Here is a 70,229-nt window from a genome sequence, read left to right as displayed (position 1 = left end):
GCTCTTAGTAATAATAAACACCAGCGTCTGTGGAATCTAAATTTAAAGTTGAGCGTATGGTTTCACACAGGTTGTCTCATTTGGTCCTGCCCAGATCCCTGTGAGAGGCAGGTGGGAGGCACTGCTCTCAGTTTGCACGTGGAGGGACGGAAGCGCAGAGAAGCCGAGGGGTAAAATGAGAACACTAGCAGGCTGGGCTTGAGTCAGAATTGGCAGATCCCAAATCCTTCGTTTTTAAGAGCTGTAATTACCTAACAGATGTATAAGTAAACCATACTTCATGTTTAGCTAAGACCAGAAATGTTCCAACAGGCATCTTCTGATGGCTCCGCATATTGACATCCTTACAATCGCCAGACCTCGTTTTTATCTTATCTTTCTGCAGGGTTTGCCTTGCCGAGGTGTACCAGGATAAAGCACTTGTTGGGGAGTTTATGAATCGGAAGTGTAACTATGACGACCCGAAGGTAGGCCCCATGTGGTTGAAGGTAGGCTGTGGAGATGGGCTCAGCCTGCTCTGAAGGCAGCCTTTCCAGGTGCCAGGCCGGCCCCCTGGGCCCACGGTGACTCTGCCAGCCTCACAGACATGACGTTTTCCCTGCTTACGTGGGAAATCTGTGTGTCCGATATTTGGCTTTGGACCACGTTTGATCTGGCTCCCAGCATCAGTGATTAGGGATGATTAGAATCGATATGCCACTGTGAAGTTCTGCTGTGCCTTGGGCCCGTTTGTTAAGAAAATGGGCAGCTCTTCAGAAACAACAAGCAGCTAGGCTTTCCTGGAAAGCTTGCAGATCGGGTAGGAGTTTTCTTCTTGAGAGGACCTTTATCCAAGTGCACTCTCAAAACCCCGTCCAGGTAGGGCTGGAATGAACTTGCAGGGACTCATGGACTGAGGGTCACAGGGGCTTAGAAGGTAGCTGATGAAGAAGGAAGTTATCTTTCCAGACCCAAACTTCTCTGCTCTTGGCTCAGAGTCTGCTGGACACCTGCTGCGTGCATGTCAACCCTGGCCCTTCAGGGAGCCCTCGGGGAAGCAGGTCAGGCCAGAGAAGCAGGTGGGCACTGCAGAACAGTGAATAAGTCCTCTGAGAGAACACAGCACAGGCCAGCTAGGTCGGGAGGGAGCATCAGGAATGAGTTGGATGCAGGTAACAGAAAACCCAGCCTAACAGGGCTTAAGGCTTCATTGTTCCCATGTGCCAAGCAGTCCGGAGGTAGGCAGTCCCAGGCTGGTGCAGCAGAACAGCAGTGCCCCCAAGGACCCAGGTTGATTCTGTCATTTTACTCTCCATCCTCAGTGGACGGCTCGCCCTCCTCGTGCCAGTCACCGCATGGTTGCAAGTTGACTACTGTCGCTCAGGTCCTCACAACAGAATCCCAGGGCAGGAAGACATGAGAGAGGGGCCGCATTGGCCCCATGTGGCCCTTGTCTCAGGGAGGGGCAGTCTCCCAGAAGTGCTCTGGCCGACCTGGGTCCTGTGGCTGGGAAACAGTAGCTAGCACAGGGGAACAAGGTTGCCATGATGGGCCTGGACCTAGCCTGACTCACCCCTGAGGCTGGGTGTGTTTCCTCTCCAAACCAAATCAGGGTTGGCTCCACGAGTGAGAAAGAATGGAGGGGTGGGGAGCATGAGGGAGGCAGCCAGCAGTGTCTGTCAGAAGCTGTGAAAGGAGCTGACACTGAACTGAAACCCAAAAGTTGAGGGAGCAGCCAAGGCAGAGGCACTGGAGGGCCAGGGAGCCTGGTGTCCCCGGCCCCAGGGCATGCCAGCCTGATGCAGCACAGAGTCAGGAGGGCGGCAGAGCCTCAGCGGCCAAGGATGGAGTGGGCATTTGTCCTGCAGCACAAACTAGGGGGCTGACTTGGTCACTTTGCATTGGAAAGCTTGTTCTGGCCACACCAAGAGGATGGACTGGAGGTGGCGAGGCCAGTGAGGAGGCTGTGTTGTGCTCTGGGTGAAGAGTGAGGAAGGCCTGGGCTGTGACAGCCACAGTGCGGGGTGGAGGAGGAGAGCACCGTGGGAGCCACCGGGTGGAAGACAGGCAGGGGAGCTGAGTGAGTGGGAATGAGAGGGAGACACTGACTGGGAGGAGGCAGGTGGTGGAAGGCATCCTGGGGACTGTGCTCAGATTTGGGGCTTAGGAGAGAGACCTGGGGTGCTGCTCTGAGACCCATCAGCGTGTTAGTTGGCATCAAGTGCCCCAGTTCCTGAGCGTGGGGTGAGCGTCTGTCGCCTCCTCTGACAGTGTGCCTGGTCAGGTCTGCTCTGTGGGCATCGGGCAGCCTCGGGGAGATAGGAAAGGCGGAGAGGCGGCACTGCCAGTGCTTCTCATGCACAGCTGCTGCACGAGTTTGTCACAGATGTTCCTTGCTGCATCTTAGCAAACCCTCCCTTGGCGGAGAGAAAGGGCTTCACATTTCATTCTCTCGCGTCCAAAGGTCTGTGCCAACGAGTTTAAAGAATTTGTGGAGAAGCTTAAAGAGAAGTTCAGCTCATCCCTAAAGAATCCTAACCTTGAAATCCCAGACACACTGCAGGAGCTGTTTGCCAGGTGAGGTTCTTCTGGGACAGTTCTGTGTGATCCGCAGTGGGAGAGAGTAGAAATTCAGGTGGCCAGAGTTCCCTCCCCTTGTCTGGCAGTCCCGTGAGGCCCATGGAACCTGCCTGGTTGCTGTGGACCTGACAGCTAACGTCACGTCTCGAGCATGTCTGGAGCATCTGAGCTCTAGCCTTCCGCGGGTGACTTGAAAACAGGCAGAACCACCATTCCTAGCACCCAACCAGGCACTTCCATACATTTTTTCACCGAGCCCCCCGCTGCTGACTTAATTCAGGCTTCCATAGGTGGTTGGTGTGCTTTCTCCTAGTGCTTTTTTTACATGTGCGGAAACTCCAAGACGTGCCAGGCCTAAAGAGAGATTTGCAGAACATTTTCAGAGCTGGTACCTTTAGCTATTTTTTGGATTTTGGCTTTGTTTTTGCAGTAAACTATTCCCCAGAATTCCCAAATGGTATGGTTTATATTCAGTCTTCAAGGTGTTTCAAATAGCTTGTTTACCTATCTATAATTTATAGCCACACTTATTTCCAGTGAGGCTATGGAACAGCTTTTAGTCATAAAACCAGACAGTTAAAATAAAGATTTTTTTAAAGGAAAGAACACGAATCATTTAGAGAGAAGAAAAAAGTTGCAGTTTAACAATAAATTTGATCTTGAGCATTCTGGCAGGCGAGGCAAAAAAGAAAATGGTTCCATATTTTTCCTTGTGTGACTAAAAATAGTTCATAGTTTTTTCTGAAAAGTTTCTTTTTCTTAGCACTAAATTTTAAGACGATTTTAGTACTACAAAGATAAAAATTCATCTTTGACTTTGGTTTTTTAGAAACTAAGGAAAAGTCTTACAAATGACCATTTGGGGAAAAGAAAGTAAATTCTGTGGTTTATTCCTCTATTTATTTCCTTGGTGTAAACACAGTAAAACAATATTTACATGAAGCTCAGAAAATAGATGGGGAAATAGTCTATGATTCCAACAGCCTGATAACAGCTGTTCTCTTTTCGTGTATTTTCGTCTAGACTTCTTTCTTGTGCTTGGTTTTTAATCATAATGAACCCACAATTTTATACCCTGCTCCCTTAACAGTTAACAGTCGGCTCCCTGCCAGTTAACATGTTGCGTGTAACTGTTAATAAATGAGCATTTCTCACATCAGCCCTCATTTTTATAAAATACTTATCTGGTGGGCAGAACATGGTATTTTCTCATTTTAATTTGCATATACAATATTCAATTTTTAGTGAGCTTAACATTTTTTTCCAGTATTTTAGCCAATAAATGGCCATCTTGAGCCAGCATCAGCCCGGGTAGGTTCTGCTTTGTTCCACTGACATGTTCTTCTCCTATTTCTTACACAGATACCGAGTTTTGGCAATTGGAGATGAGAAAGATCAAATCAGTAAAGAAGATGAACTTAATAGGCAAGTACTGATATGCAGAGTATCTTCCTCACCTACTTGTCTGAGTTACCTACATGGCAGTGGGCCAAATCTAGCCTGTCACCTGTCTTTGTAAATAAACTTCGTCGAAACATTTACTGTCTGGCCCTTTACAGAAAAAGTTTGCCAGCCCGTAGCCTGGTCTAGCCTTAAGACGGGCTGGGGGAAGGGTTTGAACTCTCATCCCATGAGCTATCCAAGCAAAACTCTAGATAAAAAGCTCAACCTTTTTTTTTTTTTCCATCTTGGAAAATCAGTGTTAGTTTAGTTTGATTTTAGCTCTCATATTTCAGTGAGAAGCCTGTTCTCATTGGAGAAAAACATGTTTAAAACTGGAGGGAAAAAAATAGAAGCATAGGCCCCACTTGTTAGTTGTCATGTAAACGTGTTCCCAGGTTATGTTGCCTTTTACCCACTGGATTGACTTGTTAGTTGTCATATAAACGTGTTCCCAGGTTATGTCTCCTTTTACCCACTAGATTGAAACTGTTTACCTGCAGAAATTGACCAGTTTCTAAGATCTAAAAAGCATCATTTATTTTGTTCCCCTTTTTTGGATAGTTTTGATTTTCATGTCATTTTTGTGAGACTGATACCTTTTTTTTTTTTTTAATGAGAATTGATTCCCCTGAGATGTGGCTTGTGGCCCTTGGCCTCATGTTGCCCTGCCGCCCTCTGTCTCTTTCAGCGTGGATGACATCCATGTTCTGGTGCTCCACAACCTCATCCAGAGCACACTGGCCCTGTCGGACAGTCAGATGAAGTCCTGCCAGTCATTTCAGGTGGGTACTGGGTACCCAGTATCTGTCCCCGCAGCACTAATGGTGCTTGGGACCCCGCAGAGGCCAGTACCGGGTGAGGTTTTGGCTCACGAACTTCTCAGCTGCGGGGTCTCAAGGGGCCTGATCCCCCTGAGACTCAGGCCCTCTCTTCTTTCATCTTTAAAGTGTGGGGATGGGATCCAGTGGCCTTCAGAACCCCTCCAGTGCTGAGGTTTTGAGTCTACTGTTTCAGACAGAAAATTAGGGAGAAGAGGAAATGAGGTGTGACAGAAGAACTGAGAGGAACTGAGCTGTGTAGCATATCTTTCACATTATAAACGTGGAGAGATTTTGATTCTGAGTGATCACTGAGCGGGAAAGCTACCGTTCTGTGGGCAGTGAGTCTTACACATCTCCCGAGGACTTAGTAGATCTCTAATGCTCTGCATTATGATGGCTAAATGAAGAGAAAAGAGAGAAAGCAAGTCTCATGTAACCCCATAGTGACCTGGGAAAGTTGGTGGTATTGTTACTCTTTTACAAACAGGAAACTTGAAGTTCAGAGGAGTTGAAAAGATACAGCAGATCACACAATTTGTCAAACTGAGGTCTGTTTGGCTCTGAATCCCAGAGATGCTGAGAGGGTCCCATTTCCCGAGCTGGTGCTGCCCAGGAGAGTGTTCTCCCTTGTTTTTAAGATCACAGATGTGTATTCTAGGTAGAACCTATGCACTTTTATATTTCATCTCAAACCCTAAAAACCAGCTCCTCTGGCTTACCTTACCAGATCAGCCCCATTTAGAACATGAGGGGAAAAAAAATGAAGAAAACACCAGGATGATATTTTCTAACCCCACTGGTGGATTTAGACTGGTGGTGTCCCAAATTTTTGGGCACCTGAGGGTCAGCTGGAGAGCTTTTTAGCACTTGACCCTAAGCCCCAGCCCCAGCAAGTCTGTCAGGGGACCCTAACTCATGTGTGCCATCCATCCCCAGGATACTGAGGCAGCTGGTCCACAGACTACCCTTTGGGAAACACTGGTGTGGCCCTAGCTTGGTCATTGCTAATGATTTGGCATTTTCGAGAAAAGTAAGAAGGCCCGTGAGGCTAGATGGAGTGTGGAGAGCAAGAGTGGAGGCAGAGTGGTGGGCAAGGTCCAGCTCACCGGGTCTTTGTCGACCATAGTCTGGACTGCTCCAAGCGCAGAGGGAAGCCACTGGGCTTTCTGAAGTCGGGAAATAATGTGTGGTCTGATTTACTTGTAAAAGGAGTACTTTGGCTGCTGTGGAGAATGGAGGGGCCAAGTGACAAGTGTAGAAGCAGGGAGAGCAGTGAACTGGAGGCTACTGATGTGGTCGAGGTGTGACATGATGTGGCGTGGACTAGGTGGTGGCAGTGTGGGCACATGGGGTGGATGCGGGGGTGAATCTTCTGGAAGTGGAGCCAACCAGACATGCTGATGGGCTGGCTGACAGGCTGAGGGGAAGAGGGTTCTGCATTGGCACCCATCATCTTTGCATCCAGAGAGATAGTGTTGAGAGTGAACAGCCTTCCTTTCTCTCAAGTTGTGTGACCTTCTCTGAGGTCTCTGAAGGTGTGACATGATGGTAGGAGCGATGGCCTGAGAGTCAGGAATGCTGGATACCTGCCCCCCCCCCCGAGTGTCACCTGCCTCCTTGTAAATGATCACCTGTAGCTTCTGTTTGTCCACATGTCCGAGCTCACCCACAACCCTGCTGTGTTGCAGACTTTCCGCATATACCGGGAGTATAAGGACCAGATTCTCGTCAAGGCCTTCGTGGAATGCCAGAAAAGGAGCCTGGTCAACCGGCGCCGGGTCAATCACATGCTGGGCCCAAAGAAAAACCGGGCTCTGCCCTTCGTGCCCATGTCCTACCAGTTGTCCCAGACTTACTACAGGTGAGGCCGCTCAGAGCTGTGCAGCCTCTGCAGAGCAGCACGCATGTGGGCAATAACAGGAACCACTCCTGCATCAGAGAAGGTGGGGACCTGCGCTCCTGCAGCTGTGTGCAGGCGTGGCCTCTGTGAGAACACGTTTTTTCAGCAACACCCTTCCCTCTCACTCACATGGAAATAAGACTGGCAATATTTTATGTTAGGGGCATTTACCATTTGCAGGTCATTTCTTTCCCTTTCTCCTGTCACATTAGGTGACATCAGTTTTTAGTTCAGTAGAAGTGCATCCTCCTTGTTGGGGATCAATCCATGATCCCGTAGCTCAGCTGCACGGCAGTCTCCAATCCTGTAGGCTCACACGCTTCATTTTAAGCCATCATGTGTTTTCCAGGTGGTTTGCAGTACATTAGTGTCCGAGTGGTGGGGCAAGGTGCTGAGGCACGTTCCTGGAACCACCTTCCTGGGCTCCCCCGAAAGGAGCGCTTCTCAGCCCAGCTTTACGCTGCAGCAGGGGCTGTTCTTCACGCTTGCACATTTAGCACCTTGCCCCACTGGCCTAGACCACACACAGAGGCACTCTGTTAAGTATTCCCAAGGACTCCTCCCTTGCCCTAACCAGCTTTCCCTTCTCCATGATGGTCTCCTGGTCCTCTCTCAGATCTGTGGAGGCTGCATTCAGAAACTTTAAGTCAGCAAAATGAGGATTTCATTTGTATGTTTCTTTTGTCCCATCTCTTTTGCCTGTGACTTCAGACACGTCCTCCTTTTCCTAAATCCTCATCCCTAAGGCCCTCAGTTTCCTTTGCCTTCCCGGAAAGCAACCTGGTACAGTCAGAGCCCTGAACTTGAAAGCAGGCGTGGGTCCAGGTCCAGTAAGCCCACTTGACCTTGAGCAACTTCCCTGTATGCACATCCTCATTTAAACTTGGAGCGTAGTCAGCAGAGCCAGTATCTCTCTGACCTCTAGGTCCCTCCTGTCCCTGTAGTTCCACGTTCAGGAAAATTATCCTCTTGGGCAGAGGCGGGCTCACTCCTTACAGCTGCCTCATACAGGCAATGAGATCTCCATATGGGCTCAGGGCTTGGTTTGTTTAAAGATGGTTATGACAAAAGTACATTTATTTTGCCCAGTTCAGCATGGGGTGGGCCTAGGGATGCAAGATGAAAAGACATGGCCCTTGCTTAAGGTGCTGCCATGAGTGGGGCAGAAAGACTCAGAGGGTAGGTGGCAGTGCAGCCCCTTCATTTGGGATGGGCGAGGGAGAAGTGGTGTGTCTAGTTTTCACCATAATGATTTGGAGTGCTTGTAGCCCAGGCAGACAAAGACTTCCAGCTCTCTCTGCTCAGACAGGCCCTTCCCTGCTTGTTGTCTGTGCAGGATTTTTACCTGGCGATTTCCGAGCACCATCTGTACAGAGTCATTCCAGTTCTTCAGCAGAATCCTGGCTGCCGGCAAGTCGGACCAGCCTGATCATTTTACCTTCAAAGACCAGGATAATAACGACTCCACAAATGACCTGGTGGTGTTTTCTTTAGACGGTCCTGGGGGACACTGTGTGGCCGCCCTGACCCTTTTCTCTCTGGGCCTCGTTTCCGTGGATGTCAGGATACCAGAGCAGATCGTGGTGGTGGACAGTTCGATGGTAGAGAACGACGTCATTAAAAGGTGAGAGCCCAGGGTCAGCGGCAGCTCCGACGCTGGGCGCCATGCACGCTGCCCAGGGCCACGAGCCCAGGGTCAGCGGCAGCTCCGACGCTGGGCGCCATGCACGCTGCCCAGGGCCACGAGCCCAGGGTCAGCGGCAGCTCCGACGCTGGGCGCCATGCACGCTGCCCAGGGCCACGAGCCCAGGGTCAGCGGCAGCTCCGACGCTGGGCGCCATGCACGCTGCCCAGGGCCACGAGCCCAGGGTCAGCGGCAGCTCCGACGCTGGGCGCCATGCACGCTGCCCAGGGCCACGAGCCCAGGGTCAGCGGCAGCTCCGACGCTGGGCGCCATGCACGCTGCCCAGGGCCACGAGCCCAGGGTCAGCGGCAGCTCCGACGCTGGGCGCCATGCACGCTGCCCAGGGCCACGAGCCCAGGGTCAGCGGCAGCTCCAACGCTGGGCGCCATGCACACTGCCCAGGGCCACGGTTTCGGGTTGAGTGTGCTCACAGAGCCTTGGGCATTGTCGTTTTCTCTCAGCACTGTGGCACTGGTCTCTGTTCTTCCAACGAGCACTTGCCGTGCTTTTCTGCTTTGTGTCTGGCCCTGTGCTAGGCATTGCCGTGCATAGGCAAGCGAGGTGTAGGCGGTGCCTTCAGGGATCCCACGGGCAGGGCTCACAGACCTGTACACTAGAAATTACGGTGGGCAGTTGGCTTGGTGGTGCTATGGGAAGCAAGGAGGATGTGGCCTGGGCCTGCCGAAGAGAAGGACATGGTACAGTGTGGCAGGGAGGGGTAAGAAGAGAAGATGGCTTGAGGGCATAATAGCTGAACTAGGACTTAATGGAAACTTACGCATTTTTTTGGACAGAGGCATAGGGTGGGTTTTCCAGGCAAAAGGAACAGCTCTTGCAAAGACACAGATGTGATGGGGTCAGCGAGGTGTGTGTGGGAAGGTGGAGTGGAAAGATGAAACTGCAGCGGCCGCCCGTGCCAGACCTTCTAGGAGCCAAAAGCACAGCCAGACCCCAGTGGTGTCTGTAGCTAGCGCCAGCCACTGGCAAGGCCGAATTAGAGAGGCCCCTCTCGGAGGGAGCTGGTGTCCCCACAAGAGGCAGCAAGAGCACAGATGGCAGCTGTGTTCCATCAGCTGGGTCTCACTTTTCTTCTCCTAGCCTGGGAAAGGAGGGGAGCTTGGAAGACGACGAGGATGAAGAGGAAGACTTGGACGAAGGCTCAGGGGGCAAGCGCCGGAGCATCGAGGTGAAAGCCCCCCAGGCCTCCCACACCAACTACCTGCTGATGAGGGGCTACTATGCCCCCGGCATTGTCAGCACCCGCAACCTCAACCCCAATGACAACATCGTTGTGAACTCCTGCCAGGTGAAGTTCCGGCTCCGCCGCACCCCCGGGCCCACCCACCTCGGGCCCACTGGTGAGTGCTTCCCCTGCTCGGGCTTGGGGACAGGGGGCCGACTGGCTGGTCACAAAGGCACTTATGCCCGTCCTGTGACCCACCCCATGAGCTCACCTCTAGGCTCTCAGGCCAATGATGAGGTCGCAGCAACGGTGCTAAGACACAAAATAAACCAGGGAAAACACCTCCCCACCTTGGCAGCCAGTGTGGGGCATGCACGCCCTCTGAGCCCCCTTCGCTGGTGACCACCTACTCGGGGCCACAGGGCTGCGCTCACTCCCCGCCCTTTAGGGCTCATCACATCATCATTTTCTCCCCCTTGAATCAAAGTAATACGTGTAGGTGCTAACAAGTCAAGTCGAGAGGGGCTTGTGTGAAAGCCCTCCCAGCCCCCCTCCCCTGGCCCCTTCCCAGGGGTGACCTGTTCACTGCTTCTCTTTTGGTTCTTCTGGTGGTTACCTCCATAACTCTAAATTATACATGCTTATGAAAGCGTTAAGCATTGGCTTTTGACCCGTTGCATGAAAGATGAGTATTTGCCTCACATTTCTTATCTCCCTCCTCCTTCACTTCTCATTTTTTTACTTTAAAAAAAAAAAGAATTCTTCTATTGACTATCTTTGAGACATTAAATAACTTATTTGTTTCCCAAGCCCTTACTTTCAGGCAGTCTCTCCTCCTACTACATAAAGCGAGTCTATTCGAGCCCCTTCCCTTCCCTGTGCCTTCCTTCCTCCCGCTGCCCTTCGCCTTCCCAGCTCTGTCTGACTCACCTTTACTTTTACATTGTTGAGGTTGATAGCGTTTGCTGTCAGTTCTGTAACTATGGTGAAGTGTTTGTGCTTTGTCTGGAGTTGGGACAGGGCAGGTCCAACTGATCAATTGTTGTCTTAGCTGAGGCGTCTTTTATAGGAAGCAGCTGAACTCGCCCTGGCTATCTTAAGCAAAAGTCGGGGTTTACTGGTAGGGTCCGGCTGTCTCACAGAATCTAAGGAGACGTGAACACGTGAGCACAGAAGGTGGAAACCAGACAGCCAGAGTGAAGGACCACTGTTTCAGAGCTCTGGTTTCCAGTACTTGGGCCCAGCACCCAGCCTCTTGAGCAAGAGAATCATTTTGACCCAGGATAAATCCAGTCCAGTCAGCTGCATTCAAGGTCCTGGGGTCACATATCAGAAATCTGACTCCCAAGGACCCAACCGTGTCCACCCAAGTGACCCCCGTGGCTGTTTGGGGAGCAGTGAATGGGCACTGGAGCATGTCCTGCTTGTGCCTTGGTCTCGGGAGTGGGCTTCTGTCAGAGATGATTCTGACCTTTCTCCTCATCTTTGCAGCCACTTCTTTGGAGGAGCTGGCAGTGGGAACCTCCTGCCTCCCTGACACTTTAACCAGAGTGATAAACACCAAGGGGAACAGCTTGGAAGAGTTTGTCCACCAGGTGGCGCTGTCTGGGTACAAACCAGGAGACGTGGTTGCGGCCTTGGAGATCCAGAGGGCCATTGCAGCTGCAGGTTATTTTGGGGTTGACAGGGTGGCCCTGAGCAGACAGTTTTCCGCCTTTGAGAAGACAGATGGTGAGCGCACAAGGACGTTCACCGACTATGTCCAGGTGAGTGAGCGTTAAGTAGCCCGATGTGCTAAAGCAGAGTTTCTGACTTGCCAGCCAGATGTGCACTGCAGATGGACCTGGTTTAGGCCATAGGGTATATTTTTTCAGAACATTGAATCGGTTGTCAATATTTGAAAACCAGGAGATACCACCTAAAATCCAACTTCTCCTGAAAGAAGATCCGGCCATACTGAGCCTCTTCCTGAGGCACAATTGGCTGGAGCGGAGTAGCAGCATCCCCTCCTCCAAATGGGTATGTACTCCTCAGCTCCCCAGTGCCCCACCTGCTCCCTGAGATCCTATACCTGGCCCGTCCGACTCACCAGCTTTGCCTGCCCAGTCTCATTTGAGTCAATGACCCTTCAACCCAAAGAGTATAACAACAGATGGGCCTTTTAAGTCAAGTCCCTTGGGACCTGGCAAACTGCACCAGGAAAATTGTCTCTTTATGAGGGAGAGTGTTCTCTCGTCAGTTAATAATAAACTATTTTCCTTGGCCTAATACTCATCTTTTTTACCTGATAGAGGAAATCGTTACCAGTGATAAGCCAGTTAGCACCCCCGTATCGTGCGCTGACACTACAAAAGCTTAAGACTAAGTTGGTGAGGCAGCCGCACTGACCTTGTGGACTGGTCGCGTTCTTACCCCTTGCTGGCTGTCTGCTCAGCTACTGGGGCTTAGGGTTTAGGGAAGTTTGGTGGCTCGCAGATTTCTGGATTCTCTGTTGGTTGTAGAACACTCTAGACCAGCGATACCAAGGTTTAGGAGATCAGTGTGTACAACTGAGCTAGAACTTGCCCACCAATATTTTTCTCAGAAACTTCAGAGATAATCATGGTCGAACCAAAACATAGAAACAACTCAAGTGGCTACTGACTTCGGGCTGTTGATGTAAGTAAAGGCCCATGAACTCCACAGGCTGCTGAGCAGCCATTCAAAGCCTCAAATATGAAGACTGTAGAAACAAAGGAACGTCTTCGTGCAGTAATACTAAGTGATCACAGAACTGCATTTACCCTAAAGCGGCAACTGGTGAAATCAACATGCACCTGTGGGAGTGATAGGAAGGCGTCCCTGAGCATTATGGGTAGTTGGTAGGCAGTAGGATGCAGGGTCCCTTGTTGGTGATGTTGAGACGTTCGCCATGCAGCGATCACGTGGGAGGAGGAGCGGGCTCGGGCACTGCAGACCCCAAAGGCAGCTGGGAGACCTGCAGGAAGACGGGATTCCTCCAAGAAGCCCTCACTTCTTATTTTCCAAGATTCGGAATGGAAGCTGGTGTTTGTCATTATCAGATGAGTGCGGGAGATAAGAGAGGGGTAATAACTACCATCCTCATAGTGTTTTATTGTTCATAGTACTCTGGGTACAGACATAACCCTCAAAGGTGAGCTCAAGGAGAGACAGTGGTGTTCCCAAGATCACATTGGCGGAGCCCAGGTGCTAGCCGTCATCCATCAGTGGGCTCTGGAGCCCACTGATCGTGGCAGAAAGATGGCAGTGAGCTCTGCCTGCCTCCCAGAGTTGGTGCCTCTTCTAGATAGGAATGAGGACGTTAAAAGCAGGCCTGGCATAAACCTGAAAGGAGTTGTCATCGACATGGGAATGATAATGCTTTGAGAACAATCTTGATAGAGCTTGGGGTGTTGAGTTCTGTGGGAGGATGTTGGCCATGCGGAAGGAGACTGTTGTAAATTCCCATCAGCTTTGAGACCGTGCCTGTGTTTCGAAGAAGTTCACGTGTCTGGCTTGTGTTGGAAGTCAGCACACTGAGGCCTAGAGAGAGAAAGAGACTCCGCGGGTCACCTGGTAGACCCAGGACCAGACGCCACGTCTCATGCTTCAAACACTGTGTGTGTCCTAGTTGAACTGGGCTTGCCGCTTGCTCAGGGCATTTATATCTATCAGACAGGGAAGGCTGCCCCAGTCGTCCCCCATCGAGCAAACCCAGACAGTCCTAGTATGTGTCTCCCAATTTTCCTAGGACCTCCTGGAGCAGCACCAGGTCCTGGAAGTTGGTGGCAACACTGTTCGCCTGGTGACCATGGCTTCTGCTGAGCCCTGGCTCCTGCACTCAGTGCGTCCAAAAGGCAAAGAGGAGGATGCTGAATCTCAAAGAGAAGACCCCCAGGCCAGGCCCCCAGAAGGGCCTTTCAGCGAGGGCAGCCCCTTTGAGAGGCAGGCCTCACTTCCTCAGGGCCACTGGAGCACCAAAAGGCGTGCCAGCTGGGCCAGCACCGACTCGACCAGTCCAAGCAGCTCCGAGAGCGTCCAGCCACCGCCTGCAAAGAGGCCTGCGCTCCAGGGCTTGCGCTCCACCCCCAGCGTTGGGCCCAGAGCAGAGGCAGGGCCGGAAACCCGGGCTCCTGCTCTGCCTGCAGCTCCTGAAGACACAGAGGCCAGGGAGCCTCCCCCGGGAACATCAGAGGCTGGGCAGGAGGACCAAGAGGATGTCACAGAACCCAGCTCACCAGGTCAAGAGCAGCTGAGCTGTCAGGCCCAGCTTCCGGGAGGCTGTGAAGACCCCCGAGGTACCGAACCTTGCCCCCCACCCCACCCTTTCTCTGTCCTCAGACCTGATTGGCCCACACCTTCCTCCCAGATTGGGAACCCACCACTGGGCACAAAACGGGCCTCTGACTTTAGCTTTTCATAGACTAAGCCTTGAGGGGGGAAGAATATGTTGCCTCCGAATGCCTCCACTAGAGGGCAGACGGCTTCAGAAGCTCATAAACAGATCTTGGAGTGACAAGTAGCTAGAGGCGCTCTGGCAGTGCCCGCCAGCACTGTCTCCTGCGAGGAGGCAGTAGTGGAGATGTGAGGGCTGGCGTTTCACGGAGATGGGCAGACATGTACTTCCTGAAACTTGCCTTCTATCTCTGCTGCTGGGTACATACTTTAATCTCTAATCAACAGTAGCCTTTTCCTGTGGTTTCTAAAGGGGCTTCTGTCTTTTGAGGGGTGTTTTTGCCTAAGGGTTTGACAAACACAGCATTTGTGGCCAGGGCTTCTAGATGGTAACCGAGGGCCTCACTTGCTTCCCCCGCTGGGGGTTCCTCAGGCGTGGGGACAAGCACAGACACCTGCACACCGCGATTAGTTCTGGTTTCATTCAGAGTGTGCTTCCTCCTTGGAAGCATCGTGAGGAAAGAGACTGTTGTCCTCGTTCTCACTGCTTTACCTCTAGAGCACAGCAGTGAAGGAGGAGGAGATGGGCACCCCTGTGTTTGAGTTCCTCACAGCCTTTTCCTCTTCCATCAGGTTTGACCGAGAGTTTTGCAGCCAGCAGCCTCTCGCAAGCAGCACAGGGAAGGTGAGCGTGGACTCTGTCTCAGGCAGCCTGGGGGCCGTCAGAGCACTGGGACGTTTGTCCTCAGAGCTGCAGACAGGGACCCTGGTTTTAATTTAATGTCTTGCACAGGGACACAGTATTGGACACTTTGTCCAGCACAGCAGTTCTCAGCAGGGGACTTAGAAATGGGTGGGGCTCTTTTGGGCTGTCACACTCACTGGGTTAGGGGCGGGGATTCGGGCGGGCAAGAGGTGCTCCTTGCGTGTAATGGATGAGGGCCAGAAGTGCTAGACATTTGCAGTGCCTTAGACAGTGTTGAGCAGCCAGCTGGTCCACCAGCATGCCCGTAGCGCCTGCTGAGAACACGGGCGAGCACTGTCCCGTGCTGCTCTCACTGGGCCTCCTCACGCCCACAGTTACTTCATCTCTGTTACAGGCAAGAAAAGGGCCCAGAGAAGTACACAGCCCTTGCCCCAGGTCACAGCCAGTGTGTGACCGGATAAACCCAGAGCTTCCAACTCTCAGCCCAGAGCAGCTTCCCCTTCAGGGATTTCTGCCTTTGCCCCCAGGGACCCCTGTGCCCCCCTCAGGCCCTCAGAATTAAAAGGTTACACCGGGATGAGTACACTCCGATCTGGAGGGGCCGCAGTCCTCAGAGCCAGAAGTGCCACCTTCAGGGCCCCCAACACTCAGGCTTCACAGCAGTCTTAAGGAGAGGGGACACCCCCTCCACATGTAGACACAGTACCCCAGCTCCCCAGGCCCAGGCATGGCGGTCAGAGCCAAGCAGCCAGCCAGTCGAGGCCTTCTCCCAGGCTTGGGCCCTGTTGGGAGGATCGGCCAGTGGTTTTGGTTTTGGTTTAGCAGCAGAAACCACCACACAGAAGTGGAGCTTCTGGCCACAGACCTCTGAGCTCGGCCGGAGGTGGAGGCAGCCACTGGCTCTAGGTCCAGGTGAAGCTGGTGAATCCAGAATTCAGAATTCTTTTTCCCTCTCCTGCCAGTGTGGGGAGAAGCAGCAGTCGTACTGGGTGACTGGGGGACCCGGGGCCCGAAGACGGGTCACTGGTTTCTGTGGCCGTGGTCACAGTGGGTCTAAGCAGGCCCACGTCCCGGCTGCCCTCAGTCAGGGTTGAGGCCCTGGGGGTGGGACCACTCTGTCCAGGTGGGAGGGAGGGAAGAGGTGCACAAGCAGAGAGGAGAAGGTGGACGGCTCTCGGTGCAGTGACCTTGGCCTGGGCTGTAGGCCTCTCTGAGTCTCCAGGTCCACAGCCCGGGGCTGCATGTGATGGAGCTTACCTGCCTCCCCTGCTGAACACTGACACTGTCTCCTGCCCCCTGCAGCGACTGTGAGAGCATCTGCTTCATTGGCCGCCCGTGGCGTATTGTGGACGGCCACCTGAACGTGCCGGTGTGCAAGGGCATGATGGAGGCCCTGCTCTACCACATCATGACCAAGCCCGGCATCCCCGAGAGCTGCCTGCTGCAGCACTACCAGGGCGTCCTGCAGCCTGTTGCCGTGCTTGAGCTCCTCCAGGTGCGGCCCCAGGCACACGGGCTTCAGCCGGCACTCTGTTTCCTCCTCCCTCCTCCTGCCGCATCTCCCTCTTCCTGGGCCCTAAGCTGCCTCTCGAGGGATGGGGTTGTGGGCACGTTGGGCGAGATCTCAGGTGCAGCAGCAGACGAGTGGTTGGAGCCTGGGCCTCCTGGCAGATAGTCAGGCCCCCAGGGCCGCTGCTTGAGGGCTCCCCACCGCCTCCCCTACAACTCCCTTCTGGCCTCTGCAGGGAGGTTGGCCCACCATGCAGCGCGGCAGCTTTGCCTGCAGACCAGTCCCACGCCCGTGTTCCATCCTCCTGCATCAGCCTCTCTGGCCTTTAGTACTGAGGGCCCCAGCCCTGCTTCTCAAGACTCCTCCCTCGCCCTCCAGCCTCCCCCATCGCCCTGGGTCTCCTCCCTCAGGCCACCCCGCTCAGCGTCTTTGACCAGCTCCCTGCTGCTGCCCAGCCTGAGGTGCTGCTGTTCCAGGGGTCTTGTCTGACCCCTTTCTCTCCACCACAGGTCACAGACCCACAAGCTCCTGGGGCCCAGCAGGTGAACGAGTGGCACAGCCCTCGTAGGCCGGGGGGAGGTGGTGAGGGTGCCCACCCTCCTGAGACAATGCGTGCCCGCTGGACCGATTGATGCCCTGTGCTCATTTGGCCCCCAGGTGGCCAGCTGCTCCCTCTCCTCAGGAGACGCTGGGGTGGGAGCGCGGTGTGAAATTCCCTGAGTTTCAGAGCACATTCAGGCCAAACAAAGCCCCGTCTGGAAGCTGGTTTGCGACCCCTGCTCTCTCCCTCCTCCTTCAGAACTCCTATTTCTTGTGGTGGCTCCCGCCACTGTACAAATGCCGGTCATCCCTGTTCCCTAATCTCTGCTCTCTAATTGCTACTCCAGGCCACGTGGGAGGAGGGAGGGTGGGCCAGTCCCTGGTCACTTGCAAGGTAGTGAGAGGGCACCTGCCCCTCTAGGGGGCTCACTCCAGCCCTCAGGAGGTCCTGCTCAAAGGTGAGTCTAACTCGCTGCTGTGGCAACCTGCTTTGGGAAGCAACTTCCTGGTACTGGGATGTGTTGCGTAAATGCTTGAAGAATAAACAACAAGCCAGGCTAAAGCATCTCCACCTTTTTTCCTGCGTCTCAGGGTCTGGAATCCCTTGGCTGCATTAGAAAGCGCCTGCTGAAGAAGCCCTCGGCTGTCTCGCTCTTCTCGAAGCCCGCGGTAGAGGAGGCAGAGGCGCCCCCCAGCCAGAGCGAGAGCCCCACAGCGTTCTACGAGCCCACGCTGGACTGCACCCTCCGCCTGGGCCGAGTCTTCCCCCATGAGGTCAACTGGAACAAGTGGGTCCACTTCTAAGCCACGTGCGGCCATCCCCTCCCCTCCCCTCCCCTCCCAGCTGCCACCTGCCACAGCACTTCCCAGCTGTGATCTTCTCCTGGGTGGAGCACCTGAGGCTCAGGCAGCCAACCTTCAGGACATGGTCTGGGGCTGAGCCTGGGGCCAGAGCCACCAAACTGACAGTGGTCCCCATCCTGGAACTCTGGGGAGGCGGGCCCCCGCCTGCCTGCTCTCTGGAGCTCTCTCTGGGCTGCCCTTGGGACCTACGTCATCCCCCAGGACTTGGTGCTTCTTGTCCCAGCCGGGCTGGAGCGTGGTGGGACAGCTGCGAGGCGACTTTGATCCCTGCCCCACTCCCTTCCCACCTCTCGCCTCCTTGGTGCCCTGGCCGTCATTGCAGGCACGTTCTCTGCTCTCAGTGGAGCTGCAGGCATTCTCCCTAGCCTGGATGAAGGGCGCTTCAGGGGCTCTCGAGGCTTATCCCCCTGGGGCTTATCCCCCCGGGCTCCCAGGGTGTGGCTGCGTTTGAAAACAGCTGCCTCCACAGGTGGCAACCAAGCCTCCTAGGGTGAGGCACGGGAGCCCTGGGCCCCTGGGGTTTGCCCCATCTGCGCACGCCTCATACCAGCTCTGGCCACCATGGCAGGCCACTCCCGGGCTCCCCTGAAAACCATCACGCCCCCACGAGGACGGACATGTTGCTGAGCCGGGAGCTGTGCGCCCGCCGCCAGGTTGCCACAGCAGCGAGTTAGACTCACCTTTGAGCAGGACCTCCTGAGGGCTGGAGTGAGCCCCCTAGAGGGGCAGGTGCCCTCTCACTACCTTGCAAGTGACCAGGGACTGGCCCACCCTCCCTCCTCCCAACACCCTTCTCGGCACGTAGTCTAGAAATGAGGATGCCCTGTCAACTTAGGTTTTGTTTGTTTCGTTTAGTTCTTTCAACCTCCTTCCTGATTTAAAAAAAAAAAAAAGTCCCTGGCATGTATTTATTTTATTTTCTTTTTTAATTAAAACGAAGCAAAACGCATTCAGTTTTGTGTGTTTCCTAAGGAATCCTCAGTCCCCTGGGGCCTTCCCTGCTCTCAGCTGCGGAACAGCCTGGGACAGTCTTCCAGTAAACTGTGGGAGGAGGGAAGGGCTGTTGCTGAGCATGCCCGTTGGGGCCAGTGCAGCCCATCTGTCTGGGTGGCACCAGCCCTCAGGGTCGTGGGGGCAGGGGCACCTTCGAAAGCCCTGCCACGTTCTCAGCTGCTCCCACCATTCCTGTCTGTTCACCAAGAAGCTCATGTACGTGCGTGCGTGCGTGTGTGAGAGAGAGGAAGGGGGGGTGTATGCTGGGGGAGGGGAAGGTGTATGCATGTTGAGGGGTGGGCAGCGATGGTGTGTGTGAGAGAAAGAAGCTAGCTCCAAGCACAGTGCCGGCCCACCGTCACCTCTCAGCAGGGCCAGCCCTAGTGGCGAGGTCGCAGAATTTGGCCCACTGATGTTCTCATTAGCCCACAGCATTTTAAATATTTTAGTTGCCAACATTTAAAAAATTTGGAGGTTTCATGTTTTTGAAAAATCCTCATTTCTGTTTTCTCTTGAAAAATGGAAAGATCTGGCTATGCTGGGCTGACCTTCCTGCATGCAACAGTCAGAGGTGCTGAGTGGAGGCAGCGGGTGGACGTGGCTTCCCCAGACACACGGCCCCACCCCCAGGCTCTGGGTTTCACACCCGGCACCTTCTGGGGCACCTTTGACCCTGTGATGCCTGATCTGGTCCAACTTCCAACCCTGTTTCCATCCTCTCTCCACTAGGGGCCATGATCCCGGACACTCCAGGCCAGACTTCTGGGTGAGGAGGGGCAAAGACAGGGCATAGGATTGGGGACGGGGATCTTGTGAACCCCAGCGCAGCCAAGACCTTGAACAAGTCTTAGCACCTTTTTTTGGTTTTTGTTTGTTTGTTTTCACCCAAGTGAAAAAAGTGTTCTATGGTGTTTTGTGAGGAGATCAAGTACAACAGGTATGATCTGCTTTATAAACAGAATACACATGCCAGTTATTTGGGAATGCGTTGTGTAGTGGAAGGGAGATAGATTTGGGAATCCAGCTATGACTTAAAATACTGACTAGTCTTGACGTTAACATCTCCGAGCCTTAGTTTTCTCATCTGAAAAATGAGGCTAGAACGTCTCCCTCCTGGGAGGACCAGACGAGCTGAAGAACAGGTGCTGTCCGTGGTGTGACTCAGCACAGTGCATGTCCTTCCTTGGGCCTCCCAGAGGAGGTGTGACATGGGGCCAGGGTGCAGCTGTCACCCCACACTGCAGAGTCAGTCCTTCTCCCCTCCTTCCCTGCACTCATCCTCACACCATCCATCTGCCCCCTCCACCCACCATCCACTCATCTGCCGCCTGTCCTTCCATCCACCCAATGTAACACTTTGCCCTTCCAAGCTCTGTACAGAAATCTTAAGAAACCACAGAAGCTGTGAGCTCAGATGCCTTCAGGGGCCTCAGGTTAAAGACTAGGAGGTGGTAGGGACTGTGGCAAACTAAAGTGTGAAGGAAATCAAATTTAAAAGAAAAACATATATATATTTCAGTATTGACTACCAAATAAACCACCACCACCTTTCAGTTTGTTGTACCGTGGTGGCTTGCTTGTTGCTGTGAGGGCGGAACCTATGCTGCTGGTATTTCCCATACCAGCAGGGTCACCCATGGTGGACAGGTTTCAGCAGAGCTTCCAGACTAAGACTAGGAAGAAAGGCCTGGCAATATGCTTCCAGAAATTGTTGTTAGGTGCTGTCGAGTTGGTTCCGACTCATAGTGACCCTATGTACAATAGAGTAAAACTCCACCCGGTCCTGCGCCATCCTCACAATCATGTTTGAGCCCATTGTTGGCAGCCACTGTGTCAATCCATCTCATCAAGGGTCTTCCTCTTTTTCGCTGACCCTCTATTTATATCTGCGATGAATAAGTCATTGGTCTTGCACAGTTCTCTCATGCAATCTCAGGTGTCGTTTTTGTCACCAAGGCCATATTTTCCAACTACCAATCCTTCATTTCCAACTTACACATTCCAATCACCAGTAATTATCAATGCATCTTGATGTTTAATCAATTTCAGACCACAGACGTTGGTAAAAATCTTCAATTTCCTCATCTTCGGCCTTAGTGGTCGGTGCGTGAATTTGACCAGTAGTTGTGTTAACTGGTCTTCCTTGTAACCGTATGGATATTACTATCACGGACAGCGTTGTACTTCGGACCTGATCTTGAGATGTTCTTTCTGATGATGGACGTGACACCATTCCTCTTCAATTTGTCATTCCCAACCTAGTGGACCATATGATTGTCCAATTCACAATGGCCAACACCAGTGCATTTCAGCTCACTACTGCCTAACATACTGATTTTTACACATTCCATGTCTTTTTTGACTTCCAATTTTCCCAGATTCAGACTTCGTACATTCCACATTCCGATTATTAATGGATGTTTGCAGCTGTTTCTTCTCATTTTGAGTCATGCCACTTCCAAAAATTAGCATGTGAAAACCCTACGGATCACAACAGAATAGTGTCTGATATAGTGCTCGAAGATGAATCCCCTATGTTGGAAGGCACTCAACATACACAGCAGTCACAACAATGGACTCAAGCATACCACTGACCGTGAAGATGAGATAGGACCAAGCAGCCTAATAAAACCCGTGACGGGGCAAAAATTGGTCTGCTCATTTGCAGCCCCAGGGTAGTACCAGCTTGTTTCAGACCATGCCCCACCTGTCACTTGCCACCCAGGGGGTAAACATGTGCTGTTCACACATGAGTCTCCCCTGGAACCCATGGTAGAGCCGTCCAGTTACCCACACACACTATGGCTGCGGGGCCCGGCACGCTTGCCTTATCGCTCTCCATTTCCCTGCCCTTCAGCAGCCTTTCCCTCCTCACCGTTCATTTTTATTCCTTTTTAGTTATATAAGCAACACATTAAACACTTAAAACATAATATGGCTAAAGCCTGTCGGTTCGCTTTCTCCTTCATAGATCCTTCCAGACCTTTTTGTCTGCATTTACATACATATGTATGCACGCCGAGAAAACATGGACATGTGGTACTGTGTCACATAAAGGGTGCCATTTGACAGCCTGTGCTCAGCAACACCCCTTGCGCATCTGTGCCGCCATGTAGAGGGCTACCTCTTTCTAAGTCGGTAGAGGAATCTCCGGTACCCGATGTCCTGTGGTTTATTCACCCTTTGCCCTAACGGAGAGCATTTAAATTGCCTCACGATTTTCCCCCGCGGCTCACAAGGCTTCATTGTGCATCCTCGTGGCCGCCTTTTGGGGCTCAGCCTCCCTTCTTTCTCAAGCTTCTCTCAGATCTTCCTCTGTTGCTCCCGACCACCTCCCAGAGCACCTTCCTCCCCCACAGCCTCATGTCTCCTGAGGTTGCCTTCGCTCCTCGCTGAGAGTGATCTTCTTTTCCAACTTCCCCTGACTACCCACCCTTCCCTTGGGCCCTTCACCCACTTCTGCCAGGGGGTTTCTGGATGTGTGTGTGCATGTATGGATGTGTGTGAAGTATGTGCGTTTGTGTCCGTGTGTAGATGAGTGTGCATGTGTATTTGTGTGTCACCTTGTTGAATTAAAAAAATATATATATATATCTGCCAGTTCACCTCACGTCCTCACCGGTAAGCCGGGCCCGTATTCCCTGCCGCAGTGGGTTGCTGTGACAATTGTACAGGGTCGCCTGTGTGAGCTGCCTAGCACAGTGCCTGGAAGTTGCTCAAGTGTGAGCCCTTTCCCTGGACACAGAGAGTAGCAGAGGCACCGCCTTCCGCTGACACTAGCGAATTCCAGTGGTCACCAGCAGGTGGCATCAGCAGCTCGCACTTTTAAGGCGCCCTGGTGGCACTGTGGTTAAAGTGCTCGGCTGCTAACCGAAAGGTTGGCAGTTTGAAACCACCAGCTGCTCCACGGAAGAAAGATGCAGCAATCCGCTTCTGTAAAGATTACAGCCTTGGAAACCCTGTGGGGCAGGTCTACTCTGTCCTATAGTGTTGCTATGAGTCAGAATCCACTCGACAGTGATGGGTTTGGGTTTTGTAGGGGGAAGGAGTTTGGTTCTTCTTAGTCCCCAAATGCCAGTTGCTCTTTCTCTAGTCACGTTTAAGGGTGAGACCAGTAAAAACTGAGTCGGGGGCGGCTTGTCCATAAAAATGATGATATAGTAATAACAACATTTTCTGAGCACTTGCAATGTACCAGACACTGTTCTTGGCACTTACTGTGTCTTAACTCCTGATCTCACAGCAGCCCTGAGAAGTATGTCCAATCAGGATACCCATTTCATGGATGAGGAAACTGAAGCACAAAGAGGTAAAATGATTTCCAAACGGTTGGAGTCTAGGAGACGATTTGCTGGCATTCAAACCCCGCCGGTGCAGCCTCAGAACGCTCGCCCTTTAATGCCCCTCCTCAGTGGTGGCCTTTGCTTTGGGGAGCTGGGATGGGGAGACAACGATTATGCTGGGAGAGCCCCTAAAAAGCAGAATGAGAAGGTTTCTTTTCTGGGGTCTTCAGTTTTCAGAGTGAAAACCCTCGAATTTGTTGGCACTTGGGGCAGGGGAAAGGTTCCTCGTTACCTCGTGGTCTGAGCAACAGGGGTGGCAGGTCTCTGGTTCCATTTAGAGACTTCCAAGGAGGCCCCTGTTCTCATCCTCATCCTTCTGTGGTATTCCCAGGCTTGGGGGCAGATAGTCCGTCCCCTCTGCCCACTGCTTTATCAGTCACTACTCTACTACTAATTGACTCATTCATTCATTCAATATTTTTGAGAGCCTACTATGTGCCGGGTCCTATTCCAGGCTCTGAGACATAGCTGTGAATAAAGCAGGCAAAATCCCTGCTCCTAGTGGGGATAGATGGACGTGAGCGAGCTCCAGAAGTTAAACCTATGGTGTGTTAGAGCATAATAAGGATCCTGGAGAACATCAGGACCATGTCAGAGGGATCGAGGGTACTGGGGGTTGGGAGTGGGCATTGGGGTTTTAAGTAAGGGGCTCAGAGTAAGTCCTATTGACAAGGAGACGTTTGAGCAAAGGTTTGACTCTATCTTCTTCTTTTCTATCATATGTTGATGTCTGTTAGGCGCAGCTGACCGCATTTTCTTCACTGTTAAGCGTTTATGCTTCTCATTCCTTGACTGTCAGTTTTGTGAGCTCCCAGGAGGGGAAGGTGCGTGTGCTCAGTCTGCCACCTTCCAGTCGCAGGCCTGGTCTTCTGACGGTGCATCTGACTGAAGGTGTGGCTGGGCCGGGAAGGGCCTTGCTGCATGGTGGTGCAGCAGCCAAGCCCAGGCCGACTGCATGCCTGCAGGGGAGGGAGGAAGAGCCCAGGACGTGGAGCGGGACGCAGGCTGACTCTGGGCAAGTGACTGCCCTCTCTGGACCTCTGTTTCCCAAGGGGTAAAAAGAAGGGCTGGCCTGATTTACACCTTCTCGCTCCTTCCTTCCCAGATCAGATCATCTAGGATACCTACCCAACACCCTCTGCCAAGCCCTTGGAGTAACCACTGAGGGCCAGAGGAGCTGGAGGACTGAGTTCTCTAAGTCCCTGCAGAGGGCGCTGGAAGCTTCGGGGCCTCCTGAGTAGAAGCCTTTGTGAACTCATGGAAGGTCTGAGACGGTATCCCTGTCCTCCTCTGACCCTGGAACTCACTCACGGGACGATGGAGAAAGAAGACACATGTCTAACGAGGAGTCTTGATGTGTCTGCTCCTGTCATCTTTTCTTCATCCCCCAGTGAGCAGAGAGGTTGACTCCCACTCCCACCTTACAAAAGAGGAAACGGAGGCTCCAGAGACAGCAGTGACTTGCCCAAAAGTCATGCATGAGAAGTGTTAGAGTCTGTCCTCTGCTGCCTTAGAACGTGGCCCTTTCTTAGGATGGGAAGAGAGTCTTCAGTGTAGGAATGATATTAGAACGACTATAGGACACTGTCCACTGCAGGTGACAGAAATCCATCTCAGACCGGCTTAAGAGCAAAACGAAATTTATCAGCTCACTGATTCAGTCCTTATAGGCTGGGTTAGGCTGTGTGCAGTGTGATGGATCGCTTTTGTGTGACCTTTCTTGACATGGTCTTGTAACTCCCACCCAGGTGATGGGGCAGGACTGTGCAGATAGGGCAGTTGTGGCCCACTAAAGGGATTGGTCAGTTTTGTCATCCCACTGGGCCTGAGGTGAGCCATCCCCAAGGTGGAAGAGAGAGGATATGCCACCAAGGAAGGAGAGCCAGAGAAGCGGTGGCAGAGAAACAGCAGCAGGAGAGACCGGTAGGAGACGGCGCAGTGGGCTTCCTGCCCACGCAGGAGCGAGAAAGCTGAGCACCTTGGGGCCGAGGCTTACTCGTAGACTGGGATGCCTCTGGGTGTTTATTAAAAAACCGAACCAAACCCGTTGCCGTCGAGTTGATTCCAACGCTTAGTGACTCTGTAAGACAGAGGAGAACTGCCCCATAGGGTTTCCAAGGAGTGGCTGGTGAATTCAAACAGCTGACCTTCTGGTTAGCAGCCAAGCTCTTATTAGCAGAGCTAAAAGAGCTTTGTAACACTTGCCTGAGCAGGGCAGAGGCCGAGGGGCCAGGGAGAGGGGTGCCTGTGGCACAGCTGGGAAGAGGCTGTCCTGATGGAGGAACTGTATCCTGAGTATTCCTGAACCTGAATTGTAACCTGTTGCTTCCCTTATAAGCCCTATAATCGTGAGTATTGTCTGTGAGTTCTGTGTGGCCATTGCAATGAATTATCGAACCCAGCAGAGAAGTGGAGATTACCGTGGGAGGGACTATTGGTGTCAGAATTGATAAAGATGGCGGAGAGAGAAGGTTATGTCTGACCTCCACTCATAGCAATCAGCCTTGGGCTGTTGATCTGGATTCTCCTTCCCCCTTGTGAAGTTGGAGAAGGTCAGATGCCCCCCACCCCACACCATGCCATTTTTACACTGTGGTAACAAACAGCCCCCAAATCTTATGGCTTAGAAAAACAAAGGATTCATTTCTTGCTTACAACACATGTCCACAGCAGGTGAACTAGAGGTCTGTCCTGCACCTCCTGAGCGCAGGACCCAGGGTGACTGAGCAGCCACCATCACGAACATCACTGGACACTGTGGCACAGAGGAAAAACACCCCAGAGGGCATCGCAACTGTCAATTAAATGCTCTGATCTAGAAGTGACACTTCTGTTCACAACTCATTGGCCAGGTCTGGTGACATGGCCCCATTCAACCACCAGGGGCCAGGAGTGCAGTCCTGCCATGTGTCCAGAAGTCCAAGAACTGGAAATGTTTGTTGAACAGCATTCATGACTTCCATACTCATGTATCTAACAGGCCAGAAGGAATGGGAATATAGTTTCAGGCATGGCTGGATCTGGGGGCTCAAGAGGTATTGCCAGGAACGTGTCTCCATCCCTTAGCTCTACTTTCCTGTGTGATGGCTTCATCTCAGGCAGACTCTGATGTCCCTCAGCACATCTAAGTTTAGTCCACCCTACAGCTCAGCAAGCACAGCAGAGAGTATGCACCAGTTTGGGCCACGTATCTGTCTCTGAGCTGGTACTGTGGCCAAAATAACCAAAGCCGTTATCGTCGAGTCAATTCTTACTCATAGCGACCCTACAGGACGGAGTAGAACTGCCCCATAGAGTTTCCAAGGAGCAGCTGGCAGATTCGAACTGCCAGCCTTTTGGTTAGCAGCCGATCTCTTAACCACCGTACCAGGTACTGTGGCCAGGGGGATGAAATACTCTATTGGCCAGGCCGGGGTCCTGTAGCTACTCCCAGAGCTGAGGGTCAGACACACCACAAGGATGTTGCCTGGGCCAAAGCAATGGGCATCCACGGGTGTTTGTGAAGAGTTTCTAAACTCTTGATCTACATTTCTCCCAGAAGCTCAGGGTGAGAAAGAGCTGGAATTGGGATTGGGAGACCAGAGGCTAAGTTCTCACTCTGGCCATTAATTTATCGTGTGACCTCAGACAGGTCACTGGTCCATTCTGCACCTTCACTTCCTCATCTGTCAAATGGAGTCATCATCCCTGCGCCCTCAGACCCTGTAGACAGAAAAGGGCTAGGCAAGGAGTGGAATGTGCATCCACGGGAGGGGTGTTGGTGACAGTGCTCCTTCCCCTTAAAAGAAGGTCATTAGCTCTTATTGCCTGGGCTGGGGTGACAGGCAGCTGCCTTCCCCACTTGCTCTCTAAGCCTGCCCCACCCCATGCCCATGTATCCCAGTCCCCTGCTTGGTCACACCACCAAGCCTTTACTCAAGCTTTTCCTTCTGCCTGGAGGACAGGTACATCTAACATCTCCTATTCATTTTTCAAAGTCCAACAAAACCCAGCTCGTCTCTGAAGCTTTAGTCCTGGTGGCACAGTGGTTAAGAGCTCGGCTGCTAACCGCAAGGTCGGCAGTTCAAATCCACCAGCCGCTCCTTGAAAACCCTACGGGGCAGTTCTACTGTAGGGTCGCTATGAGTCGGACACACAGACACACACACAGACACACACACATACACACACACACCCAGGCTGAGGTTGTGACACCCCTCTGGGCTCCTATCAGTGGTGTGGTAGAGCCGGCTTAGACCAGCTCAGGACAGGACAGCTGATTGTTGGCATCTCTTCCCAATTCCATGTTTAGTATCTTCATGTTGGTAGCTTGAAATTGGCTGTGATGGAAGTATTTACACCAGGGATATCAGCCAATGCTACAAACAAGGCTTTTTTGAGTCCCTACTATGTGCCAGGCTGGAGATAAAGGAGTGAAAAAGTAGACAAGGCTCTCATAGAGCTTATGTTTGATCTATCATCTTTGTCTCTAACATGTTTATCTCCATCCATCCATCCAACTGTTCTTTCTTCAGTCCTTCTACCATCCTTCTCATGGCGATCCCTCAATGGCAACTAACAACCGACCTTCTACCCATTCATTCATCTATCCTACCCGCCCATCCATGCACCCACGCATCTATCCACACACCCCACCCATTCAGGTACCCATTCACCCACTCATCTATCTGCCCACCCATTCACACTTGTACCCACTCGTCCACCCACCCACCCTGTACCCACTCAGCCATCCATCATCCACGCACCCACCGACTCATTTACCCATCCTTCCAGGTGGGCCAGTCCTTGTCCCTAACTTTTTTGCACTCATGTCTGAGTCTCCTTCAAGGTGGAGTCAGTAAGGAGCCACATGACCCAGGTCAGAACCCCTGTCTAACCCGCAGGCCTGGCACCAGTCTCCAGCTGCCCCCCTTCCCCCCGCCTCTTCTCAGAGCTCTGTGTGCTGCAGAGCTGAGCTGGGTCACTGGGGAGCCTGTGGCTCTGGCAGCACCTGAAACCTGTTGTCCCCAAGAGAGTGAGAAAACCACAGCACACCTTGGCCCAAGTGTTTATAGGTGGGGAGGGCTGCTCACACGTGCAGGAACTGTGGTTTCACACTTGTGAGTCCATCTGAGTCTCATGCACCTGATTCCAGCTCAACAGTCCCACTATTAAAAGCATCAGTGTTCTAGAACTTTCCAGCTCTGCCAGCCACCCCTCCTGACCATGCCATTTTATAGATGAACCACAGAGAAGCTCTCATCTGCACTGACTTCTGACTTCCATCTCAGCCCCTAGCGGAGACAGGCTGAGTGGTCTCACAGGCATCCCACAGCCTAGCTTTGGGGAAGATGAGGTAGCTCCCATTCCAGGCCTGGGGAAGGAGTCCGTTAGGGCTTCAAAGGGCAGAACAGCTGGATTAGACTCTCTGCTGCCTAACCTGCTTGGTCCTGAAAAAACCAAGTTGATGTGGGCACCCTTAGAGGGAAAACAATTTATTTAAATAAAAAAAAAAAAGCACATGGTTTTTATGCTGTGTTCAGGTCAAGTCCAGCTCCTGTACAAAGCTGATGTTCAGTGAGGTGCCTTCAAAACATCGCTCAGAAGTTTTCAGCGGCTCCTTGATTCACATTTCAACAGGCACTCAGAGAAAACAGACAGCACCTTGATTCCCCCCAGCTCCCCAGAACCTGTGCGATGTTGGACTGACCAGAGGCAGCCTGCGCCCGGCCCGGAGCACAAGGTTCTGAAACGGCAGCTTCCTCTGTCTGTCCCCCCCTCGGCACTGTGAGCCACTCTGCGCACACCCAGTGCCTGGCACAGCGCCTGGCTTGGACTTGGTGCTCAATAAATACTTCTTAGGTGCATAAAGGGAATTTTTAAAGGGGCAGCAGGAGTCAGAAAAAGAACTCTTGGTTGGTGGGGAGCTACCCCGAGAGACAGGCTGACCTTCACCTGGAAACCCCCCAGTGCCCCTCTGCAGGTGGGACTGCCCCGCAGGCACCGTGGTCTCTGTTGGCTGGTTTCTCACCCCCACCTACCTCCGGTGCTAGCTGCAGGAGGAAGCTGACGCTGATTGAGGGTCTGCTCTGTCTGCACATAGTACACAGGTGACCTCACTGATTTCTCCCCGAGGTAAGTCATGTCTGTCCCACCGTCCAGACGAGGAGATTGGAGCTCAGAGAGGGATGTAACCTGCCTCAGGCGGCACAGCCAGGCGGCATCAGTGTCAGCTTTCAGACCTAGACCCATGGGTTCCCCAACAGTCACCCCCGCCAGGGATGCCAGGGACTCTCCATCCCCCTCCCTCAGCCCTGAAGTGACAACGAACAGCAGGGACTTCCGGGCAGCCCCTGCGTGCCGCAAGCCAGGGAGGCCAGGTGGCTCTGAGCACGCGCACTGCTCATGCTCGAGCACGCAGGTGAGCTCATGTGAGCAGACACACGCTGCATGGCAACCCACATGCAGATAACCACGAGCGTTCTCTGTGGCCACAGTCCCAAAGGCTGCTCACCACGTGGACATGCAGCATGCACATACACTGTGAACTCAGGTGGCCGTCATGAGACCAAAGACTGCTGACCTCCCATGTCCCAGCCCAGACACCATGTCTCTGGCTCGTGGTCATGGCAGGGCTAGCTCTGGACAGCCAGTTACCTCCCTAGCTGGCCTGGGGCCCAGGGCCTGAAGGTGGAGGGGCCATGACCACCCACTGGCGCAGGTAGCTCCTGGGAGGCCCCTCGTCCCTGGGGCTGGTGAAGCCACAATCCACAGGGCTACCACAGTCGGAGCCTGAGAAGCCGCTGTCAAACGTGTCCATGTCCAGGACGGCTGGAGGTGAGCCTGCCTCACTGTCAAAGACCCCACTGGGCGGCCCACTGCCCCAGGGTGGCTCCGGGTCCCAGCCTGCTGTGTCTTCCAGGGGCAGGTTTAGCCTGTCCAGGAAGCTACCCAGGGGGCCTCCCAGCCCAGGAGGGCTGCCGACCGAGACGCAGCCGCAGGAGAGGACTGTGGCCCCTGTGCCCAAGAGTGAGTCCTCAGTGCCCAGGCCAGGCTCCAGGCTGGTGTCCAGGTTCAGGGCTGGGTAGCCGTTGTCCCCACAGCTGCAGGCCCAGGTGCACGGCCCCTCTGCATCCACCACGGTCACTGTGTCAATGGACACCAGGCCGTACGGCCGATCCCTCTCCTCGCTGTAAGCAGAGCCGTCCAGGCTGCCGGCCGCAGAGGGGGCTGGACCCCAGGAGCCCGGCTCGGGCACCCCGTCAGTTTCCAGCACATCTGCAGGCTCCGGCAGCTCTGTGGGCACCGGCCCCTTCCCTGGGCTCTGTGATGGGCAGCAGCTCCGCACCTCCAGGGTCGCAGGCACCCCCGGGGCCCCGGGTCGGAGCTCCAGGCTAGAGGCAGTGAAGGGTACGCCCACCCACTTCTGTGAGGAGACAGAGAGAGAGAAAGTGAGTTATGGGATGGGGTGGGCGGGGGGTATAAACAGACAGACAGACAACAGCAGAGACAGACACTGAGATACAGAGACCATGCAAAGAGATAGCAAGAGAAAAAGAGACATGGAGAGAGACAAAGTCGCAACAACAGACGATAAAGAGACAGATGACTCGGGACCATGACATGCCCCTGTGCGGTGGCGACATCACCAGTGTCCCTGCCCCTCTCTGGGCGTCAGTTTCCCCACCGGTGGCTCGGGGTCAGTGTGGGTGCAGGGCCCAGATTCCCGAGCGGGGGGACATGGAGCAGGCGGGCCTGAGGTCTGAGCGACCCATGTTTCCTTGCTTTGGTCACATCCCTCACAGCCTGACCTTCTCTTGTGTGTGGTTTCCACTAGAACAGACACGTGACCAGTGGCCAGGGCAGAAACTCGGCACTTCTGTTCACTGCTGTTTCCACAGTGCCAGGCACACAGGAGGTGCTCAATACATGCTTATAACTGAATGAATGAGTGAAGTGAACAAATGACAGGTGGTGTGGGAAGGACTCTGTCCACTTTGTGGGTAAAGGTGATGATGTGGGTGACTGAGGCAAAGGGCCTTAAGCTTTGAGGACCATCCTCTAGCCGCCAGGGGTCCCCCTCATGATGCAAGGGTCTCCATCCAATTAGCAGAGAAAAATCCCTGTGAGCTGGAATCTCCCAGTTTTGAGTCTTCCCTCTCTGAAAGCTCGTTTCAGAACCCAGCAACGGGGCCACCACCAATTTGAAGTCACTTCTCAGCTGTGTGGCCTTGGGTCAGTTACCTACCCTCTCTGTGCCTCAGTTTCCTCATCTGTAAAATGGGCCTAATAATAGTAGCCACCCCATCAGGCTGTTGTGAGGATTAAATGAGCTAGTACGTGTGAAGCTCCTAAAGCCGGGCCTGGGCCACAGCAAGCGCCATATGAGCATTTATAAAATTAATAAAAAATAATGTGCTATTAGAGCTTCGGAGTCCTGGTGGCGCAGTGATTAAGAGCTCGGCTGCTAACCGAAAGGTCAGCAGTTTGAATCCACCAGCTGCTCCTTGGAAACCCTATGGGGCAGTTCTTCTCTGTCCTTCAGGGTCATTGTGAGTTGGGATCGACTCGGTGACAATGGGTTTGGTTTGATTTTTGTATTAGAGCTTCAGGTGAAGTGCAGAGGAAAGAGAAAAGGGTTTGGGGTCATTCCCATAAGGGTTGGACTCCAGGGTCCTCCCTGCCCCAATGAAGCCCCTCCCCTCTCTGAGCTCAATCTCCTCTTTGGTCCAGGAGAACAATGAGGCGCCCACCCTGCAGGGCTGCCATGGGCATGAGGGAGGGGAGGCTGAGGGTGCTTAGCACAGTGCCAGGCCGACAGCAGGAGCTCGATCGGCACTTGTCGTCTACATTTCCGGGCTTCCAAGCGCGACAGGTGAAGGTGGGGCTGCCCCTCCCGGCCCCTCACCACCACATCCTCTCTGCCCTGGCCCCTTCCGCCCCCGCCGGGTGGGCGAGAGCCGGAAACAGGTACAGATAACCCTGTGGGCGCAGCGGGTGACAGAGGTGGCTGGGGCTTGGGAGGTGGGTGTGTTTTGCAGGCGGGGTCATACCCTCTGCAGAGCCCTCTTCCTCTCCACCCCCTTATCAAGAGCATCTGAGACAGAACCAGGAGGCCACCTGTGGCTCTAGCTAGAGGTGGAAGGCTACAGGGACCCCCTGCTCACCCTCCCCCAACGTGACTCCTTGGGGTGGGAAATGATGAGTGATCGTGTTTAAGGTCCGCTCAGCCCAAGACTGATTCCTTCCACTGTGCAGATGGGGAGACCGAGCTCGTACTCGAGGTGTGGCCGGGACCTCCCCTGGCCTGCAGGGTGGGACTAGGGCCCACCCTCCACTGTCTCCTGGGGTGAGGGTGGAGAAGGGCTCCAGAGAGGGTGAGAGACTAGGTGGTAGGGGTCTCACCTTGAAGTCCCCACTGTGGCCGTCATACAGGGGCTGGAAGAACAGTTCTGGGCTGGGCACCTGCACCCACACTTTCTTCCACAGCCTGCAGGACCAGAGAGACAGGTGAGGCCCCCACATCGCCTCCTGCAGGACCTTCCCCAACTCCGTCCCAAGACACAGCCCAGGCACCTCCCTTCCCTTCTCGGGCCTCAGTTTCCACATCTGTAAAATGGGAGCAGCAAGCCTCCCTCACAGGTTCCTGAAGGTGCATTGAGTTTAAGGGCTTGGTCAGCTATTCAGTGCTGGGCAAATGCTGCCCCTTCTGAGCCTCAATTTTTCCCTTGCCAGCCAGGGATGGCCATGTGCCAACTCCACAGGCAGTGGTGGGATGCCGAGTGACAGCCAGCACCCACGAGAGTGCTCCACGACATCAGTCCGTGTCAGTACCATTATCTCTGGCCCTGAATTTGTCTGTCTTTGTCTCTGTGTCTGGAGGAAGATGAACAAATGAGCCCATGTATGCGGGGCCCCCGCCCAGGGCCTGCCACTTAGCGAGGACTCAGAAAACTGCAGCCACGGGTCTTGCTTCAACCAGCATCACTGGACCAGGCCAGTGGGTTTTAAAATTTATCTGTAATCAGCAGTACCCTATGACAGTGTTCCGCAGAAATCCCAAATGTAAAACAGATGAAAGCAAAACAGCTCTGGTTGAAGCAGAAGGGATGGGCGGAGGTGGATAATCCCACCAACCCCTTCACACCCACCTGGTGGCCCTGCTGCCCCTCCAGCCCTGGGTGGGTCACAGCGAGGCTGCGGCCAGGCTGACCCCTTCCTGACTCCTAGCCTCACCTCCAAGGCAGGTGGTACTTCAGGCCCAAGAAGACAAGGACAGGGAATGCAATGATGAAGAGCAGAAGGTGAAGGAGCTGTCCTCTGGTCCCTCCCTCTGTCTCTGGGAAGAAAGCAAACCACGGGCTAAAGTGAGCTAACAACTTCCACCAGGGACCACATGGGGCAGGTGCAGTGGGAAAATGGGTCTGGTGTGGGGTGAAAGCGGGTGGGGAGGCTGCTACTGAAGGGTGGTGCCTTGAACTGAGATGGATCTGGGTTCAAATCCTGCTCCCACCTCCACCCCTGACAAGTGACTTCATCTCTCTGAGCCTCAGTTTCCTCATCTACAAAACGGGGGTTACAATTCCCCCTTCACAGAGTTATCAGGAGGATCAAATGCCCTGGTGGGAGAAGCACCTAGCACCCAATGCAGGGCCCAGCAAGCAGGGGCTCCAGAAATGTGGTTGAATTGCAGACGAGATGATTGTACTGGCTACAATCAGGTGAAAACTTCCCAGCAGTGCAGAAATCACAGGGCTGGCTAGCTGGACTGAGGCCAGACCAGTACCAGGAGGGGGTGTCCACCCCAGCATCACACCTACCATCTGGCTGGGTTTGAAAGATGGCTGGGTCACTCCACTCGCTCCAGGTCCCCTGGAAGGAGGAGCCAGGCTGGGGCCCTGCCCGTATCTGCACCTCGTAGCTCGAGCCTTTGTGGAACTCCAGGGGAAGGAGGGAGACACTTCTCGAGTCCACGGAGACCAGCTTCCTCCCTGGACTCTGCCAGCAGGTGGAACAGATGCACTGGGTCAGGGTTTAACCAGGCCAGCCTCCTGCCCCCAGCACAACCGCCTTTACCAGCTCAGGTCAAAGAGGCTAGTTTCTCCTGCTCAGTCTCTTATCTCCCCACAAGAATCAGGCACAGGCCTGAGTCCCAGCCACCCAGGTGTGGGCAGCATAGAGTTCTTGGCACTGCCTTGGCCTTGCCTGTGACACAAAGCTGTGTTCTGTTCCCCCTTTATCCCAACTCATCCCTCACAGCCCTGGCAGGGGACCCTCTCTGCTGGGACTAGGAATGTTCTAGAAGTGGCAATTGCTACACCTAAAAACCTTTAACTAGAAGCATTCCAAACAGGGGACACTTCTGGAATTCCTCAACATCGGACATTCTCAATAGTGGGCGTTTCTGGAAGTCTTCCACTTTAGACATCTTAGTAATGGGTACCTCTGGCCATCTACCAGGGACATTGTAAACAACGGCACTCATGAAAATCTTCACTGGGACCATTCTGGATGATGGGTCATTCCAGCATTTTTAGCTGTGAATATTCTAAATACCGGGCCATTCTGGAACCCCAACAATGGACGTTCCAAACAAGGAATACCTCTAGAAGCCTTCCCATTTGAAACAATGGACCCTCTAACAGTGGACAGTTTAATTACTGATGCTTCTGGAACTCTTAAACTATGGCCACTCTAAGAAGTGGGAAGGTTCCAGATAGCCCCGGTCACTTCTGAGTCTTTATATTTTTCTATTTTTTTATTCTGACTTTTAGGCTTGCTAGTTTCCTTTGTGGGTTACCTTAATATTTACCCCTATTTTTCTAAGTTTATACCAGTCTTTTATTTCTTTATATCACCTTGACTTCCTCTCCAGATGAAAAATCTATGTCTACATTTTTTAAGTCCCTCTTTCTTGTTTTAATGTTGTCATCTTTTACGTCTTGACATCTGTTTCCCTATTTTCAGTGTTTCAGCTTTGATTTACTTTTGTGACTTCCTTATCTGGGTTGATACTTGGTTGCTCTGTCCTGTGTTCTAGTCTTGGATTGTTATCTGATGTTACTGATTTTCTAACTAGAGGACTCCCTTTAGTATTTCTTATAATTTTGGTTTGGTTTTTGCAAATTCCCTAAACTTCTGTTTATCTGGAAATGCCCTAATTTCGTCATCATATTTGAGAGACAGTTTTGCTGGATATATAATTCTTGGCTGGCATTTTCCTTCAAGGCTTTATATATGTCATCCTATTGCCGTCTTGCCTGCATGGTTTCTGCTGAGTAGTCCGAGCTTATTCTTTTTGACTCTCCTTTGTAGATGACTTTTCGTTTATCCCTAGCTGCTCTTAAAATTCTGTTTATCCTTGGTTTTGGCAAGTTTGATTATAATATGTCTTGGTGACTTTCTTTTGGGATCTACCTTATGTGGGGTTCGATGAGCATCTTGGATAGATATCGTCTCATCTTTCACGATATCAGGGAAGTTTTCTGCCAACAAATCTTCAACAATTCTCTCTGTATTTTCTGTTATCCGCCTTCCCCACCCCCCACCGTACTGGTACTCCAATCACTCGCAAGTTATTCCTCTTGATAGAGTCCCACATAATTCTTAGGGTTTCTTCATTTTTTTAAATCTTTTTATCTGATTTTTCCTCAAATAAGTTGGTGTCAAGTGCTTTATCTTCAATCTCACTAATTCTGACTTCCATTGCCTCAATTCTACTCCTATGACTTTCCATTGAGTTGTCTAATTCTGAAATTTTATTGTTAGTCTTCTGGATTTCTGACTGCTGTCTCTCTATGGATTCTTGCAGCTGCCTTGGTCACTTCTGGAACTCTTCAAGTATGGCCACTCTAAGGAAGTGGGAAGGTTCTAGATTCCCTGGGTCACTTCTGGAACTCTTCAAGTATGGCCACTCTAAGAAAGTGGGAAGGTTCCCGATTCCCCGGGTCACTTCTGGAACTCTTCAAGTATGGCCACTCTAAAGAAATGGGAAGGTTCCAGATAGCCCTGGTCACTTCTGGAACTCTTCAAGTATGGCCACTCTAAGGAAGTAGGAAGGTTCTGGATTCCCCAGGTCCCTTCTGGAATGCCTTCTTTTGTGACTGTACTAAGACTCGAGGTAGAACCTGGGGCAGCAGCCTTCCTCTTGGCATGCTGGTGGGGGAGGGAACAGGAATGGGAAGGAGAGAATAACAAGGGGTCTCCTACCCCAGGTGGAGGCTCGGGGCAGGGCAGCACCGAGTGAGAACCTCCTATAAGAGAGGGACCCCTTGGTGTGTGTGTGTGTCCTTGGTGTCCACTCTTGCTCGTGAGCGACAAAGGTTGCCTGTCTCTCAGATTGCCCCCCTCCAACCTGGATGACCCACACACCCTCCCCCTTCCACCCTTCTCCCACAGCTGGGCAGCCAGGTCCCCTGCCTTCCTCACCAGAGCCCAGGGGGCGCCCCGGTTCCTGTACTGCAGCTCATATTGCAGCTTGCCCTTGAGTGCGGAGGAGGCAGGGTCATCGTAATCCGAGCTCCAGGAGATGTTATACTGCTCCGAGAAGGTCACAGTTACATTGAAGGGGGGAGATGGCTTGACTTAGAGGAAAAAGCCAGACACATAAAAACAGGGGTAAGATTTTACCTCAGGTGGGAAAGATTTGGTGACAGGAAGAATTTCCCCCCGGCCTGACCCGTTACTTATGAGATCAGGGCTATGACTTTGGACAAAGCATCACCTGTCTCTGGGCCTCAGTTTTTCCATCTGAAAAATGAGAGACTTGCACTACACTGAGTCTGCAAACTCAGACGCCTCCCTGGCCAGGCAGGTAACGGAAATGAGTGAAGCAGGTTGGGGATTGTGGGAAAAGAAAGACATTCCCAGTCTACAGGGGCACGGCCACGATTCAGCCTGGGTCCACCATGGCCAGGCAGGGATGCAGACCAGGGGGCCAAATCTTCAAATCTTCTGTGTTTTCAAGAAAGTAAAGCAACTCCTGGAAATCCAGATCATCAAGTGAAATCTCTGAAGTTTTAAACCTTAGCTACTAATCCAAACAATTTCTAAGCAGATCTACCCATTTTCAATTTCTGTTCTAAATGACTGTGTAATTTTGTTTTAACCCCAAAAGTCAGAAGGCTGTGACGAGCATTAATGCTAATGATGAAATGGGCCATTGACCTAGCGCCTGCCCTGTGCTGCTTTGCCCTTGGCAGTGTGACACCCTCAGGGACCCTGGTGTGACTGTTCGTATCGTACAGTCATCTCCTGACAGCTGAAGGGACTCACCCAGGGGCTCCTGCTGGCAAATGGAAAGCAGAGATCTGGACCCACAACCTCAAAAAGCATCACCAATGCCCACAGGCAAAGGTCCAAAGCTTGGGGTTCCAGTTTTGCTCCATCACTAATTTGTTTTATGAACTTGAGCAAGACATTTCATGCCATAATCTCCTCTCCTGAAAAATAGTATCGATTTCTATTTCATGGGGCTTAACATTCACAAGTACCATGCCAAAGGTTAGGAGAGACCTCCAGGGAACAGAATGACAAGTGGTCTATTGGTGAAAGAGAGAAGTGCTCAGCCCTGCCCTTCCCACTGTCACCATCTAATATTCTACCCATTTTACTCTGTAAGTTTGTGTACCCTCTGCCTCCCTCTCTGGTGATGCTGGAAGCTGTGCCACCAGTATTTCAAATACCAGCAGGGTCACCTGTGGTGGGCACGTGACAGCAGAGCTTCTAGACTAAGACAGGAAGAAAGGCCTGGTGATCTATTTCTTAAAATTAGCCAATGAAAACCCTGTGAATCATAATAGAATACTGCTTGATACAGTGCTGGAAAGGTGAGGCGCTCGAACTACACAATGACCGCAACAATGGACTTGAGCGTACCGATGATCGTGCAGATGGTGCAAGACCAGGCAACATGTCATTCTGTTGTACGTGGGGTCACAATGAGTTGGCGCCCACTCGATGACACCTAACAACAACCCTCTCTGGGATCTTGCACCTGGGAGCGGGGGTTTTGTCTGCCTGGCTCATGCTGTGCCGATGTTGGCTCCAAGAGAGGCACCTGGCGCACAGCAAGCGCTCTAGAAACAGTTGTTGAATTAATCGATGAACTTTTCAGGGGTTCCACAAAGGAACTCTGAAGCTCCTTACGATTCTGAAAGCCCTCCCGGGGCTCCAATCATAACCTGTGTTGGGAAAAGACCTCACTTTGAGGAATAGCACCAGGTGTGATGTGGTGGAGGTGGTGCTGTCGCTATTATGATGGCAGTGATGGGTCCTGTTTGGGGGGAATAGTTCCGGCTCCGTCTCTTCCCTTCCTGTGGGCAGGTCATGCTGCCTGGGCTGGGGCACTGGCTAGTGGCCAGAACTGATTAAAGGAGACGCTAGATAACTAAGAATGGCCTGCGGGACCTCACGGGATGTTTGCAGAGCCTGGGAGGCATGACTGGGGGCTCCCCGCCCAGGGAGGCCAGGGGCCCAGGAGGGGGCGGCCAGGGGCAAAAGACCACTCTCCGCCACAGCTGGGCCCAGCCTGGCCTCAGGCCCTGGCAGGGAGGAAAGGAGGGAGGGGGCCAGAGAGAAATGCACCCACCTTAGGGGGTGGCAGCGGGGCAGCCCCTCATCCACCTGGGCGCCTCTGCTTCTGGGAGACACGGGAGGTGGGAGAGGGCTACCAGCTCAGCTCACCCAGAGAGGCAGGAGGGCTCCCCTGCTCACCAGGCGTGCGTGTGGGAGTCAGCTCAGCACATCTGGATCTGTGTGGCTATGTGTGACTCAGTGGGCATCAGTGTCCCTGCCTCTAGGCCAGGGGCTGGTGGGACATCTGCAAGTTTATCTAGGGGTACATTTATAGGGGTGTGTGCGTGAGAGAGAGAGAGAGGGTGAGCTCCGGCTCTGTGTACCCATGAATGTGTGTGAGTCTGTGTGTGTCTGGGGTCTGTGTGTGTGTGTGGAGCTTCACTCACACCTTCTATGGCGCAACACTGGCAAACTGGTGCAAACCTGGACCCCAAGTGTGAATCACAGAGCCCGCATATCCCCCTGCCGGCCCCACCACTGGGAATCTAGGGACAGAAACTCCCAGACCTCGGGGTTGGGCAGGGCCTCTTTGCAGTACGTGTTTGCATGCCTTTGGGAAGGGATCTCTCATCTCCTCCCTAGACACCCCGCTCCCTAGACACCCCACTACCTAGACACCTCACTTTGGGTACACATACACACACACACACACACACACAAAAGCTGCCTTCTGGACTCTTCCCTCCCCTGGCTTTGATCCACAGATACAACTGCTTCCAACAGCAGCTGCCTGCCCCTTGGGTCCTGCCGTACCTCTAGCCAGGAGGGAAATTCCAGGCCTCACTGGAGCTAATAAGGGAAACTCAGGTTTTTCCTTGTGACTTCCACTTGGCTCATCATGGGGTCAAGGTTAAAAGGACCTTCACTCTATAAATGGAGAAACTGAGTCCCAGAGGTGGGGTGTGCCTTGTCTAAGGTCACACAGGTAAGGGCTGAGTTGGAACTGAAGCCCATTAAGTCCTAGCTCCCAGCCCAGCTCCTTTCCACATCTCTGCCACCTTTGTTGGGGCTCAGGTCCAAACATAATATCAACCCATCACACCTTAGTAAAAAATAGTGAATCTGGTCAGTTCTCTGTTGCCTTGATAACAAGCAGCAGAACTCAAAGAGGTGGTGAAGGCATAGGACACATCAGTTTTGGTGAAGGAAGGAGAGTTGGCACTGAGGGCAGGAAGACAGGGCCCGGTCCCCACCTGGGATCTCCTCAGCTCTGGGGACCACGGGGTACTCACTAATCTCAGCCAGGACAAAGCTGCCACACTCCTGGGAGTGTTTGCCAGACTGGTCTGTCATGTTGACGCTGAACACATCGTCGGCCATGAAGCAGGACACATCCATGTGGCACGTGTACCATGCGTGCGTGGCGTTGTGACCAGACAGGTGGAGGCTGCAGGAGATGACCTCATCTTCCAGTTCTCTGTATAGGTCTTGCCTTCAAGGACAGAACAGCCAGTCACAGCCGGAGCCGGTGGGGCTCAGCACGCAGCACCAGGGCAGAGGCTAGAATCTCGGGGCTGGGAGGGACCTGCAGTGGGGCTGGAGGTCACCTGGTCCAACGAATCCTTCCCGAGGCAGGTACCCTCCCCTCTGCGTGGATGGTTCCAGGCTTGGCTTGCATGTCTCCAAGAACTCACTACCTCATTTAGGGCAGCAAATCTCAACTTTAGAAATTTGGGGTCATTCTTGATTGGATTGGGCCTAAATCTGCCTTGTCATTTCCTCCAACTGGATTGCTGTTCTACAGGAGGCATTTCAGGCCTCTTTCCCTACCTCCCTCCAACACCTGCAGAATACCTATTAGGTGCCCGAGCTGAGGGCGAGGGCTAAATATCAGCTAAATGAACCTTATTCCCTGCTTTAGGGAAACTGCTGGGGCAGCTGGTGGGGGGCTGGGGGAATATTCTAGCTTTTTTGCTCCCACTGAGAAGAAATAATGCGTTTTGAAGTATGTATAGGAGTTCACCAGACATTTACTTCTCTACACACATATTGGAGCCCTGGTGGTGTAGTGGTTAAGAGGTAGGCTGCTAACCAAAAGGTCAGCAGTTCAAATCCACCAGCTGCTCCTTGGAAACCCTATGGGGTAGTTCTACTCTGTCCTACAGGGTCGCTATGTGTTGGAATTGACTCGGCAGCAGTGAGTTTCTTTTACACATATACTTAGGCTCTGAACACCCTCCAAGGTCAGTGTTGATGTGTGTCTGGTAGATGTGTGGACTCAGTTCTCTGTTACACGTTTGCTGAATATACAAACTTCTGCTGAATAAATGCTCTCCAAACCTCTGGTCTGGACCACTACAGTGGATGCCTGGCTGATGTCCCTGCCTCTCCCGTCCTCCCTCCCTGCTACCTATTCCTCTCCAACAGCAGCCAGTGGGAGCTTTACAAACTGCCTGTCACTCCCCTGCCTAAAACCCTCACCACCCAGACAATAAAATCTGGCCCCTGCTGACCTGGCTGCCTTCTTTGCTTATTATTCTCCCTCGCTCTAGCTCACACTGGCCTCCTCACTCTTCCTCAAATTCACATTTGCCCTGCCGTGCCCGCTGCCTAGAGTGCCCTTTCCCCAGCTCCCTGGCTGCCTCTTGGTCCCGAGAGTGCCCTGGCCACCCTCCCCATGTCCCTCACTCTCTACCCAGTGTTACCTTTTCTTTGTAGCACTCATTGTTGTCAGGAAGTATCCTGTTTGTTGTTTATGTACTTATGTCTGTCTTCCCCACCCCTCCCCGCCATAGTATGTCAGCTTCTAGAGGTCATGGACCTTGTCAGCCTTGAACTCTGCTGAATCCCCAGAGCCTGCAACAGTGTCTGGCAGGAGCTTAATAAATGTTTTATGAATGAATGAATGAATGAATTGATAGATGATAAAATGCAATCCAGCTAGTTTTTTCCTGAGCTACATATGCCTATGGATTTTGTCGTCAGACTGCCTTCATCTGAATCCCAGCTCCACCATTCACTGGCTGTGTGACTTTGAGCCAGTTGCTTACCCTCTCTGAGTGTTATTTTCCCCATCTGTAAAATGGATCTAATGAGACCTCTCTTACTGGGTTATTGTGAGGATTGGAAGTGATAAGTCATAAGAAGCCCATATCATGGCGCCTGGCACATAGTAAGGGCTCAAAATAGGTCACGTGGGGCGCTGGCTCTCCTGGGGTCTCAAAACCGTTCTCAGGCTGCGGGGGCAAGAGAGTATGGCCTCCGGCGTCGGACAGTGAAGCTCTGGGCAAGTCCCGTGAGCCCACGTGGTCATCTGTAAGGTAGGGGTGGTGAGTCCTACCTCACAGAGCCATTCTCCAAGTGAAACCAACTGCCGTGGGAAGCGGCAGCTGTTATTTTATTGCTAAGCCACTTGCCTGACACACAGTAGGTCCGACTCAAGCTGTGGGCTCCTGTGCTCCTGCCCAAACACAGCCGTCCTTGCTCCCTCTCCATGCCTTCAGAGTGGATCCACTTACCAGGTGAGGGCGAGCGTGCGGAGGCGGGGGCTCCAGGTCTCCAGGGTGCAAGTGATCGTCTGGAGGTAGTCGGTGTAGCAGGCAAGGTCTGAACAGCCCCAGGCTGGAGGGTCAGGGGAGAGAGAGGCCTTGGTTCGGGGCTGGCCGGGGCTGCAGGGCATGGGAGTGAGACTCCCCTCTCATCCTCTCGAGAGTGGAGGATGAGTGGAAACAGGGCTTCCAGGGCCTGGATGATCCAAAGGTCCTAGAGGTCCCTCATATGTAAACCTGAGGCGAGGGGGTCCTCGCCATCTGGAAATTCCTTGTTTGAACCCCAAAATTTCAAGACTGGTTATGGAGACAAGACACTTCCCAATGTGCAATATAATAAACTCAATGGGTCCCCAGCCCAGCATCCCCGTCCCCTCCCTGAGCCCTGTCTCCAGCCACAAGCGTGGCTGGCATTTCTCCTGACCAGTCTCCTACCCAGCGTGACACCCCCTGAACACCCCACAACACAGGGCAAACCCAGGGCAGCGCAAAACCACACATCTCGCGAGAGGGTCAGGACTTCATGAAGCCAGAGAAAGGGAAGCCTGACAAGGGATTTTTAGTTTTATTTTATAAGATCAAGTGCCAATGCCACCAGCAGCAACTCTGCTATGTACTGGGAATTGCGTTCCCTTTCTAAAGTGGATGCATTTAACATCGCTTTTTCCTATTTTTTTTCCCACTAATGAAGACCCATGGGTCTCACTCTAGGTCAGAACCTGGATTGAGAACCGAGAACACTACTGACCGATCCTTTAGTCCAGCCCCCGCGTCCATTTTATAGATGAAAATACCAGAGCCTGAAGACTCGGCCACACCTCTTACGTCTTTTGGTCTGGGCTGCCGAGACTCTCACCCAGCGATGGCAGAACCTAGTCTGTGCTGCTGATTTTTCACATCCACACAGGTGGCAGACATTGCTAATCTATCGTGATGCTCTCTCCCTGGATGTGGCCTCAGAATCCTTCTCAACACAGCTCCCCAGACAGCCACTATCAAGCAGTCTGAATCATGGAAATGAATTCTGTTCTAGGAGGGGGCTTCCCTTGGGGCGGCACACAGGGCCTATCAGCGGGACTGAGAGGGGCTAGTTCAGGCACTTGTGGACAAAAGAGGACTGATTGGGCTGGTCTGAAACCCAGGGCTGCAGGAGCCACTGCATGGCTATGTCTTCTCCAAGCTTACTTCCTGGGTGTTCTTTCAAAGGGCTCCGGAAACTTGGAAAGGAGCTGCCTTTCCCAGCTGGGCTCCAGGCCACCAAGGTACAGGGTTAGTTCCCAAGCTTGGGATAAAATATTGGGGGCCAAACTAGCATGGAGGTGGCACCGGGGAGCACGGGGCAGAGACGCCCCCTAGGGCCTTCGCACGCCTGAGGTTATGAAAGCATCATGGCAGTGAGAAGCCATGCAAAGTATGACCATGAACTCAAACCCTGTTTGTAAGCTGGTGATGCTGACCGCCCCCCACCCCCAGCGCTGTTGAGGCGTTTAGGCGAGGTCACACAGTGAAGCCCACGGTGCCTGCACGTGGAAGTCTCAATAGATGGCAGCTGAGTCGAGTGGTTAAAACCACAGGAGTCAGGCCGACTCAGGAACTGGCCCCAGCTCTGCCACTGCCCCCGTGTGACCATGGACCTGCCCCTTATCTTCTCTGAAGCCCAGTTTCCTTAACTGAAAAATGGGCACCAGGGCAGCCTGGACCTCCCAGGGCCATCAGGAGCCTGGAACAAGACTGGGCTCAGCGGCTGGGATACAGCAGTACCAATGCCAGTACCAGCTGCCATGGAGTCAGCTCTGACTTGTGGCGACCCCATGTGTGTCAGAGTAGAACTGCGCTCCATAGGGTTCTCAGTGACTGATTTTTCAGAAGAAAATCACCAGGCTTTTCTTCCGTGGCACCTCTACCAATAACCAAACCTGGTGCCGTTGAGCTGATTCCAACTCATAGCGACCCTATAGGACAGAGTAGAACTGCGGCGCCTCTAGGTGGACTCAAACCTCCAACTTTTCGGTTAGCTGTCAAGCACGTTAACTGCTTGCACCACCCACCACTCCAGGGGCTTTTTATTTGCATTCATGGGTGTGCAGCCATCGCGGGTGGCCTGAAGGCCTTTTACAGCCAGGACAGGCGCTGGCCACTCCGAAAGGGAAAATAAAAGAGCTGACATCTGTTTCCTGAAGGAGCTATTTGAGATGCTGGGTCTTTTGGTAAAAACCAGAGAAACGCGGATGAGTCAGCAGTGGTGGCTGACCACCTTCCCTGCCCTGTCCAGCCTCCATTCACGCCCATGTGCTACGCCCCACCTCCCCACAGCCACCTCCTCTGGGGAGCTCTCCTGGGTCTCCCAGCCCCGGGCAGCTCCCCTTCAGTTGGACTCCTGGAATTCCCCATGCCCAGAAATCCCAGCTCTGATCACTAATGTCTTTCCCTCGGGCTGTGACTTCTCATCTTTCAGGGGCTGCCATCCCTGGCTCTCGCTCTTTTTTGCCTCCACCGAAGCCCTCAGAATACATGGTGCCCTCTGAGGACCTAGTGATTGTTGCAAAACAATCTCCAAGGAGAGTCATTACAAAAGGAGAAACTGAGGTTAGGCCAAAGGCAGGACTTCCTCACTCTCAGGGTTGGGAGCCAGCCAAGGCAGACAGCATTGGAAACAAAGGCTGGAGTCTCTCATCCCCCAGGAAGGGCTTGAAGGCCCAAGCCCGTGGGCTGGGTCATTTTGGGACATGAGCACCCCATTTCTGGTTAACAGAGTTCTCTGGTTGAATGGGTTCTGGCTAAGAGAGAGCAAGCTCTTTGACCTTGTCAGCCTCAAGTAAAGAGAAGCCACAGACTCTGGCCCCATAGCCTCCAGCCATGCTCCTGCTAGGCTCTGTCGAGGGAGATGGCCCCCTCCCCATCTGCAGGCCCTCGAGGCAGCTACTTACCACCCTGAAGCATCAGCAGCAGGAAGGGGGTGGCCCAGCCACTCAGCATGCTGACTCCCACACCCTGGAAAAGACGCAAGGGTTTGTTTTTGTTTTGCTCTTTACAAGAGCAGATTGACAGGTCTCTTCTCCTGCAGAGCTGCTGGTGGGTTCAAACCACCGACCTTTCCGTTAGCAGCCAAGTGCTTAATGATTGCAACACCAGGGCTCCATCATAATGTCATTGGCAGAATTAAATTAGTCAATACTTCTAAAACATTTAAAACAGTGCCTGGCACATAAACCAAAACCCGTAGTCGCTAAGTCGATTCTGACTCATAGTGACCTTATAGGACAGAGTAGAACTTCCAAGGAGTGGCTGGTGGGTTTGAACTGCTGACCTATTGATTAGCAGCCAAGCTCTTAACCAGTGCACCACTAGGGCTCACATAGTAGGTGTTATTTAACTGTTTCTTAAGCAAAACAGTCAACTTACCATAAAACTAAATACAATGAAATGTAAAAACTAAATATAAGGAAAACCAAAGACTGCATTTTAGCAGGATACTGTTGCCTTCCTAGTACTCATGGGAGTTAGGTGATTTGCTTTGCCTTTGTTAAAAAAGAAGGATCAGAGGGTATCAGATCAGTGTTTAAGGCATACTAGCAACAAACTGAGACTCATCCCTCCATCATCAGGACTGACGGGCTGAAAAGTATCTAACTCTCTCACTACAGGGCTCAGGGACATTTCATGCTAAAATAAGCCCCTGGCTTTTGGACATCAGCCTTGAACGATGACTGCTTCTCCATCATGCCCTATTTGGGCTCCTACAGCACCAAGTGGGGACTCCTCCCTGTCCCACTGCCCACCCTGCCATAAGTCCATCCTTCTGAGTCTTCCCACTCGGGCAACAACTTACTCCCCAGTGCCAAGCAGAGACCTCCATGCAGATCAGATGACCAGGTGTGTTTCTTGAATGAAGGACAGAGGTGCCCTAAGGGCTTTCCTGCTATGGGAGCCCCTGCAGCTCTCTGTCCCTTGGGGCTCCTGCTAAGGGGAAGAGCCCCTGACTTGGAGTTCGTTGGGTCCCAGCTGTGAGTCCTTGGACAAGTTACCTGACCCCTCTGATCCTCAGTTTGCTCATTTGTAAAATGTGGGTCATGAATCTGTACTGTAAGTTTGTTGCAAGCACTAAAGAAATACTCCACATGAAGCACTCCACACAGTGCTGGGTTGCTGGATGGGATGGGGTCCTGGAGAGGGGCTTATCCGCCAGGCTCTAAACAAACAAACAAAAACCCGTCGCTGTCGAGTCGATTCTGACTCCTAGCGACCCTGCAGGACAGAGTCGAACTGCCCATAGGGTTTCCAAGGAGCGGCTGGTGGATTCCAACGGCCGACTTTTTGGTTAGCAGCCAAGCTTTTACCCATTGCACCACCAGGGCTCCTAAACCAAAAAAAATCCATTGTCATCGAGTCGATTCCAACTCATAGCTGGGATTGTGGTAATTCAGACTAAAAATTAGCCAGATTTCAGAAGCTTCTGGGGAAGTAGAGAGGATTCCGACCAAAAAACCAAACCCACTGCCATCAGGTCACTTTGAGTTAGAATTGACTCAACGGCAATGGGTTTTAGAGAGGCTTGGGGATAGGAAATCAGATAGTGGTAAGTCCTTTGGAGACCATGAAGAGCTAAACTTCCCCAGTCAACAGGGTATTGTAAATAAAAACCACAATGACATACTATTTTAAGTTTATCAGATTGGCAAAAACTAGAAGGTTTGACATCACATGTTGCTGAGATAAGGTGTGACAGTGACTCTCATTCACAGGTAGGGGAGATGTGAACTGGTACAAATGGTCTGGCAAACAGTTTGGCAGGATCTAATAAATATGAACAAGCGCCTACCCTAAGAACTAGCAACTTCATACCTCCGTACACTCCTAAAGAAACTCTTGCATGTGTGCACAAGAAGCATACAGATCAATGTTTGTAGCAGCATTGATATCAATAGTGAAAAACTGGAAACAACCTAAATGTCCATCAGCAGGAGAATGGCAACATAAATCATGGCCTAATCACTCATGTGAAAATGAATCCCTTACAGCTACACAACAAAAAGCCAATGACTCTCACAATCAAAATGTGGACAGAAGAAAAGTAAGTTAGAGAAGAACATATACATGATAGTACCATCTATGTCACAAAAAAAACCTAGAAGACAATTCTATATGTTGTTTAGGTGAACACACATAAGTCATAAAAGTACAAAGAAATTCATGGAGATGGTAAACATCAAATTTAGAATAGTGTAGAAAAAGAGTAAAAGTGATGAGGATGGATGTTTAGGGGCCTCAACAGTGTTGTTTAAGCTGAGTGTTAGGCACTATTGATGATATTATTGATTATATTGTTCCTATGCCTTTTTGCATGTCTAACCGAGCTCATAACATTTTAAATGTAAGTGATTCTTGGTTTTACAAAGTATGTGCGGAGGAGACACTTCCACTTTGGTTATGACGGAGTAGCTGGTATGAGACTAATCCTTCCACTGAGAACAACTACCAGAACAAGGGGAAAACAAAATGTTGGAAAGCAACCAAGTTAGGCAGTACTTGAGGGGCCACTAGGACGGCTATAGTAAAATAAAAAAATAAATAACATTTAAAAACAAATAGAAAATAACAAGTACTGGCAAGGATGGGGAGAAACTGGAACTCTTATATATTGTGGATGGCAAAGTACAATGGTTTCTTTGCTGTGGAACAGTTTTGCGGTTCCTCAAAAAGATAAACATAGAGCGTCCATAGGACCCAGCAAGTCCACTACTAGGGATACATCCAATAGAATTGAAAACATATGACAACAAAAAATACTTATACATAAATGTTTATAACATACCAGCCAAAAAGCAGAAACAACCCAAGTGGCCATCAACTGGTGAATGGATAAACAAGGTGTGGTATATATCCATACAATGGAATATTAGTAAGTCTTATAAAGAAATGAAATATTGATACATGGTACAACATGGATGAACCTTGACAGCATTATGCTAAGTGAACAAATGAGACCCAAAGGACACATATTTTATGATCCCACTTATATGAAATATCTAGAATAGACAAATGCACAGAGACAGAAAATAGATTATAGTGGTTGCCAGGGGCTGGGGCTGAGGGGAACAGGAAGTGACTGCTCATGGGTATGGGGTTTCTTTCTGGAGTGATGAAAATGTTCTAGAAGTAGATAGTGGTGTTAGTTGCATATATTAAAAAGCACTGAACTGTACACTTTAAAAGCGTGAATTCTGTGGTTTGTGAATTACACCCAAATTTAATTTTTCAAAAAAATGAAGGCAAAGTAAAAATATTTTTCACACACACACAAAAAAAACGTGGGGTGGAGGGGGCAGTGGGCTGAGAGAATTTGTCACTGTTAAACCTGTCTCAAAAGATATGCAAAAGTGAGTTTTCGGGGCAAAAGAAAAATAATCCCAGATGGGAGGCAAGGTATGAAGAGCAACAGAGAATACTATAAATATAAATTCACATTAATTGCTTAAAACAATAACGAGAATGTCTTATGAAGTTTAAACTATATATAGAATTAAAATGCATGACCACGATACTTCAAAAGTAAGAAAGGGTGAATAGAGTTAAAGGTCCTTGTATTTTCTGGTTAAGTGGTAAAAGTACTAATTTAAGGTAGATTCTAAAAAAATCAAGGACGTGTGTTGTAATCTCTAAGATAATCATAGACTGATAATTTTTAAAATTGACTCACCTTAAAAAGAGGATGAGGAAGAAGAAAATGGGAACAAAGGACAGATGACATAAAAAGAAAACAACAGCAAAAGGGTAAACTTTATCCCAAACACATTTGTGCTTATGTTAATGTAAATGAAGTAAACACTGGAATTAAAAGCCATAACTTTGATGACAATGCTTGACATTAAAAGGAAGTAAAAGAATATAGGTCAATTTCTCTCATGAATGTAGACGCAAAAATCCTAAACAAAATATTAACAAATCAAAACTAGTTATATATGCAAAAATAGATAATACATCATTATCACATGGGGTTTATTTCAGGAATGCAAGGTTAGTTTGACATATGAAAATCAGAACTCTAGTTCACCACATTAACAGAATAAAGAAGAAAATGTATATGATTATTTAATAGGTTCAGAAAACACATTCGATAAATTGCCAACACCCCTTCATATGATTAAAAAAAACTCTCAGAAAACCATGAATAGAAGGAATCTTCTTTAATCTGATAGAGGGCATACGTGCGCGCGCGCGCACACACGCACGCACGCACAAACTATATATAGCTGACATTATCCTTAGTAGTCAAATACTGAACACTTGCTCCCTGAGGTCAAGAAAAAGACAACAATGTCTTGTACTGGAGGTCATAGTCAATACAGTAATGCAAGAAAAATAAATAAATTTAGATAAGTTAGAAAACTATAAAGATGGAATGATGTAAGATTTGAGTATCTAGAAAAATCAAAGAAACCCAACAGATAAACTATTGACAACAAGGCTGTGGGGATGAATAGCCTTAGCAGAAGCAGGGTGAATTCAAGGATCAATATAAAAAACTATTGTATTTCTATACACTAACCACAAACATGAAATTTTAAAAATTATACAATTTACATTAGCATAAAAAAAATATACCCAAGAGTAACTCTGGTGAACCATGTGTATGACCTTTACACAGAAAACTACAAGATACTACTAAGATAAATTAAAGAAAATATAAATAAATGGAGGGACATACTATGTTCATGAATCAGAAATTTCAATATTTTAAAGATTCAGTTCTCCCCAAATTGAACTAAAGTTTCAGTGAAACCCCAAGATTCCAACAAATAAAAAAATCCCAGCAAGGGTTTGACAGTTTATTTCTAAAATTTATATGGAAATGCAAAGGCCGGAGAATAATTTAGAAAAGGTTGAAGAAGAATATCAAGACTTATAGTTAATAAAGTATGGCATTGATGCAAGGAAAAATAAACTGGCTAATGGAAAAGAATAGAGTGCAGGAATAGACTCACATATAAAAACCCATTGCTGTTGAGTCGATTTCGACTCACAGCAACTCTATAGGACAGAGCAGAACTGCCCCACAGGGTTTCCAAGGCTGTAATCTTTACAGAAGCAGACTGTCACATCTTTCTCCCATGGAGCAGCTGGTGGGTTCAAACCATTGACCTTTTGGTTAGCAGCCAAGCGCTTAACCACTGTGCCACCAGGGCTTCTTAACTCACATACAGCCCTTTGATTTTCAACAAAGGCACCACTGCAAAGCAGTGGGAAAAGTATGATACATTTTTTTAATTAATTTTATATCCATATAGAAAAAATAAAACTTGACCCCCCTACCTCACATCATACATAAAAAATCAATTCCAGATAGACTGTAGACCTAAATGTGAAAGGGAAAACACTAAAGCTTCTAGAATAAAACGTAAGATGATATCTTCATGACCTTAGAGCAGGCAACATTTCTTAAACAGCACACAGAAAGGTCTAACAATAAAGAAAAAGAATTTTTGTATAAGAGACTAACTTGAAATGTAAACTTTCACTTAAACTACAACAATAAACAAACCAAAAAAAAAAAAAAGATTGATAAATTGAACTTCTTTAAAATTAAGAATTTTAAGAGAATAGATAGACAGACAGATATCTAACAAAAGTCTTGTATCAAGAATATATAAAGAACTCCCACAAAACAATAAAAAAGAAAGGAAGAAAAAACAGAGAACCTACTTTTTAAAAAATAAACAAAAGGCTTAAACAGACACTTCACAAAAGAGAACATCCAAATGGCCAAAAAGCATACAAAAAGGTGCTCAGAATCATTATTCATCAAGGAAACGCAAATTTACATCCCAATATGATACCACTACACACCAATCCAAAACGGCTACAATGAAAAAAGACAGACAATTCCAAGTGCTGGAAAAGATATGGAGTAACTGAAACTCTCAATCTCTAATATTCGGGTAGGAGTGTAAATTGGTGCAATCACTTTGGAAAACTTTTCCTGAACTAGAGACCCAACAATTCCATTTCTAGGTTATATTCCAAAGAGAAATGTGTAAATAAATACACCAGCAGATCTGTACCATACTGTTCATAAAACCCACTGCCGTGGAGTTGATTCCAACTCACAGTGACCCTGTAGGGCAGAGCAAACTGCCCCAGAGGGTTTCCAAGGCTGTAATCTTTACGGAAGCAGACTGCCACATCTTTCTCCTGCGGAGTGGCTAGTGGGTCTGAACCGCCGATCTTGTGGTTAGCAGCTAAGCACTTAACCGCTGTGCCACCAGGGCTCCTTATAATGTTTATAGCACCATTATTTACAACTTCCCCAATCTGGAAACAACCCAATTTCTTGGCTTCCCTGTATCTTCATTACCTCACTGATTATTCAGGGAATGAGATCTGTTTAGCTCCTCAAATCAGTCATCATCTCTAATGCAACCCAGGTAGGGTTGTGGGTTGAAAGTGAAAGGTGAGGGTGTGGCAAAAGCAAAATGTTCCCACAGGGATCAAGAAGAAATGGGGTAGGTGAGGAGGGACTCCCCAGAAGTGTCAGAAACAGCAGCCAACAGGTCACCAGAAGGAGAAGTATCAAAACTGAGGGACTTCCCAAGAGGGAACACAGAACAAAGAGCTCCTGGGTTCTCCAGTCTTTGAGGGCTTCTGCTGGACCTTCTTCCTGGACCTCGTCCCTGACCTCTCTGGTGTGACCCCTCCAATCAGTCGTCACACCAACCACATCATTCCCTGGCTTCCCAGTCTCCTCCAGAGAAAAGAGTATTCAAGACCTTTCAGGATCTGGTCCGCAACAACCCATTCCCTCTGTCCCCCAGTTTTCATCCTGGACTCTAGCTACACCAGATTCCTAACAGCTCCACCAAGGTGTCCCATTTGTCTGGCTTCCAGGCTTCACACGTGCTGTCTCAGTCACCGGAACTCTCTACCCTCCTTGGCCAACTGTCATCTCCTACTCTATCTTCAAAATCCAATTCAAATGTCATGTCATCTCCTTTGTAAATCTCTTTTGACCTCTCCAAGGAGTGTGAGCCACTGCTTCCTCTGGGGCCCACCCCTCCACCAGGCACACAGCTCTACATTCTGAGCACCTCTAGGCAGCATCCATGCTCTCTCCTTTACTGCTAAATAACCAATGACCAGCCAGTGCCCAACACATAGTAGGTGCTCAAAACTCTTGGTAAATGAATGACTAATGAAAGAGAAAGCTTCCTAATGTAGTGGATTGTGAAGGTTACCTTTAATGTTAAAACCTATGTATACTACTGTCTTAGTTATCTAGTGCTGCTATAACAGAAATACTACAAGTGGATGGCTTTAAGGAACAGAAATTTATTCTCTCACAGTTTAGGAGGCTATAAGTCCAAATTCAGGGTACCAGCTCCAGGGGGAGGCTTTCTCTCTCTGTTGGCTCTGGGCGAAAGTCCTTGTCATCAATCTTTTCCTAGTCTAGCAGCTTCTCAGCACAGGGACCCCAGGTCCAAGTGGACGTGCTCCACTCCTGGCTCTTCCTGCTTGGTGGTAATGAGGTCCCTCTCCTCTGTCCTCACTTCTCACTTTTATATCTCAAAAGAGATTGACTCAACATACAACCTAAGCCTGTAGATTGTGTCCTGACTCATTCACATAACTGCCTCTAATCCTGCCTCATTAACACCCTAGAGTTAGGATTTACAACACATAGGATAGTCAGATCACAAAATGGAGGACAACCACATAATACTGGGAATCGTGGCCTAGCCAAGTTGACACACATTTTGGTGGGACACAATTCAATCCATAACAACTTTATTCCAAGCTTAAATCTTACTCTTTTTGACTCCTTTTTCTTAAATTCAGTGCATCGAGGGCCTCTATGTACAGGATGAGGGTAAAAGCTCCAAGGCTCCAACTATTTTTCCAACTCAGGGCCCTTACACATGTTGTTGCCTCTGCCAGAACACCTTTTATCTGCTTCTTTGAAGGACTGCCTTTCTCAGCCTTCAGGTTTCAGTCTCAGCATTGCTTCCTCAGAGGCCGTCTGCTCTGTCTGAAGTGGGTCTTCCCTGAGGCTCCATGTGGCACACACCCCGTTGTTTGTCTCCTTCATAGCACTTGTAATTCTGTGACTCAGTAATGTGCCGATTCTGTGTTTATGACCTGTCTCTGTCCTGGAGCATAAGCTCCCAGAGGTAAGGGAACTTACCCATTTTGATCACCACTGTATCTCCACTACATAGAATGGATCCTGGAACACGGTAGGTGCTCAGTTAGGAGCTGAAGAATGGATGAATGAATGAGGCTGAGAACTGCTGTGTCTAGCTATAGAAGAGTGTCAGAAGCAGCCCCTTAGAGAGGTCTTGGCTTCTCCACCAGGCTTGTCACTGTCCCCAGGAACTCTCCAGCCTTCCCCCCATCCCACTCCTACCTCTTGGCAACACTCGCAGCTCCCACAGTCTAAGTGATTCTGACTAATGTCATCAGACTAGTAACAAGGAACTTTCAGAGAGGGACGGGGACTTGCCTAGGTTCACACGGTGAATTCTTAGCCAAGTGGCGCTCTCAGGCTAGGGAAGAAACAGCCCAGTGGTCTGGGTCAGAAAGGAGGCTCTGTTAGTAACTCACAGTGAGACCTTGGGCAAGTCTCTCCCTTTCTCTGAGTCTCAGTTTTCCTTATCTAGAGGATGGGGGCAGAGGCCCTGGCCTGGCTGAGGGAGTGTGAGGCAGGTGCTGGGCACGCTGTAGACATATGGCTAACATTAGTTGTTCTTTAAATTTTTTTGGCCAGTGGTGAAGGGTGGGTTATGGGTGTCTGAGGACAGCTGCACCAGGGCCCTGGGAACTTGGGGGGAAGGGCCTGTCTTTTCCTAGCCTGTGCAACCTCTCAGCCTATCAGCCTCTCTGTCTCTCCCAGCCAGACGGTAAATCCCCCATTCATGCAGCCTCTCCCTCCTGAAACTTCTTCCAGCCTGTGCAACCTCTCATAGCTGAGCAGCTGAGCACACCTAGCAATCTCTCTTTCCTTCCTGTGCAACCTCTACTCATTCTGCAGTGTCTACCAGCCTGGGCACCCTTGCCTGGACTATGCAACCTCTCAGCTCCTGTAGGCCCACCTCACTCCAGTCCCATTTCCCCCAGACCAGGAGGGGCTGCCTTGGGCAGCCTGGCCCCAAGTAAGGCAGAGGAAGAATGGGCCCCGAGGTGGGAATGTGGGGGGCTGTGGGCAGGGCCTCTTGACCCAGCAGGCCGCACCAGCCTGCCCCAGCCCAGGCCTAAGGGGGCTGAGTATGACTAATTTGTACTGGAGAGTATTTGCAGGCCCCAGGCCCACTTGGCAGTTGAGGAAATCCAGATCCAGAGAGGCCCAGAGCCTTGTCTGTGGTCACACAGCACGGAAAGCCAGGCCTGATCCAGGAGCCAGGCTGGTGCTCTTGTCCCACCTTCCCGGGGCCGATTTGGGCCACTGGGTCCCTCCTGGGGGCTGCAGTGGCCAGCAGGCCAGTTGGAGTCGGTCTCTGCTACAGATATTGTGGCCAGTTGGGGCCCTCACGTGGGGCCCCTGCCCGCTCCCTGGGGAACATTCTCATGTCGTTTCAGAAGTTCCAGGTTTACTCAGAGCTCTCATTTGAGCTGTTGTGAAAAGTCCCTTTGGCTGGGGGCCAGGGTGGGGAGTGGAGGCGGTGGCACCTGTGAGCTGGGGGTGGGGTCCTTCCAGCTCAGTTCTCCCCCTCCACCCCTCCGGGGGTACTGGAGGCAGAGCAGAGGGGAGCAGTGAGGAAGGGGCCGTGAGGGCGAGAAGACCCTTCTCCTCAAGGCGCTGGGCCTCTCTGGGCTGTGTGTTCTTCTCCCTACCTCTAAATGACTCCCTCGGTGGGCCCTAGCAAGACCCTGCCGGTTGTTAGCTGCCATCCAGTTAGCTCCTGACTCATGGCGACCCTATGCACAAACGAACAAAATGCTGCCCCATCTTGTGCCATCCCATGATAGGCTGGGGATCAAACTGCTGTGATCCATAGGGTTTTCATTAGCTGATTTTCTTCCTAGTCTGTCTTAGTCTGGAAGTTCTGTCGAAACCTGTTCAGTATCATAGCCTGACACGCAGTAGGGCTTAATAAATGCATGCTGAATAAATTCCTCATAATAAAGTCAAGATAGGCGTTTTTATTCCCATATTACAGATGAGGAAACTGAGCCTGAGAGAGGTTGAGTGGCTTATTTGAGGTCACACAGGTACTAAGTGGTGGAGCTGGGACTCGAACCCAGGTCTGGCTGATTCCACAGCTCAAGATTACAACTGGTGGTGTGCTGTGGAGCCAGGTCCAAAGCCCCCACCTGATGCCAGGGACCTCCCAGCCGTGTGGAAAATGGCTAAGTGGTCAGTCCTGCCTGCAGGGATTCTGGAGGCGCTATCTCCACCAGCTGGGGGTACCCCTCTTCCTTTCATTCATGTAGCTGTTGGGCAAAGCTCTGGTGGCAAGGTGGTTAAGCCCTCGGCTGCTAACCAAAAGGTCAGTGGTTAGAAGCCACCAGCCACTCCATGGGAGAAAGATGTCGCAGCCTGCTTCTGTAAAGATTACAGCCTAGAAAACCCTATGGAACAGTTCTACTCTGTCCTATAGGGTCACTATGAGTCGAAATTGACTCAATGGCAACAGGTTTTATCTGTCGGGCACTAGGGAGGCCCTCATGCTTCATAGAACCTGGAGCCTCTCAAAGCTTCTGGTGACCTGCTTTCCTCCCTTCCATCTTCTCTTAAGCTGGCCTCCTTCTCTGGGATGCCCCCAATTTACCGCCCACCAGGCTCCCGCACCTTCTCTTGGCCTGACAACAACCTCACTGGGCAGATAGGAGCCTTTAGCACCTGGGGCTCAAACTTTGCCTTGCTTTTCCAGCCCCCACCCCAATTCTGGCCCCTCAGGGCATAAGGGCTCTCAGCTCCCTCAGCAGAGGGGTTGAATAAGGATCCAGACACCCCCAGGACTGGGCCGGGCAGGACCAGGGCTGTGCTAAACAATGGTGGGGAGCAGAGGACCAGGGGCCTCCCTCCTGGGACTTCCTGCCTGCCATCAGATGCCCAGCCACCCTGACTCCCTTTCTCAGAAGATGCCCCAGGACATGAGTCTTGTTTTTATGTTATCTTATCTTGCGGGTTGTGGCCTTGACATCAGACTGGGGCCCAATCCCAGCTCATGGTGGCATGACCTGGGGCAAGGGGCTCCCGGCTGGGCCTCAGTCTCCTCATCTGTGAAATGGGCTGAGTGAGACCACCAGCCTCACCTGGTATTATCAGGATTATGGGATATCCTGAAGTGCCTGCAGCCTGGTTTGGACAGAACCCAAGAGCCTGGGGGAGGAGGACCCCAGCTCCCCAAGTGTGTCCCTGCACCTTCCTAGAGGCTGGCCTTTCCCCTCCACAGACCTGAGTTACCTCTCAATGCAAACTCCCTTCCAAAAAGGGAAACTGGCATCAGCAATCAACTCTGAGCAGGCCTCCAGCCAGCAGCTTTCAAAGTTTATGCCCTGGAGTTCTCACAAATATTTCCATGAGGGCAGAGCTACTTTTGTTCCATTTTACAGATGAGGAAACTGAAGCTAGAAGAAGTAGAGAGACTCACCCAAGGTCACCCAGCTAGGAAGGCACATGGCCAGATCTTGAATCACCAGGTTTTCCCCACTCCACCATATGCTTATGAAATCCCCCCCTTTGCCCCAGCTGCAAATGTCCTCACAGGGGCAGCTTCCTGCCTTCCTACGACCCCTGCACTGGGCCCCCTGCTCCCGCTGACCCTCAACAAGTCCTCAGTTCCCTGGTCCAGGCGTTTACTCCCCCAGGGGCGTCTTCCAGGAGTGTACCTGCCTGGTTCTTCCATTCCCTTTCTTTCACATGTCAACATTCAATGCATCCTTGGAGTCTCCCTGCCAAGCCCTCCCAGGCGGGACCCACCCTGCTCTCCTCCATGCTCCTCGCACCCCTGGGGTCGCCTCTCCCTTACCGTTGGGTCTGTGCTTTCAGAGAAAGATAGGGAGACAACCCGAGGAAGGCAGCTGCTGGGCCGGGTTGAAGCCCACTGCTGCCTTCTAGTTGAGCCAGCTTGGAAAAATCACTACCTCTCTGAGCCTCGTTTCTTCAACTGTGAAATGGGCCCACCAGTCCCAGCTTCATAGGACTGTGGAAGGAGATAAAACGTAGAACCCGGAACAAAGTTGATGCCCCCCCACCACCACCACTTAAATGAGCCACATAAAAGCATCACACTCACTGTACCTATAGCCACCCGTGCCCAGCTCAGCTGCCCAGAGCCAGGGTGACTGTCGGGCCATGTTTGACCTGGAACTTGCCTGCTGCGCCTTGCCCTTTTAGCAAGCTGTTTCCACAGACGGCTCCTGGGGTCATCTCAGCCAACCTCTGGCCTCCATGCCCCAGGCCTTCTGCAGACCCAGAGAACTCCAGCCACCCTGAGCCGTCTGGCTTCACTGTATGAGGCTTCTGTGCCTGGTGTCCCCTGCTGTGACCAGGGCACAGGTGTCCTCTCACAATCCTTCCCTGTGCCCTGGATGCCTCGGGCAGGGGGTAGGCCTCCAGGACAGAGAGGGCACCCAGCCCAGCCGAGAGCGGACAGGAGTGTGTTACCTGTGGTCCAGCTTCTCCTCGGAAATCCACTCCGGACGCTGGGGGCAGCCTGGGGCTCCCAGGAATGGCGAGGAGCGGCTGGGCTCCGCGCGGGGTGGGTGATGAGGGTCCAAAAGGATGGGCAGGGGTCTGGGGTGGGAATCCACAATCTTCCCCGAGTCATCAAGGAGACAGTCATACGACCTGTCACCCCCACCGACGGACAGCGGGGGCCCCCAGGCAGGTGGCTTATCCCGCACAGAGGCAGCCCACGCGGAGGGAGCAGTCACCTCCAGAGAGGTCACAACACAGACAGAAGATGGACACTGTCAGGCAGGGGCCAGTTGGTTGCACCAAGGGATGGACAGACCGGCAGACAAGGCTGGCCAGTCAGGCAGACACACGGGCAACAAGTCAGACAGATCTCTGCGCGGTAGTCAGCCACACAGGGAGAAGCAGGCCCACAGTCGGCCCCGAGCCCATCGGCCACACTTAGTGGAGGTCATCCAGCAGAGACGACAGTCGGTCTGTCAGGGGCCGCGCGCCGGGCCGCCATCCGCTGGGACGCGTGCGTGTGCTGGGCGAGAAGGCAGAGCAGGATGTGGCAGGCTACCGGCGTCTGGCCGCACACGCGGCCCCGCCCACATGGGCGGGTGAGAAAAAGGTGGGAGGGGACTCGGCCGTGGCGGGCACCCGCGGCTCCCTTTCAAAGGTCACCAGCTAGTGAGACATCTGGGGCCATCAGGGATGACGCCTGCCTCTTGAGAGCGGGTGACATCATCCCCACAGCCCTCACGCCATGACCCATGAGGCAGGCAGGGCGACCGTGAACCACCACTTCTCACAGACGTGGAAACTGAGGTTCGGGAGTGAAGGGGAGGCACAGCTGGGAATATCAACTTCCTGGAAGTCAGAGACCCAAGAAACCCCAGGTCAGCTCAGAGAGGAGACTGAGGGCCACGGGGCCAGAGACTAGGCCAAAGTCTCCATTATAAGTGCCTCTTCCAGAGTTTGCCAACTGGCCTGTCCTACTCATTCGTGCTGCCTGCCAGGCCGGTAGGGGTCTGAGTTTGAGATCCTGGTTCTGGCCTGACCCAGTCCCTCTCTGCTCCCGTTGCCTTTCGATCCGCCTCTGCTGCGGGGCTCCGGGGAGCAGGACCCTGTCCCCAGGTCCTTGAGAAGAGAGCCTCTTGGGCATATGACATCACCTCTCTGAGTGCCTCGCTTTGCCCACCTGACAGACGGGAGCACCTAGTAGACGCAGGAAGGAAGGAGCCCTGGTGGCACAACAGCTGCTAACCAAAAGATTGGCGGTTTGAAACCACCCAGCCTCTCTGGGGGAGAAAAACCTGGCGATCTGCTCCTGTAAAGATTGCAGCCTAGAAAACTCTATGGGGCAGTTCTACTCTGTCACATAGGGTCACTATGAGTCAAAATGGACCCCACGGTGCCCAACAACAACAAGCCCCGAGGGTGGGCACTGGGGACTCAGGAAGCCAAGTTTCCAAAGGAGGATGCATTTTTTTTCCTCATTTTTCTGTCAAAGAAATCGGGGGACAAAATTCAACCACCTCTCGCCCAGCAGTCTCAAAAGAAGAATACAACAACTTCCGCTGCTGCTACTACTGCTATCTTGCATTTCTTAGGCACCTATATGATCGCAGTCTATCCCACAAATGCTATTAGACAGGCAAGATTATTCTCATGCAACAGATGGAGAAACCGAGGTTCAAGTCAAAAAAACCAAACCGGTTGCTGTCGAGTCAATTCTGATTCATAGCGACCTTATAGGAGAGGGTTTCCAAGCAGTGGCTGGTGGATTTGAACTGCCAGCCTTTTGGTTAGCAGCTGAAAGCTTAACTACTGTGCCACCAGGGCTCAGAGGGGTGAAAAGTCACACAAGCTAGGAAATGTCAGAGTTGAGATTCAAACCTGAGTGTACCTGATTCCTGAGCCTACCTTTGGTTGCAGAAATGGGCCCAAGTCAGGATGGAATGTTACTGGGATGGTGGGGGCTATTCTGTGCTGTTTTGATGACTAAGGCTGGCTCAAACACACATGCCTTCTCTCTCCAGCTGACTGTTTTTGGGAAACAACTGTGCAGCTGACCCACAAGACCAGTCCAGGGAAAAAGAGAAAGCATCTTGCTATTTCTTTTCCTTTTTTTCTCTAGCTGTTTTTGAGGAACTTGGTACAAATTCCCCTGTGGCTGATTTGAAAGATGTTTACCCCATAGAGGTTCCCACCCCACCACCGAAATAATTCGTGTTCTCTGGAGAACAAATCTTGGGAGGAAGCGAGTTTTTCTTTCTCTTGCTCTGCAGTACGAATTCTCTGGTGTCATGTATGGGAATTCGTGGTGGTAGAAAGATCAAGAGAAGTAACAGTAAAGCAAGTTAATATTTGCTGAGATATTGCTCTGTATCGGGTCTAAGGACTTGAAAGGTGCGTCGGATCACTTAAGCCTCAGAATAACTCAAGAAGATAGCCATTATCATTAACATCACCATCTTCATCCTTATTTTACAGATGAGGAAACTGAGGCTCAGAGTAATTTATCCAAGGTTATACAGCTGATGAGTAGCAGTTGGGATTTGAATTCAGTCATTTGGGCTCCTGAGCTTACACTGTTCATCACTCACTACACTGCTTCTCGATGTGTGCTAACACAAGGACTTCCTCCCTTCCTCCCTCCCTCCTGCCTACTTTCCTTCCTTCCTCTCCTTCTTTCCACCCACCCACCTATCCGTCCATTCTTCTGTCCATCCACCCACTCATCCATTCTTCTATCCATCCACCCATCCATCCCTTTTCTTCTTCCCTTCCTTCCGTCTTTCCACCAATATTTATTGAGCAAGCTCTTTGGCTATGCACTGTGGATGCCCCACCGAAATATGCATACAATGGCAGCCCTCAGTGAGCCTAGATTCTAGCAAAAAGAAGTAACAGACAAATGAAATTCAAATTGTACTAAGTGTCATAGAAAACAGACTAGAGGTCAAGGTAGTGACAGTTAGGGTAGGGTCAGATAAGATGGACCCAGCCATGAGTAGGAAATATTTCAGACAGTGCAAAGGTCCTAGGGTGGGAAAGAATGCAGCTTGCTCCAGGAACCTGAGAAGAGCAGTGTAGTAGAACAGAGGGAGCAAGCAGGGGATAAGAGGAGGTGAGGCCAGGGAGGCCACACACCATGCACACCACCGCGTGCCTTCCAGAACATGGCAAAGAGGGTGGATTTTGTTCCAAGGGAAGTGGGAAGCCATCAGAGGTTTTCATGGGGAAATGGTTTAATCCAGTTTATGTTTTCAGAAGAGTACTCTGGCTACCCCCTGGGCAATGGTTTAGGGAATGGGTAGGGTATAGCAGAGGCCAGACAGGCCTTGGTGTTTAAAAAGATGCCTTCAAGGGGGAAATTTAACAGCTGCCCGACCCATGTCCATTGGGGTGAACATGAGTTCCCTCAGAAATAGATCTGTGTTCAGGGAAGGGTCCCTTAAGGGGTGCCTCTGGGTCTGTAAATGTCCCAGAAGTGTGGGCCACCTTAGAGAAGTTCTCTGGGGGCCCTCGAACACCCCTTAGTATTCAGAGCTGGTCAATTGAGAGGAAGTGGTTAAATTTGCATTTCAGACCAGGGCCTCCTGGGAAAAAAAGAATTGAGACAACCCCTCCCTCAACTCGTTTCCTTTTCAGATTTTTAATTTTAACAGCTTTATTGGGGTGTAATTTACATATACCCAGTTTAAGTGTACAATGAAATTATTTTTAGTAAATTTATAGAATTGCACAACCATCACCAAGATCCAATAATAGAATATTTCCATCACCTCAAAAAAGCTCCCTCATGCCTTTTTGCAGTCACTCCCTGCTCCCACTCCCAGCCCCACTAATCTCCTTTCTGTTTCTCCAGATTCTCCTTTTCCTTTTCTGGACATTTCATATAAACTGAATCATATAATAGGAGAGGGTAGAGCTGCCCCATAGGGTTTCCAAGGAGTGGCTGGTGGATTTGAACTGCCAACCTTTTGGTTAGCAGCTGAAAGCTTAACTACTGTGCCACCAGGGCTCAGAGGGGTGAAAAGTCACACAAGCTAGGAAATGTCAGAGCTGGGATTCGAACCTGAGTGTACCTGATTCCTGAGCCTGACCTAGGTTGCAGAAATGGGCCCAAGTCAGGATGGAATGCTCTTTGGGATCTGGCTGCTTTCACTTAGCATAACGTATTTGAAGTTCATTCATGTTGTAACATGTATCAGTACTTCATTCCTTTTTATTGTGAAGTAATATCCCATTGCATGGATATATATACCAGGTTTTATTTATCTCTTCTTCAGTTGAGGAGCATTTGGGTTGTGTCTGTTTTGGGGCTTTTTTAAATAAGACTTTTATGAACATTTGCATGGAAGTCTTCCGGTGGGCACATATTTTTAAATCTATTGGGTAGATGCCTGGGAATGGAATTGCTTGGTATTACGGTCAATTTAGGTTTAATTTTTTTAAGAAATTGCCAAAGAGACTAAACAATTTTACATTCCCACCAGCATTGTATGAGGACTCCAGTTTATCCATATCTGTGCTGATACTTGTGTTTTTTGTCTTTTTTATTATAGTCATACTAGTAGATGTGAAGTGGTATCTCATTGTAGCTTAATTTGCATTTTCCTAATGGCTGATGGGGAGACCCGGTGGCACAGTGGTTAAGAGCTCAGCTGCTAACCAAAAGGTCGGCAGTTTTAATCCACTAGCCATGCCTTGGATACTCTGTGGGGCAGTTCTTCTTTGTCCTGTAGGGTGGCTGTGAGTTGGAATCGATTCGACGGCAATGGGTTTGAGTAGTGGCTGATGTTGGGTGTCTTTTCATGTACTTACTAGCCATTTGTATACCTTCTCTGGTGAAACTTCTGTTCAAATCCTTTGCCCTTTTAAAAATTGTGTTATCTTATTATCGAGTTGTAAGAGTTCTTCATATCATCTGGAGACGACTCCTTTATCAGATATATGATTCGCAAATATTTTTCCCAGCCAGTGGCTTGTCTTTTAGTTTTCTTTTTTTTATTGTACTTTAGACGAAGGTTTACGGAACTAACTAGCTTCTCATTAAACAGTTAGTACACATACTGCTTTATGACATTGGTCAACAACCCCACGACATGTCAACACTCTCCCTGCTTGACCTTGGGCTCCCAATCACCAGCTTTCCTATCCCCTCCTGCCTTCTAGCCCTTGTCCCTGGCCTGTTGTTTCCCTTTAGTCTCGTTTTGTTTCATGGGCCTGTCTAATCTTTGGCTGAAGGGTGAACCTCAGGAGTGAGTTTATTACTGAGCCATAAGGGTGTTGGGGAGCCATACTCTCAGGGTTTCTCCAGTCTCTGTCAGGCCAGCAAGTCTGGTCTTTTTTTGTGAGTTAGAATTTTTTTCTACATTTTTCTCCAGCTCTGTCTAGGACCGTCTGTTGTGAACCCTGTCAGAGCAGTTGGTGGTGGTAGCTGGGGACCATCTAGCTGTACTGGACTCAGTCCGGTGGAGGCTGTGGTAGTTGTGGTCCATTCGTCCTTTGGACTAATCTTTCCCTTGTGTCCTTAGTTTTCTTCATTCTCCCTTTCTCTCGAAGGGGTGAGACCAGTGGAGTATCTTAGATGGCTGCTCACAGACTTTTAAGACCCCAGACTCTACTCACCAAGGTAGAACATAGAACATTTTCTTTATAAGTTATGTTTTGCAAATTGAGCTAGATGTTCCTGAGACCATGGTCCCCACAGTCCTCAGCCCAGCAATTCAGTCCCTCAGGGAGTTTGGATGTGTCTATGGAGCTTCCATGACCTTGCCTTTTACAAGTTGTGCTGGCTTCCCTGGTATTGTGTACTGTCTTACCCTTCACCAAAGCTACCACTTAGCTATTGTCTATTTAGTGTTTTTCCATCCCCACCCCTCCCCTCCCTTGTAACCATCAAAGATTGCTTCTTTTTGTGTGTAAACTTTTTCATGAGTTTTTATAGTAGTGGTCCCATACAATATTTGTCTTTGTCTTTTAATTTTCTTAATGGTGTTTTTAAAAGCATAAATATTTTAAATTTATCAATTTTTTCTTTTGTGGATCATGATTTTGGTGTCATATCTGTCATGGATTGAATTGTGTCCCCCAAAAATGTCTGTCAACTTGGCTAGGTCATGACTCCCAGTATTGTATGATTGTCTACCATTTTATAATCTGATGTGATTTCCCTATGTGTTGTAAATCCTATCACTATGATGTAATAAGATGGACTATCGGCAGTTATATTGATGAGATCTACAAGATTAGACAGTGTCTTAAGCTAGTCTCTTTTGAGATATAAAAGAGAGAAGCAAGCAGAGAGACGGGGGACCTCATACCACCAAGAAGGCAGCGCCGGAAACAGAGTGCGTTGTTTGGACCTGAGGTTCCTGAGCTGAGATGCTCCCAGACCAAGGGAAGATTGATGATAAGGACTTCCTTCAGAGCTGACAGAGAGAGAAAAGACCTCCCCCTGTAGCTGATGCCCTGAATTTGGACTTGTAGCCTACTACACTGTGAGAGAATAAATTTCTTTTCGTTAAAGCCATCCACTTGTGGTATTTCTGTTTACAGCAGCGCTAGATGACTAAGACAATGTCTAAGAATTCTTAGCCTAACCCACGATCACAACAATTTTCTCTTATGTTTCCTTCTAAAAGTTTTATTGTTTTAGTTCTTACATTTAGATTTATGGATTTATAGTCTCCAGTCTGACCTATAAAGAGCTGGGAAGTCATTGCTCTAACCCTCACAATAAGAAAAAGCTGAACAAACTGAAAATGAAAAACTCTTCTTCAATCCATTAGAGAATTGAGATCACAGGGCAAAACCCTGCCCCCAAAACTGGAGAGACAGGTGAATACAGAGAATCACAGCTTACCAGGTGCAGAAGCCTGCAGCTAGAGCCAATACTAACAGGAACACTTTAAACAGTAATTGCTGAGTTGCTGGAGGCTCGTGTGGACTAGCTTGAGAGTTAAAACATGGGGGAAAGGGGCAGAAGGAAGCCTTGGGGGGCCCCCACCCCTTCAAGAGTTTTGCCTCCAGGAGCTCCACTGGATTTTCTCTATGATAATGGGAGAAAAATCCCTTCCTGCTTCTAGCAAGAGAAGTTGGAAAGAAATCACTTTGAAATACATCCAGAGCTCTCTGTTTTCCTTAGCAAGGCCTGCCCTCAAGGCAAACTATTTTACAAGAGCCTAATGGACTAGGGGAGCCCTGGTGGCGCAGTGGTTAAGAGCTCAGCTGCTAATCAAAAGTCTGTCAGTTTGAATCCACCAGCTGCTCCTTGGAAACCCTATGGGGCAGTGCTACTCTGTCCTACAGGGTTGCTATGAGTCAGAATTGACTCGACAGCAACAAGTCTGGTTTGGTTTCATTTAATGGACTAGGGTTTTGCCAAAGCCTAACCAATCATAGGGTCACTATGAATTGCATCTTTTTTTGTTGTTGTTTTTTAACCAGCCTAGGGGAAGGAAAATACTCAATTCCATCCCTTTCTAGCCTTCCTATCACACCTCGGGGGTGGGGGGAGCTGAGAAGCACTTGTGAAGGCCATGGCCCAGGGACACAGTCTCACTAAAAGACTGAGACCTAATCATAGAACTATAGAACACTTCCCTTCCCCACACCTTGCCACCACATCAACAGGACTGCTATATAATAACAGAGGGCACAACTAAAATAACTGCAAGCCTCAGACCTTATTTAAGAAGGAAACTCTAAGGAAACCCAAAAACAAGAGAGGAGACAAAAACAAGGACACCAGAGAAAATTTTAGCCTCTGACACCACAGCTACAGCAAACAGTAAACACAGCCTAACCCCTAGCCTGATAAACATAAAACCTCACATCTGTACCTCAGTTCCTTTTACCGATATAACATGTCTATAGGGGTGGATTACCCAATGAACAAGGTAAGCAAGGGCTTACTTGTGCTTACTTCCTAAGTAAATCGATTTCACTACAGATTAGGAGGTAAGCACAAGTAAGCCTGTGCTTACCTTGCTCATTGGGTAATCTGTCCCTGCCAGGATTGTAAATTTGAAAAGAGGCTTTGATTCTGTAGGAAGGTGCTATGGAGTTGGGAGAGAGACAGATGCCAGACATACCTAGAAGCAGAATCTTTGATGTGGTGAAAAAATGTGAAATTGTTCCCTACAGATGAGCTGGTAAGCAAAGTAAGCATGTCCAGCTTTCAATTAAAAATTACAAGGCATGCTAAAAAGGCAAAAAAAGCCCCACAGTCTGAATATACAAACAAAGCTTCAGAACCAGACTCAGATATGGCAGAGATTTTGGAATTATCAGAGCGGAAATTTAAAATAACTATGATTAATATGCTAATGGATCTAATGTAAAAAGTGGACAACATGCAAAAACAAATGAACTGTGTAAGCAGAAAGATGGAAACTCTAAAAAGAATCAAAGGGGAATGTTAGAAATCAAAAACATTATAACAGAAATGAAGAAAGCCTTTGACGAGCTCATCAGTAGACTGAACATGGTCAAGGAAAGACTCAGTGAGCTTGAGGATATGTCAACAGAAACCTCCCAAATTGAAAATCAATGAAAAAGAAACAAAACAAAACAGAATATCCAAGAACTGTGAGACAATTAATAAAGGTGTAACCTATGTGTAAAGGAGCGCTGGTGGCGTAGTGGTTAAGAGGTTGGCTACTAACCAAAAGGTCAGCAGTTCAAATTCCCCAGCCACTCCTTGGAAACCCTATGAGGCAGTTCTGTCCTATAGGGTCGCTATGAGTCAGAACTGACTTGGCAGCATCTAACAACAACAACAATATACCTGTAATGAGAATTATGTATAATAACACATAAAGGAGAAAAAAGAGAGAAAGGAACAGAAGAAATATTTGAAGTAATAATGACTGAGGATTTTCCAAAATTAATAACAGACACAAAACCATAGATTCAGGAAGTTAAGAGAACACCAAGCAGGATAAATAACAAAAAATCTACACATAGGCAGATGATATTCAAACTGCAAAAAATCAAAGACAAAAAGAAAATCGTAAAAGAAGCTAGAGGAGGAGAAAATGCCTTACCAATAAAGGAACAAGGATAAGAATCAGACTTCGGAAACTATGTAAGCAAAAAGAGTATTTAAAGGATTAAAAGAAGAAAATCTACCATCCTAGAATTCTGTATCCAGAGAAATCATTCTTCGAAAGTAAAGGAGAAATAAAGACTCTATCAGAGAAACAAAAATCGAAGAAATTTGTTGCCAGTAGATTTGCCTTGCAAGAAGTATTAAAGAAATTCTTCAGAGAGAGGGAAAATTATATAGTTCAGAAACTCAGATCTACAGGTAGAAAGGAGGAGCATTAGAGAAGGAATAAATGAAACAAAAATAAATTTGTTTTTTTCTTATTTTATCTAATAGATTAAAGTTTGTTTAAAATAATAATATCAACAATCCATAAGGTAATTATAGCTTATAGATAAGTGGAATGAATGACAGGAAAGTATAAGAGACAGGAGGGAAGAACTGGAAATACTCTGTTATAAGGTACCTATACTACCTGTAAAGCAATGTAGTGTTATTTGAAAGTGGATTTAGATTAGTTGTAAATTACATTGCAAACTCTAGGAAAACCATTAAAACATTTTTAGAAAGAAGTATAATTGATATGTGAAGAGAGGAGAGAAAATAGAATCACATAAAATGCTCAGTTAAAACCAGAAAAACAAAAAATAGTAGAAGACAAAAAGAAACAAAGAACAAGGGTAACAAATAGAAAGTAGTTATAAATATGGTAGACAGTAATCCAGCTATGTCAATAATCACTTTAAATGTTAATGGTCTAAATACATCAGTTAAAAGACAGAGACTTTCAGAGTAGATTAAAAAAACAAAACAAACAAACACCCAACTATATGTTGTCTGCAAGAAAACCACTTTAAATATAAGGACACAGATAGATTAAAAGTAAAGTGATGGAGAAAGATATACCATGATAACATTAATCAAAAGAAAGCTGAAATAGCTATATTAATTTCAGACAAAGCCAACTTCAGAGCAAGGAAAATTATCAGGGATAAAGAAGGGCATTACATAATGATAAAGGATAAATTCTCCAAGAAGATATAACAATCCTTAATGTATACTTACCTAACAAAAGAATGTCTAAATATGTGAGGCAGAAACTGATAGAAATGCTAGGAGAAATAGACAAATCCACTATTATAGTTGGGGACCTCAACACACTTCTGTCAGTAATTGACAGATCCAGCAGGCAGAAAATCAGTAAGAATATAATTGAACTGACCACCACCATCAATCAACTGAAACTAATTGACATCTATAGAAGACAGTACTTCATCAACAACAGCAGAATACATATTTAGATCTATGATTCATTTTTAGTTAATTTTTGTGTATGGTGTGAGGTAAGGATGCAAATTCATCCAATTGTCCCAGCACCATTTGTTGAAAAGATTATTCTTTCCCCATTGAATTATCCTGGCACCTATGTTGAAAATCAGTTAACTGTAAGTGGTTGAGTGTATTTTTGGCTTCTCTATTCTGTCCTATTTTTATATATGTCTATCCTTATGCCAGTCCCCCACTGTCTTGATTACAGTAGCTTTGTAGTAAGTTTTTAAATCAGGAAGTGAAAATCCCCAACTTTGTTTTGCTTTTTTCAGAATTGTTTTGACTGTTCTGGGTCCCTTAATTGTCTGTATAAATTTTTGGATCAGCTTGTTAACTTCTGCAAAAAAGCCTGCTAGGGTTTTGATTGGGATTGCTTTAAATCTAGATATCAATTTGAGAAGAATTACCATCTTAACGATATTGAGTCTTCCAATCCAGGATCATTTTTTTAGATCTTCTTATATTTGTCTACAATAAACCCTCCCCCTTATCCATCCCTTCTGAGGTCTAGCATTGTATGGCTCCTCTGCTGAGGGCCACAGTCAAGAAAGGACAGGAAGCTCCTTCAGTGGAAACTTACAACAAAGGAAAAAGTCTAGAGGGTCATGACAGGAGAGCTGGTTTGCTCACAATACATGGCTGAGTCTGGGACCCTGCTTTTCACTCAGTTGCCCTGAAACAATGGGTTTATTTCTAAAGCAATGGCTGAATGAGAAGAAAACTGATAAATACTATCCTCATTTGTGAATAACACAGAAGGAATATGATTATCCTGCCTTAAAGACTCACCTTGGTTTGTATCAGGTTCTGGACGAATACAGGTATCATTCAAGCAGATGATAAGAATGCTTTAGAAGCTTGCAAGTGGCCATCTAAGATGCATCAATTGGTCCCAACCACCTGGAGTAAAGGAGAATGAAGAACATCAAAGACACAAGGAAAACAGCAGCCCAAGAGACAGAACGGGCCACAGAAACCAGACTTCATCAGACTGAGACCAGAAGAACTAGATGGTGCCTGGCTACCACCAATGACCGCCCTGACAGGGAACACAACAGAGAGACCCTGATGGAGCAGGAGAAAGGCGGGGTGCAAAACTCAAATTCTAGTAAGAAGACCAGACTTAATGGTCTGACTGAGACTGGAGGAACCCCGGAAAGCACGGCCCCTGGATTCCCTATCAGCCCAGAACCAGAACAATTTCCGAGGCCGACTCTTCAGACAGGGATTGGACTGGATTGTGGGACATAAAGTGATACTTGTGAGGAGTGGGCCTCCTAGCTCAAATAGATATAAGAGACTAAACAGGCAGGTTCTGTCTGGAGGTGAGATGGGAAGGCAGAGAGGGTTAGGAGCTGGTTGAATGGACATGGGAAATCAGGGGTAGAAAAGAAGAGTGTGCTGTCACAGTATGGGGAGAGCAATTAGGGTTGCATAACAATGTGTGTATAAATTTTTGTATGGGAGACTAACTAGAAACGTAAACTTCATTTAAACTACAACAATAAACAAACAAACAAAGAATGCTTTAGAATGTTGTAAATCACTGCCCAAACTTCGGCTGTCTAGGTGGGCTGATCAATCTTCCAGCCATAGATCACAGGGCTGTCTTACATTTGTGCCATGAAGGGTGTCCTGGGTGGGTTCCTGTGATACACTCACAGGTTGTCTCTCTGGTAGTGCGAAGATCCTAAATAGCCAGGCCATTAGGAAAAGGACACCAATCACTGATAATGAGGCCTCCAGGAATATCACATCCATCCAGTCAGAATCTGAACACACATTAGCACATGGAAAGTAAGTCTTATTACTTACAAAAAGAAACACACAGCACACCAGAACAAATGCGGATCTGTTTTTGAGCAGGTCCCCACTTGACTCAAAAAGGCTATCCAGATGGAGATGACTCGTCTATACGTGCCCCACTTTGTATCATAGGTGAGGGTCTCAAAGGGCCTTCCCTAAGCCAATCCCCCCGGGTAGGTAGACTAGTTGGGTGGGATGGAAAACTCTGCTACCTGTATACCATAGGCGAGGGACTCTGAACCCCTCCCCTAGCCATTTTTATACCCCGAAGCCTATGCATCTCACTACTCGGGGGGCAGTGTAGATTCTCCCACCTGATCAGCAAAGGGGTGGGGGGTATGGTTAGACATTTTGGTGCCTAGCCCAGAATTGTATCTTTCTAACCCTGCTGACAAACATCAGACCTGGGTGAGAGAGGGTCGATGGTTTGTTC

The 70,229-nt window shown here is 50.0% G+C and overlaps 2 protein-coding genes across 4 annotated transcripts in view; one reads left to right on the top strand and one right to left on the bottom strand.

The window, feature by feature from the left end:
• Positions 1 to 14,792, top strand: part of GTF3C1 (general transcription factor IIIC subunit 1) — an 85,043-nt gene extending 70,251 nt beyond the window's left edge. The window contains exons 26-35 of one of the 2 annotated variants that reach the window (XM_023741006.1): positions 386 to 467; positions 2,444 to 2,556; positions 3,922 to 3,984; positions 4,691 to 4,784; positions 6,512 to 6,684; positions 8,060 to 8,347; positions 9,506 to 9,765; positions 11,082 to 11,356; positions 13,342 to 13,888; positions 14,619 to 14,792. In XM_023741006.1, the coding sequence (XP_023596774.1) occupies positions 386 to 467; positions 2,444 to 2,556; positions 3,922 to 3,984; positions 4,691 to 4,784; positions 6,512 to 6,684; positions 8,060 to 8,347; positions 9,506 to 9,765; positions 11,082 to 11,356; positions 13,342 to 13,888; positions 14,619 to 14,674 (1,951 nt within the window). In that variant the 3' untranslated portion in view covers positions 14,675 to 14,792. Of the gene's footprint in view, positions 1 to 385; positions 468 to 2,443; positions 2,557 to 3,921; positions 3,985 to 4,690; positions 4,785 to 6,511; positions 6,685 to 8,059; positions 8,348 to 9,505; positions 9,766 to 11,081; positions 11,357 to 13,341; positions 13,889 to 14,618 lie in introns of those variants that run through there. The other variant, XM_023741007.1, reaches the window with a different exon arrangement.
• A 13,191-nt stretch (positions 14,793 to 27,983) lies between these two features.
• IL21R (interleukin 21 receptor) lies at positions 27,984 to 58,144 on the bottom strand. 2 transcript variants are annotated; one of them, XM_004386594.3, is made up of 9 exons: positions 57,586 to 57,744; positions 44,912 to 44,975; positions 41,955 to 42,057; positions 39,729 to 39,928; positions 36,349 to 36,503; positions 33,741 to 33,918; positions 33,157 to 33,259; positions 32,326 to 32,410; positions 27,984 to 30,346 (listed from the first exon to the last, which is right to left on the bottom strand). In XM_004386594.3, exons 2-9 carry the CDS (start codon positions 44,958 to 44,960, stop codon positions 29,582 to 29,584), a joined length of 1,638 nt encoding a protein of 545 aa, XP_004386651.1. In that variant the 5' UTR covers positions 44,961 to 44,975; positions 57,586 to 57,744; the 3' UTR covers positions 27,984 to 29,581. The 2 variants fall into 2 exon arrangements, with proteins under 2 accessions (XP_004386651.1, XP_023596773.1); XM_023741005.1 differs by lacking the exon at positions 44,912 to 44,975 and having other exon boundaries at positions 57,586 to 58,144.
• Between the last annotated feature and the right edge of the window lie 12,085 nt (positions 58,145 to 70,229).

The sequence above is a fragment of the Trichechus manatus genome, unplaced genomic scaffold (assembly GCF_000243295.1).
Source record: "Trichechus manatus latirostris isolate Lorelei unplaced genomic scaffold, TriManLat1.0 scaffold00170, whole genome shotgun sequence".
Taxonomy (NCBI): Eukaryota; Metazoa; Chordata; class Mammalia; order Sirenia; family Trichechidae; genus Trichechus; species Trichechus manatus.
This window is presented reverse-complemented; position numbering and strand designations above follow the sequence as displayed.

Coding starts and splice junctions, on each gene's coding strand:
- IL21R (XM_023741005.1), bottom strand. CDS start 57,763: ATGACTGTCTCCTTGATGACTCGGGGAAGATTGTGGATTCCCACCCCA. Junction 42,058..57,585: donor GAGGAGAAGCTGGACCACAG/GTAACACACTCC, acceptor CTGACCCTCCAG/CCTGGGGCTGTTCAGACCTT. Junction 33,919..36,348: donor GGGGCGCCCCCTGGGCTCTG/GTGAGGAAGGCA, acceptor ACCTGCTGGCAG/AGTCCAGGGAGGAAGCTGGT.